The sequence below is a fragment of the Triticum aestivum genome, chromosome 1A (assembly GCF_018294505.1).
Source record: "Triticum aestivum cultivar Chinese Spring chromosome 1A, IWGSC CS RefSeq v2.1, whole genome shotgun sequence".
Classification (NCBI taxonomy): Eukaryota; Viridiplantae; Streptophyta; class Magnoliopsida; order Poales; family Poaceae; genus Triticum; species Triticum aestivum.
In genome coordinates, this window is record NC_057794.1 from 101,919,807 (window position 1) to 101,991,895 (window position 72,089).

General features: G+C 44.6%; 1 protein-coding gene across 1 annotated transcript; it reads right to left on the minus strand.

Moving 5' to 3' along the window:
* Positions 1-30,359: 30,359 nt before the first annotated feature.
* LOC123103565 (peroxidase 22) lies at positions 30,360-34,102 on the minus strand. Its single transcript, XM_044525225.1, has 3 exons — positions 33,650-34,102; positions 33,300-33,465; positions 30,360-31,042 (listed from the first exon to the last, which is right to left on the minus strand). The coding sequence occupies exons 1-3, from the start codon at positions 34,091-34,093 to the stop codon at positions 30,810-30,812; spliced, it is 843 nt and encodes a 280-aa protein (XP_044381160.1). The 5' UTR covers positions 34,094-34,102; the 3' UTR covers positions 30,360-30,809.
* Between the last annotated feature and the right edge of the window lie 37,987 nt (positions 34,103-72,089).

Genomic DNA, 72,089 nt, shown 5'->3' on the forward strand with positions numbered 1-72,089 from the left:
CGCACAACCTGGCACAGCGGCCAGGTAGTTACCTCCACCGTTTTACCGAACAGTCCGGTTCGGAAACGCCGTTCAGAGGTCCCTAATTTGCTTGTCAGTGCTTGTCCTAAAGCGGGCTGTTTTCGTCAACCTCTTAATCCATCTGACTCCGATTATCAGGTTACTTCCCACTCATCCTCTAGTGAGTCATCGGCTACTCAGCTGCCACCGCTCAAAACGGTGCTTGGGTAAGCTATACTTATCATAATATTTCTGGTACATCACTTTGGAACATATGCTGTATTTGACTTTGTTATTCCTTTCAGGGCCAAGCCTAGGCCGAGCAAGAAGGCTCACCTGGATAAAGCGGCCGAGGAGGACGCCGTCCCTGAACCGGGTAAAACACCAGATCTTGAAGCGGCTATTCATGAAGATATACCCAATGATCCACCACAGCAAGATGACGATTTTATTGCTGAAGAAAGGCCTAATGACACCTCAGGCCCTGTCAACCAGCGCACAAGCCCCATCCGGTTTGGGAGGTCCACCAGTCCATCCTAGCCTGCTGACAAACCGACTGCGCCAGTGCAAACTGGTGATGCTAAGGATGATGAAGTTGTAATTACTGGCATTGGCCATACAGAGCCCAGTAATCCTGTTGTTTTATCCAAGCATACCGCCAAAGAAGAACTTGCTGCCATGGGCAAAGGCAAGTGGAATGTTGACTTGGCGACCTATGCTACTCTGAATGCCCAAGATCTTCATTCTGGCTACCTGAACCGGCTGTATACCAGCCGTGATTATGAAGCTGGTCTGGTGAATATGATGAAAGAGAAATTTGAGGTAACTTTCATGTGCTTTTTCCTGCTTGGATATTTCAATCTTGTTAGTTCTCCTAGCCCCCAAGGGCCGGTTTAGAATCTTCATTCAAACCGGGACTTGCTAATATAAATATCAATGCTTTAGAATTCGCTGATGTAGCCCCCAAGGGCCGGTTCAACTTAGCATAGTTAAACCGGGACTTTAAGTAATTGTCATCTTTATTGGAGCAAATAGCCATTAGCCCCCAAGTGCCAAGTTGAATACCTGTATTGATCTTGGGACTTTAGAATCTATTGAAAGATTAAGATCAAATATACATTAGCCCCCAAGGGCCAAGCACATAACTTGTTATGTGGTTGGTACTTCAATTGTTGTACTTCTTTCGGAATCATATAACTGTCTGTATGCAGGCTGAGCTGAAGACAAAAGAAGACCAAGTCGCCGATCTCCAAGAAAATATGAAATCCCAACATGCTGAAACCTCCAAAGCAAAAGAAGAGTTGACCAGCGCTTTAAGCATCATGGAACATCTTAAGGAGGATTTCAAGAAAGAACGGGCGGACTGGGTCACTGAGAAGGCCGCTTTAACAAAGCAAGTTAAAAATGCCGAAGCCACACTTAAACCGGTGGTAGATGAACTGACCAGCGTAAAGCGTCACGTGCATGCTATGACTGCCTCTATCTTTGGTAAGCTTTCTTGATTGCCGTAATAACTCGGCCTTCTTATGATGTGTCCGGTTTGTGAATCCTTTGTAACGGTTGCAGGGACACGCATTGGTCACTTGGGGTCAGATGTGCGGAAGAAGTTGAAAGTTGTCTATACACTGACAGAGCAATTATATACTGGCGCGCAGCAGATCATCTCAACTGCGTCCCATAACAACCCGGTGCCCACCTTAATCCAAGACACCCTGAAAAGACTATCTATGCTTCCTGCCCGGTTTGAAGAGCTGAAAAAATCTGCTGCTCAAACCGGCGCTATCAATGCCTTAATCCGGGCAAAAGCGTGGGTGCCGGATTTTGATCCTGTTGAAGCAGCTCAAGGCTACCCCCACTTGAAAGAAGATGGTTCAGAGTTCAACGAGGAGGACCTGAGAGCGATAAATCGGGAGGTGCACCCTCTAGCTTGTCAATTGGTAGAAGAGGCAGACTTGTCTCATTATCAGGCCCAATATGACAACCAGAACAAATGAGTGGCTACACCAATTCCTGAAGCGGAGAATCTAATCCCTCCAATCCGTAAGCATACTTATGCTCCTGATATTGAACCGTCGTTGTTGATCCATGATGAAGCTGTCTTTCAAGCCTTAATGGGAATCGACTGGACAACTGTTGATTTCCAGCCATTGGGTAGGGAAGCAGAAGCTAAAGCGGCGCAGGATGACCCGCAACCATCAGACCAGGGCGGCGACCAAGCTTGAACCGAAGGCCGGTTTAAACTGCCTCTCTTCTATATTCCGCCAAGAAAACAATGATCTTATTTGGGCACCATGTTGCCTTGTAATAGGATAGCCAATACTCTTGCTTTTAAGATGCCTTCGTGCATAGTTACTGGTACTTACACTTCTGTTGAATGATCAAAACCTCCAATCTATTTTTCCTGCAATCATAAAATCTTAAACTGCCAAGGCGGTTGTACCGCCAGCCGGATTATGATCTTTATATATATGCAGTGAAATTGAGGTACCTGATCGAATCTTGTGATACAAAATACCTGCCATCGTTGGGCATGAAGTTGGCGTTGCCAATCTTGAAACGGAGGTATATAAACCTATACCGTCGAAGGAGAAAGCAGCTCTTGTGTATGTAATGCCGGTTTACCATATAAACCGTGCCGGGTTATGGTAAACACCATGTTTATTCCAAGATGTGAATAGAAAATCAAACCGAGCAAATAGTCTCCGGATAAAAAACCTTTTGCAAAAAGAGGCTTATTTGAGCCGATCAGATGGCGTTACCATGGTCGGACACGACCAAGCCCCCGATAGGTGTGGCTATGGTTCAAGTCAGCCGGGTCCCCAAATAAAACCGTGGCATTATGCCGATCAAAAGGCGTGGCAATGGTTCGGGTTCGACCAAGCCCCCAAGTGATTTTGTGTCCTTAGGCCGATCAAGAGGCGTGACTGGTTCAGATTTGACCATGTCCGCAAGTGATCTGGTGGCTTTCGCCTATCAAAAGGTGTCGCATTGGTTCGGATACGACCAAGCCCCCGAATGATATTATAAAAACTTCAAGGGGTAAACTAGAGGTTGCTTTAAGACAGAACAACTCCATGTAACCACACATGATGTAAAAGAACAGATACCCCGCTTTAGCTGAGGTTCCGGTTTATTATATTAATCATAATATATACATCGTCATAATATGTACATAAGTAGAGCCAATGGCTCAGGTATAGTAAGGCCGAAGATGAGCTATGTTCCACGGCCTGTTGGTCTCCTCCTCTGATGTACGTGAGTCTTTATGCTCTCAAATATCGATCAGATAGTATGACCTGTTGTGCAGATTCTTGCTGACCACGAAAGGTCCCTCCCAAGGTGGGGATAACTTATGCATATCAGTTTGATCTTGGATGAGCCGAAGCACCAAATCTCCCTCTTGAAAGGTTCTGGTTCTAACTCGGTGACTATGATAATGACGAAGATCCTGTTGGTAAATCGCCGAGCGGGCAGCTGCTATGTCACGCTCTTCATCCAACCGGTCCAAAGCATCTTGCCGTGTTGTCTCGTTGTCCGCCTCAACATAAGCTGCCACACGAGGTGAATCATGACGGATATCACTAGGGAGAACTGCCTCCGCTCCATAGACCAGGAATAATGGTGTGTATCATGTTGATCTGTTGGGTGTGGTATTGATGCTCCATAACACAGATGGTAACTCTTCTACCCAACAACCCGGTGTTCTCTGCAAAGGAACCATAAGCCGGGGCTTGATGCCTCTCAAGATCTCTTGATTAGCCCTTTCTGCTTGACCATTGGACTGTGGGTGCGCTACGGATGAAACGTCAAGCCGGATGTGCTCACGTTCGCAGAACTCCATGGCACCTTTGGACAAATTGGTACCATTGTCTGTGATGATACTGTGTGGAAAGCCAAACCGGAAAATCACTTTTTTGATGAACTGAACCGCTGTGGCCGCATCACACTTGCTAACACGTTCTGCTTCCACCCACTTTGTAAACTTATCAACTGCCACCAGGAGGTGGATCTTCTTATCCTTGGACCGTTTAAAAGGTCCAACCATATCCAGCCCCCAAGTTGCAAATGGCCAAGTGATTGGAATCATTCTCAATTCTTGAGCCGGCACATGAGCACGTCTTGAAAACTTTTGGCAACCGTCACATTGTCTGACCAGATCCTCCGCATCAGCATGAGCAGTTAACCAATAGCCATGGCGGAACGCTTTGGCCACCAAAGATTTTGAACCGGCGTGGTGACCACAATCTCCTTCGTGGATCTCACGCAAAATTTCACAGCCTTCTTCAGGAGACACACAGCATTGAAACGCCCCTGACACACTGCAATGATGCAACTCACCATTGACAATAATCATGAACTTGGATCGCCGGATTATTTGTCGGGCCAGAGCCTCCTCCTCTGGTAACTCGCCTCGGTTCATGTACGCAAGGTAAGGAAGCGTCCAATCCGGAATAACATGAAGAGCTGCCACCAATTGAGCCTCCAGATCAGGAGTAGCCAAATCCGCTTCACCGGGGAGCTTGACCGACGGGTTGTGCAGCACATCGAGGAAAACATTGGGCGGGACCGATTTGCGCTGAGAGCCCAGCCGGCTTAAAGCGTCTGTCGCTTCGTTCTTCCGTCAGTCCACGTGGTCCACCTGATAGCCTTTAAAGTGACCCGCAACAGTATCCACCTCATGACGATATGCTACCATGAGTGGGTCCTTGGAATCCCAAGTGCCAGACACCTGCTGAGCCACAAGGTCCGAGTCCCCGAAGCACTTAACTCGACTTAGATTCATCTCTTTAGCCATCCGGAGACCGTGGAGCAAGGCTTCATACTCAGCTGCATTGTTAGTACAAGGGAACATTAGGCGGAGAACATAATAGAACTTATCACCTCATGGGGAAGTTAATACGACTCCAGCCCCCGAGCCCTCCAATTGCCTAGATCCGTCAAAATGGATGGTCCAATATGTGTGATCCGGTTTGTCTTCAGGTGCTTGCAGTTCCGTCCAATCATTGATGAAATCAACAAGCGTTTGAGACTTAACCGCCGTCCGCGGCACGTACTTTAACCCGTGCGGCCCAAGCTCTATAGCCCACTTGGCAATCCGGCCAGTCGCTTCCCGGTTCTGGATGATATCGCCCAAGGGAGCAGAACTGACTACCGTAATGGGGTGCCCTTGGAAGTATTGTTTAAGCTTCCGGCTTGCCAGAAAAACACCATATACCAGCTTCTGCCAATGCAGATACCTTTGCTTGGACTCAATAAGTACCTCGCTGATATAATAGACCGGACGTTAAACCGGATGCTCCTTGCCTGCCTCTTTTCGCTCCACCACAATAGCCACAGTGACCGCACGAGCATTAGCAGCAACATATAGCAGCAACGGCTCCTTGTCAATGGGAGCGGCGAGCACAGGCGGATTGGCCAATTGCCGCTTTAAGTCCTCAAATGCCTTATCAGCAGCAGAACTCCAGACGAATTGATCCGTCTTCTTCAACATCTGATACAAAGGGATTGCCTTCTCACCAAGGCGGCTGATAAACCGGCTTAACGCGGCAATCCGACCTGCCAAGCGTTGAACATCATTGATACACTTTGGTTTAGCCAGGGAGGTGATGGCTGTGATCTTCTCCGGATTCGCCTTGATTCCCTTGTTGGACACCAGAAAACCCAATAACTTGCCTGCCGGTACACCAAAGACACACTTGGCCGGATTAAGCATCATCTTGTACGTCCTCAGGTTATCAAAGGTTTCCTTCAAGTCGTCAACCAGAGTCTCCTTCTCTCTTGACTTAACCACAATATCATCCACGTAAGCATGTACATTACGGCCAATCTGCTTGTGAAGACAATTTTGTACACATCGTTGATAAGTTGCCTGGGCACTCTTGAGCCCAAAGGGCATGGACACATAGCAGAAGGCTCCAAAGGGAGTTATGAATGCCGTCTTCTCCTGGTCCTTAACTGCCATTTTGATCTGATGATAGCCGGAATACGCATCCAAAAAACTCAAACGCTCACAACCCGCCGTAGCATCAATAATTTGATCAATACGGGGGAGGGCAAAAGGGTCTGCCGGACAAGCCTTATTAAGATCTGTGTAATCCACACACATGCGCCAGGTGCCATTTTTCTTAAGGACCAGCACCGGATTAGCAAGCCACTCAGGGTGGAAAACTTCAATAATAAAGCCAGCTGCTAAGAGCCTGGCTACCTCTTCTCCAATAGCCTTGCGTCTTTCTTCGTTAAACCGGCGGAGGAACTGTTTCACCGGTTTGTATTTAGGATCCACATTAAGGGTGTGCTCAGCGAGTCGCCTCGGTACACCTGGCATGTCAGAGGGCTTCCATGCAAAAATGTCCCGATTCTCACGGATGAACTCGATGAGCGCGCTTTCCTATTTTGGATCCAAGTTGGCACTGATGCTGAACTGCTTGGACGAATCGCCAGGCACGAAGTCAACAAGCTTAGTTTCAGCTGCCGATTTGAACTTCAGGGCCGGATCATGCTCCGTAGTTGGCTTCTTTCAACGGAGTCATGTCTGCCGGATCAACATTGTCCTTATAAATTTCAGTTCCTCGGTGGCACAAACCGACTCTGCGTAGGCCGCATCTCCTTCCTCGCATTCCAAAGCGACTTTACGGCTTCCGTGAACCGTTATTGTCCCCTTGTGACCCGGCATCTTGAGCTGCAAATACACATAACAGGGCCGTGCCATAAACTTGGCGTAGGCCGGTCGCCCAAACAGGGCATGATATGGACTTTGGATTTTTACCACTTCAAACGTCAATGTCTCCGACCTGGAATCATGATCATCTCCAAAAGCCACTTCCAGAGCTATCTTACCAACAGGATATGCTGACTTGCCAGGTACCACACCATGGAACACCGTATTGGACGGTTTGAGATTTTTATCTGTTAGTCCCATACGACGGAAGGTCTCATAGTACAAGATATTAATGCTGCTCCCTCCATCCATGAGTACCTTGGTGAACTTGTAACCTCCCACCTGAGGCGCCACCACCAGAGCCAACTGACCCGGATTATCAATCCGGGGAGGGTGATCCTCTCTGCTCCATATGATTGGCTGTTCAGACCAGCGTAGATAACAGGGCACGGCCGGTTCAACAGAGTTGACTGCCCGCCTCTGAACCTTCCGGTCTCGCTTGTCCAAGCTAGTGGTGAAGACATGGTACTGCCCACTATTCAACTGCTTTGGGTTGCTCTGGTAACCTGACTTTTGCTGCTGCTTGTTGTAACCACCCTGGCTGTTCTGATTATTTTGATTGTTATGTCCGCCCGGATTACCATTAAATCCTGAACCGGAATTTCCTCCACCGTATCCTGGCCTGGATCCTGAGACACCGCCGGAGCCGTGATCATACCGGAAAGCATTAGAATTCTTGAACTCCTGCATAATGTAGCAATCCTTCCAAAGGTGGTTTGCTGGCACCTCCTTCGTCCCATGCTTAGGACAGGGCTGGTTCAGTAGTTAATTTAGGCGGTCCGGATTAGGGTTGGGTGCCCCACTGCGATTCGGCGGTTTACCTTTGTGTCGCTGGCCCTTGTCCTGCGTGTTGGTATTAGCCACGAAGTCCATGTTGCCATCCGCTTTACGCTTGCCTCCGCTACCATTGCCTGCCGAGTGATGTTGCTGATCCTTGGAGTTGTTGTTCCTCTTTCCCTTACCTGCCTTGTCATCATCAGACTCGGGATCCTTGGTACTATCAGAATCAGCATACTTTACCAAGCAGCCATGAGGGTCCCCATGTCAGTGCAATGGCGCTTCATCCGTCCCAACTTCAGCTTTAGGGGCCCAAACCGGCAGTTGCCTTCTAGGGTTATGACTGCAGTGTCAGCGTTGATGCGGTCTGATGAATGCAACACTTGTGAGACCCGGCGCACCCAATGAGTCGTCGATTCTCCTTCCTCCTGGACGCAGGTAGCTAAGTCCACTATCGACATAGGCTGCTTACATGTATCCTTGAAATTACTGATAAACCGGGCTCGTAATTGGGCCCATGAACTGATAGAATTGGCCGGTAAGCTTTTTAACCAAGTACGGGCCGTTCCTTCGAGCATCATGGTGAAGTATTTCGCACATGCCGCATCATCCACATCAAGCATCTCCATGGCCATCTCATAGCTCTCCACCCATGTCTCTGGAGGTTGATCCGCCGTGTAATTTGGTACCTTGCGCGGGCCTTTGAAATCCTTGGGCAGGCGCACATTGCGTAAAGCGGGGACAAGGCAAGGCACCCCCAAAGAACTAGAAGTAACACCAGGTTCGACCGAGATAGTTGGACGAACCGGCGTAAGCTGCCGAGCCTGATACTGTGCGGCTAACTCGGCCTCCCTGCGCGCTCGGGCCCGGTCCACCACTTCCTGAGCGTTATCAGCACCACCCGCCGGGTTGTTGCCGCGGGGTGCTCCACGTCGTTCATTACTTGACACTGCCGGTTCATCCATATGCCTGCTATAGCTCCGGCTTGGACGAGGGGTCGAGTGGATCCGGTCGCGGCTGTACGAGTATGCTTCCTGTTGGACCAAAGCTGTCCTAAGAAGCTCCTTGACCCGACGCGTCTCTACCGCCTGCGGCGAGTCACCTTCAATTGGAATGGCCTCCAGCCGTGCAGCAGCGGCAACGAGATTGTCCATCGGGTTGGAGTAGTGACCCGGAGGTGTTGAAACAGCCTGAGGTACAACAATGTCTTGACGAGGTAGATCCATCAAACGGGGCTGAACCGGCGCGCCGGTCCCAGGAGCTTCCGCCCGATTTATCCCCAGCAGATTACTGGTTCCTGCTCCTGGGGTGTTGAAAAGGTCTCTGGCCTCAAAAACCGAAGGCAAACGGGATCGGTACTTCCTCTTCATGACCTCATGCCACGCGTTCCGGTCAAACATGAGCCTGTAGGCTTGTGCGTCTAAAGCGGCCCGCTCTGCGGTCATCCTGGCATTCTCAGCTGCCAGGTCCGCCTTGGCCTAGGTGATCTGTTCCCTCACTTTTGCAATCTCCGCGTTGTGGACATCCTGATCCGCCGGGTTAGCTTCTGCCATAAGCATAGCCAATGCATCAAATAGATCTGATAGAACTTGAGCCGGCGGGCGTACAGAGCCTCCTGCCCCGGCAGCCGTTGCCGCTGCTGAACCGGAGGTTGTCGCCGCTGCTGAACCGGAGGTTGTTGCCACAGCGGTCGAAGAATGACACACTGCTTGTGTCTCGGCCATGAATATTCCAACTCGGTTGGGTAGATCAGAGGGGTCCGGAATACTGTCGCCATCGGAACAGCCCCCAATCCGGCCATCTTGTATCTGATATAGAGATTCGGTTTCTCCGGCTGATGACTCGTCGCCGGAATACACGACGGTCTCGCCGCCAGATTCCGATCCATCCTCATAACCTCCTCCATGGATGACTCCCACGAAGACACGCTTCACGGCCGGTTTAACCCGGGCAGATCGCGCACGCTGAGCCGTTTCGATGAGGTCGGTGCAGATGTCCGGCTCAGGGCCCGGTTCACCGATCTTGCCGATGAAAACATGTATGCCACCAAAGGGGACCCGGTACCCATACTCAACTGAGCCGGCCTCGAGGCCCCAGCCTGCATCGTCGATGTAGAGCTTGCCGCGACGACTCTTAGTCATCCGGCCCACAGCGTAGCCCTCGAGTCCTTCAAAGCGGCCCTCCAAGAACTTGAAACCATCGTGCGATAGCCCCACGGTGGGCGCCAACTGTCGTGGTTTTGTCACGGCAGATGTCCTAGAGAAAGGACTTAGTTGTGAGGCCATCACAACGGGTTAGCTCGAAGGGGTTAAAGCGGACACAGGGACACAAGAGGGTTTATACTAGTTCGGCCCCTTTGATGAAGGTAAAAGCCTATGTCTAGTTGTGATGGAATTGATGGGGTTTTGATGACTAGGGAGCAAAACAAGCTTCGCCTAAGTCTCGAGTTGTTGTCTCTCCCCTAAACTGCCGCCGGGTCGTCCCCTTATATACACGGGTGACGCCCGTCGGTTCACAGAGTCCTAACACCGGTTCATATTCGTATCCGGGTTGGTCTCTCCTTATTCCTATCTTACAATACAAGTTTACATACAGATGCCGGTTTACGGCTACAAGTCTTAAACCGACTACGGGCCTCAGGCCCTCATCTATCTTCTTGGGCTTTAACACTCTTGAGTTACTGATGAAGTTAACCCGGCCCACATAGGCCGGTTTACACCCAATAGTAATATCCCCAACAGTCGTGAAGGGATTGACAACCCCTTTATCGCATTGGTTGTGAAGTTCTTATTTGTTTGTGTAGGTACGAGGTGACTCGCGCATGGTCTCCTACTGGATTGATACCTTCGTTCTCAAAACTGAGGGAAATACTTACGCTGCTTTGCTGCATCACCCTTTCCTCTTCAAGGAAAAACCAACACAGTTCTCAAGAGGTAGCAGGGATTAGTTTTAGACCTAAATAATTGTTATTTGGTGCCAGCATTGAGCATGAACATTATATCTGGATCTTGTTTGATGCGAGATGGTTATTCATTTAAATCGGAGAATAATGGTTGTTCTATTTATATGAATAATATATTTTATGGTCATGCACCCTTGATGAGTGGTCTATTTTTACTAAATCTTGATAGTAGTGATACACATATTCATAGTAATGAAGCCAAAAGATATAAGTTTAATAATGATAGTGCAACTTATTTGTGGCACTGCCGTTTAGGTCATATTGGTGTAAAGCGCATGAAGAAACTCCATGTTGACGGGCTTTTGGAATCACTTGATTATGAATCACTTGATGCTTGTGAACCATGCCTCATGGGCAAGATGACTAAGACTCCGTTCTCCGGAACAAAGGAGCGAGCAACAGACTTGTTGGAAATAATACATAGTGATGTATGCGGTCCGATGAGTGTTGATGCTCACGGCGGGTATCGTTATTTTCTTACCTTCACAGATGATTTGAGCAGATATGGGTATATCTACTTGATGAAACATAAGTCTGAAACATTTGAAAAGTTCAAAGAATTTCAGAGTGAAGTGGAAAATCATCGTAACAAGAAAATTAGGTTTCTACGATCTGATCATGGAGGTCAATATTTGAGTTATGAGTTTGGTCTTCATTTGAAACAATGCGGAATAGTTTCGCAACTCACGCCACCTGGAACACCACAGCGTAATGGTGTGTCCGAACGTCGTAACCGCACTTTATTAGATATGGTGTGATCTATGATGTCTCTTACTGATTTACCGCTATCATTTTGGGGTTATGCTTTAGAGATGGCTGCATTCACGTTAAATAGGGCACCATCGAAATCCATTGAGATGACACCTTATGAACTGTGGTTTGGCAAGAAACCCAAGTTGTCGTTTCTTAAAGTTTGGGGTTGCGATGCTTATGTGAAAAAGCTTCAACCTAATAAGCTCGAACCCAAATCGAAGAAATGTTTCTTCATAGGATACCCAAAGGAGACTGTTGGGTACACCTTATATCACAGATCTGAAGGCAAGATATTCGTTGCTAAGAATGGATCCTTTCTAGAGAAGGAGTTTCTCTCGAAAGAAGTGATGGGAGGAAAGTAGAACTTGATGAGGTAACTGTACCTGCTCTCTTATTGGAAAGTAGTTCATTGCAGAAATCAGTTCCAGTGATTCCTATACCAGTAAGTGAGGAAGCTAATGATGATGATCATGAAACTTCTGATCAAGTTACTACTGAACCTCGTAGGTCAACCAGAGTAAGATCCGCACCAGAGTGGTACGGTAATCCTATTCTAGAGGTCATGTTACTTGACCATGACGAACCTACGAACTATGAGGAAGCGATGATGAGCCCAGATTCCGCAAAATAGCTTGAGGCCGTGAAATCTGAGATGGGATCCATGTATGAGAACAAAGTGTGGACTTTGGTAAACTTGCCCGATGATCGGCAAGCCATAGAGAATAAATGGATCTTCAAGAAGAAGACTGACGCTGACCGTAATGTTACTGCCTACAAAGCTCGACTTGTTGCAAAAGGTTTTCGACAAGTTCAAGGAGTTTACTACGATGAGACCTTCTCACTCGTAGTGATGCTTAAGTCCGTCCGAATCATGTTAGCAATTGCCGCATTTTATGATTATGAAATTTGGCAAATGGATGTCCAAATTGCATTCCTTAATGGACATCTTAAAGAAGAGTTGTATATGATGCAACCAGAAGGTTTTGTCGATCCAAAAGGCGCTAACAAAGTGTGCAAGCTCCAGTGATCCATTTATGGACTGGTGCAAGCCTCTCGGAGCTGGAATATATGCTTTGATAGTGTGATCAAAGCATATTGTTTTATACATACTTTTGGAGAAGTCTGTATTTACAAGAAAGTGAGTGGGAGCTCTGTAGCATTTCTGATATTATATGTGGATAACATATTGCTGATCCGAAATAATACTGAATTACTGAATGGCATAAAAGGATACTTGAATAAGAATTTTTCAATGAAAGACCTCGTGAAGTTGCTTATATATTAGGCATCAAGATCTATACAGATAGATCAAGACGCTTAATTGGACTTTCACAAAGCACATACCTTGATAAAGTTTTAAAGAATTTCAAAATGGATCAAGCAAAGAAAGGGTTCTTGCTTGTGTTACAAGATGTGAAGTTGAATTAGACTCAATGCCCGACCACTGCAGAAGATAGAGATAAAATGAAAGTCATGCCCTATGCTTCAGCTATAGGTTCTATCATGAATGCAATGTTGTGTACCAGACCTGATGTGTGTCTTACTATTAGTTTAGCAGGGAGGTACCAAAGTAATCCAGGAGTGGATCACTGGACAGCGGTCAAGAACATCCTGAAATACCTGAAAAGGACTAAGGATATGTTTCTCGTTTATGGAGGTGACAAAGAGCTCGTCGTAAATGGTTACGTCGATGCAAGATTTTACACTGATCCGGATGACTCTAAGTCACAAATCAGATACATATTTTTATTGAATGGTGGAGCTGTCAGTTGGTGCAGTTCCAAGCAGAGCGTCGTGGCAGGATCTATGTGTGAAGTGGAGTACATAGCTGCTTCGGAAGCAGCAAATGAAGAAGTCTGGATGAAGGAGTTCATATCCGATCTAGGTGTCATACCTAGTGCATCGGGTCCAATGAAAATCTTTTGTGACAACACTGGTGCAATTTTCTTGGCAAAGGAATCCAGATTTCACAAGAGAACCAAGCACACCAAAAGACACTTCAATTCCATCCGTGATCAAGTCAAGGAGGGATACATAGAGATTTGCAAGATACATACGGATCTGAATGTTGCAGACCCATTGACTAGCGCAACTATTGAAGGAAATATGCCCTAGAGGCAATAATAAAGTTGTTATTTATATTTCCTTATATCGTGATAAATGTTTATTATTCATGCTAGAATTGTATTAACCGGAAACTTAGTACATGTGTGAATACATAGACAAAATGAGTGTCACTAGTATGCCTCTACTTGACTAGCTCGTTAATCAAAGATGGTTAAGTTTCCTAGCCATGGACAAGAGTTGTCATTTGATGAACGGGATCACATCGTTAGAGAATGATGTGATTGACTTGACCCATCCATTAGCTTAGCACTTTGATCGTTTAGTTTACTGATATTGCTTTCTCCATAACTTATACATGTTCCTATGACTATGAGATTATGCAACTCACGAATACCGGAGGAACACTTAGTGTGCTATCAAACGTCACAACGTAAATGGGTGACTATAAAGATGCTCTACAGGTGTCTCCGATGGTGTTTGTTGAGTTGGCATAGATCAAGATTAGGATTTGTCACTCCGTGTATTGGAGAGATGTCTCTGGGCCCTCTTGGTAATGCACATCACTATAAGCCTTGCAAGCAATGTGACTAATGAGTTAGTTACGGGATGTTGCATTACAGAACGAGTAAAGAGACTTGCCGGTAACGAGATTGAACTAGGTATTGAGATACCGACGATCAAATCTCGGGCAAGTAACATACCGATCACAAAGGGAACAACGTATGTTGTTATGCTGTTTGACCGATAAAGATCTCCGTAGAATATGTAGGAACCAATATGAGCATCCAGGTTCCGCTATTGGTTATTGACTGGAGATGAGTCTCGGTCATGTCTACATAGTTCTCGAACCCGTAGGGTCCGCACGCTTAACATTCGGTGATGATCGGTATTATGAGTTTATGTGTTTTGATGTACCGAAGGTAGTTCGGAGTCCCGAATATGATCACGGACATGACGAGGGGTCTCGAAATGGTTGAGACATAAAGATCGATATATTGGAAGGGTATGTTTGGACATCGGAATGGTTCCAGGTGAGTTCAGGCATTTATCGGAGTACCGAGGGGTTACTGGAACCCCTCGGGGAGTGTATGGGCCTTATTGGGCCTTAGTGGGAGAGAGGAGGAGGCAGCCAAGGTGAAGGGCATGTCCCCCAAGCCCAATCCAAATTGGGTGGGGGCCGGCCCCCCTTCCTTCCCTCTCTCTCCTCCTTCCTTTCTCTCCTACTCCAACAAGGGAAGGGGGAATCCTACTCCCACCGGGAGTAGGACTCCCCCTAGGGCGCGCCATGAGAGGGCGAGCCCTCCCCCTCCGTCACTCCTTTATATACGGGGGAGGGGAGCACCCCATAGACACATAAGTTGATTGTTTAGCCGTGTGTGGTACCCCCCTCCATAGATTTGCACCTCGGCCATATCGTTGTAGAGCTTAGGCAAAGCCCTGTGTCGGTAACTTTATCATCACCGTCATCACGCCGTCGTGCTGACGAAACTCTCCCTCGACCTCAACTGGATCTAGAGTTCGTGGGACGTCACCGAGCTTAACGTGTGCAGATCGCGGAGGTGCCGTACCTTCGGTGCTAGGATCGGTCGGATCATGAAGACATACGACTACATCAACCGCATTGTCATAACGCTTCCACTTACGGTCTACGAGGGTATGTAGACAACTCTCTCCCCTCTCGTTGCTATGCATCACCTAGATGGATCTTGCGTGTGCGTAGGAATTTTTTTGAAATTACTGCGTTCCCCAATAACTATGTGGTTGGGCGAACGAGTGAGGCACATGCATGTGGATGATCGCAATGGTAGCGCCCGTGAGGCAGCGAACCAATTTTTTCAATTGATGGTGGCAATGTGATGTAATTTTGTCGAACTATAAGGGTAAATAGCATGAACGGACAAAAAAATCAAAGAAACACACCATACTTTATTATTAGGTATAGATATAGACATGTTTCTTTTTATAGATATAGATATGTTTGCATAGTCTCATGTAGTACCATGCAACTCCAGATTAGGTAAGGTCTGTCTCATATCTGGAGTTGCATGGTTCTCTAAACTAGAATCGAAAGCTGGCTAAAAATGAAGAAATGCACCGTACTTTGTTGTTAGGTACATATCTTTCACAACTATTTCTAAGCATGCATTAATACAGAACCTTATAGAAAAATATTTTTCATGGCAAATCTAGCGGAGTTTTTTCCAACAATTTTTTGTTTGCATCTATTATTACTGTTAACGTATAATGTGCTACCTAGTCTCTTCCAGCAGATCGGTCTTTTAGTTGCATTGGCTAGAGCATGCACTTCTACATGGTATCAGAGCCAAAAGGTCTTGAGTTCAAGACCCGGCTGGCGCAATTAAATTGCAACCCATTTTCGGTCCACGTTTAGGCCCGAGGGAGCCACACATGAGGGGGAGTGTTGACGTATAATGTGCTGCCTAGTCTCTTCCATCAGATCGGTCTTTAAGTTGCATTAGCTAGAGCATGCACTTCTACAATTACTAGACAAAGTTAGAAAAGTTGGACTCCACAATCTAGAAAAGTATCTATACAACTAAACAATGCGCTCAATTTTTGCGGCAAAAACTGTGTGATGTTGAAAGCATCGGACATTTAATTGGAATTTTACTGGATCGTAGGATTATTTTTTCATAGTAATGATCATACAAACTCATGCTCTTTATTCTTTCAGCTAATTACATATTCAAATGGTCTTTATTCTTTTAGCAGTGGTCAATGGAGCCCTCTAGAGAAAAGTCAGGACAATGAAGCTGGCACTCGAGTTCATCGTGCTATCAAACGTCTCCACACCATCAATTGAAGTGATTAGGATGAAGCCTAACTTAGTTCTTTCAGTTTATTCGAGCTCTATCCCATGCCTATGTTGGTCCAAACTTGTTATTTCGTTGTAAGAATTTGTACTTGTCGTTGGCTTTATTAATTTAAAGTCGAGCGCCCCTTGCACCTTCTATCTAAAAAATGCTCGCGCAACTTAGGAGTGGCTTGGTATATATGTGATTGAATCAAGCAATACCAACCATTAGTTATATAAATTCGAATCACTCTAACTTTATGGAGAAAATAGATGCAAAAAAATTGAATAACCATGTGTCCTACATGATAGTATTGGTGAACTCACGATAATACTAACACGAATTCCATGAAAATGAAGTGATTTCACACACTAAAGCAGGGCATCACTTCCCGTCAACCAAGCAGGGAAAGTAGATCGGTCGCTTCTCTCCTTGTTGGATCTCCCTTAAATGCAACATATGGATTGTCTGACCATTGCAACATAAAACCTCACATGCTAAATTGCACGTTTCAACGTCATCGAAAATATTTTTGTGCCCGGCGCACATGTTAAAGCAAAGCCATCACTCTAAATTTTTAATGTTTATTTATTGTTTGAAATGTTGTTTTGTATTCTTCTCCAGGGCCGAACGAATCTGATAGTAGCCAGCTTTCAAGTCAAGTTTAGAGAACCATGCAACTCCAGATAGCTCATCTAACAAATCATCTATGACTGGCGATGGGTATTTGCCTTTGACAATAAGAGCTAGCACTTAAATACATCTAGTCATCTGCCATTCTCTAACTACATTCGTTCTTTTTGGTCAATATAAACAAGAGATGGGAAACATGTTTTAGCAACTAACCAACTTGTGCTTCATTTTTATCTTTGAAATGTGCTGACACTCTATAGGATCTGACAGCAAGTGGCTCTACGCCTTGAAGGGGGGCCTGGGGAGTAGCTAACACCTCAAAATGCTTGTCTAATATCAGTTGTAGAGAAGTAGGAATGTGTGGTGATCCATAAGAAATAAGAGGATTGATGGACATAATAGTTAGAGAAACATGATTTTTAGGTGATGAACCCTCCTTGTAATGAAACACAACCCATCTCAGCAACCTATCAACCTGCATTGTGCAGTGGACAAGAAGCCAGTCGAGGATAATAATAGCCTCATAAGCACCAAGGGTTACAAGTCGAAAGTTAGTGTTGTGCGAGTGACTAGCACAAGTGCAAGTGTAGTGTTGAACATGATTTTTGCACTAAGTTGAGATCCTCCGATGATATTAGCTATCAAGGGTTTGATAGTCTGGATTCCTCAAAGATGAGTTAGCAGAGCCAAATATGTTATGCTAGAGTCGGCCAAGAAGTAAAGAGAATGGCCTTGCATTTGGACATAGGTGCTAACTGATCGTAACCTAGAGCAGTTGCACATAAAGAATCAAGGGTTGAGATGTTCACTCTTAGATAATTCAGAAGATGCATATGACAAACTAAAATAGTGATCAATCATCTCTTGCACAACTATAGATGAACTGAAAGCTTTCACTAATGATCTCTAGCTCATTTCATGTCACAAACAAAATAAAGACCATACGGTTTCCTATAAGCTCGTGGTATGATGGAGTTTTGCACTCTTCAGATGCTCGTGGTTGTAGGTCATGAGGTAACGGAAGGGGGTAGCTAGGAACTTATGTGTGCTATTGATTGTCATTCTTCTCCCAATTCCTTATGAAGCAATATGAGCTCGTACGGTTGAATCTAAGTCTTGGGGGTTATGTATATATAGAACTTGCACTACGAGCTTGATACCATCGGGGAAGCACATGTTGTAGTGAAGTAGACCAGGAGCTGGTTCATAGGCAGTTTGTTGCGCATACAATTATAAAAACGGTCCACATAATCCTATCGAAGTCTTAGAAATATGGAACAAATGAGGAGTCAAGATCCCTTGTTGGTTACGGTTGAATTGGCTTTGCAGTAGATGACATAATCCTCCCAATTGGCACGGAGACACTATATTGCACTAACTTATCCAATGCTTTGTAACACCATAAAACTAACAAGTAATGGAAATCCACATGTTCCAAGGCCTTGCCCACATCAGGAAATAATCTTCAAATGGGCTTGCCATAGCATTGAATTGGTGCCGTCAAAACGGGAAGTTCAACCCAAGAACCCATACTAAAAGTAATAGTAAATCATGCAATCTAACAAACATGTGTAGCAGAGTGGATTTCTTTTGTGACATCCACATGTTTGGCCAGAGGAGGGAAATAAGTGTTATCTGCCTTCCCTGATGTTCCTTCTTGGCGCTAGAGTCATCAATGGGGCCAAAAAGTTGCTCCAAGAGTTTATGTGTGACATCATCGTATTCATTGACTTCACGCCTTGGCAGTTCTCGGCACCTTGTCAAGATCCAACCGGATTTTCCCCGTGTTTACACCGAGCTCGTCCCAAATCGATCTGATGATGGCATCCAACTTGCCTGCCACATTTATCATCTTGTGCACGACCTTGATCATGCCATCTCAGTGATCCTTGAACCTTCGGTCCATCACTAGTAGAAAAAGGGGGCTTTGGTCCAGGCCGGGTAACCCCATTAGTCCCGGTTCAGTCCAGAACCGGGACCAATGGGTGCATTAGTCCCGGTTCGTGCGGCTAAGGCATTAGTCTCGGTTCACCTGGGCCCTTTAGTCTCGGTTCATGCCACGAACCGGGACTAAAGGGTGCGATGCCCATTAGTCCCGGTTGGTGGCACCAACCGGGACTAAAGGTCTAACCTTTAGTATCGGTTGGTGCCACCAACCGGGAGTAATGGCCTTTGAGGCATTAGTACCGGTTCATGGCACGAACCGGTACTAAAGGTCCAATTTTCAAACTCCCCCCCCCCGGACCGCCTTTTCAGTTTTAGAGAAAACAAAAGAAAATGATGGAAATGTCAAAAAAATAAAATAAAATAAGTTTCCCATGTGATATGTGGTCTAGTTGTTGGGAAAATTTACAAATATGAATTTCGACTTTATTTACAAAATCTCTCTCGAATTTGTAAAATGGGCATAACTTTTGCATACGAACTCGGATTAAAAAGTTTTTTATATGAAAAATCATCTACTCGAAAAGTTACATTTGATGGAGACGACCTATGGCCTGTTTGCAAATTTGTAGAATCCTCAAATTCCAAAAGGAAAAAAAGTTATGCTCAAATTTCAGTTTTTTTTAAATTTTCATTAAATCTGGTCAAACTATGGTCAAACTACTTATTCAAGAAGTATTAGTGTTACTAAATAATTATTCAAGAATATTAGTGTTATTAAATAATTATTTCAGATTTTTTGAATTTTGGTCAAATCTGGTCAAACTATGGTCAAACTGTGGTCAAACAATGGTCAAACTACTTATTCAAGAAATATTAGTGTTACTAAATAATTATTGTTTTTTAGAACAATAGTTTCAAACTCAAACAGTGAAATGTGTGACTTCATGCTCAAGCTAAAATCCTGAGGGTTAATAGGATTAACATCTTACTATTGTCAGGAAAACAACGAGTGCAGACTTGGAAACGAGGAAGAATAGAACCTGGAAGTTAAGCGTGCTCAGGCTAGGGGAGTGGGAGGATGGGTGACCGTCCGGGAAGTTAGATGATTTGGAATGATGAGGGGTGATTAGAGATTAAATTGAACAGTGATGAGAGGGGTGATTAGAGATTAGAGGTTAAAATAAATCAGAAATTTGAAAATAAAAAATTAAAAAATTTCAAAAAAAAATTCAAAAAAATCAGAAAATTACCTTTAGTACCGGTTGAACACCAACCGGGACTAAAGGTGGACCTCCAGGCAGCGGCCACGTGGAGGGTCTTTAGTCCCGGTTCTGGTTTGAACCGGGACTAAAGGGTCAGGGCATTAGTACCGACCCTTTAGTCCCGGTTCAAGAACCGGGACTAAAGGCCCTTATGAACCGGGACTGCAGGCCCTTTTTCTACTAGTGCATGTTAATTATGTGAGAGATCGCCCTCGAGGAGATTGTAGATAGTCTTCGCCTCGGGTGTGAGTTCACATCCCTTGCTGGCACAAGCGATTTCTGATTAGGATATTTGATGATGTGGCCTAGGACGAGAAGGCTTTGATACCAAATGTGAGCTTGTCCCTTGTACCGAGCTCATAGGTGAATCATATTATATATTTTAATGATACCATAGACTGATTATCACTCGAATTGTATTGTAGGTACTATTATCCACCAACCACCCTCGCAGCTAGGTCGCACACATCCTAGCCTTGGCTGCAATGAGCTTCTTCCATCCCAAGTTCATACATCCTCTTGATTGTTATAAGAAGAGAAAAACATTACACCTTAGTAGGTCTACTAAAGGCTTACAAGCTACTAGGCAGGAGCCTCTGGATTGATTCGGATTTCCTAACATAAGCCATGGTCTACTCTCAAGATCGTGTACTAAGATTAAAGACACTTATTTTTAAGATGGAGCGAGTACATGAAAACAATATCGTGAACCGGGGTAACCAGTGGCTCGCTAGTTTTGGTACCGACCATGACCGACAATACTTTCTTTCTCACAATCAACATGACCAACAACCAAACTGACTGGCAGTATGATTCTACTACTCAGATAACTACAGCTTTACGTGACCTCGTGAACCATAAATAAATTGCCCTTTTAGTTGTTTGTCTGCACTCCGTCGTGTACAAAGCAGCCTCAAATCCTTGATGTTAGATGAAACAGTACAAAAGATGATGAGATTGATCGTGTACTCAGATGTGCCAACGATGCCAGCGAGCCTTAATGCTACGGTTACAGCTCTACTTCACGATAGCAATGTTATGCGTGCACTCCATCTCTCCGGCCAGACATGGATGGCATTCATACGTTGGTCCCTAGCATGTGTCATCCACTCACACGACAACAATGTAATTGTAGCTCACGTACCAAGTGTCATGTACTTATGCATGCATATATATTCCTTCCGTTCAATAATATAAGATGTTTAAACCTGTTGACATATGTTTGACATAGTAGATGTAAATATCTTTCTCCTCAAACTTGATCATAGTAGATGTAAATATCTCACCAGTGGGTGGACTGGATTATGACATGTGTCACTTCGGTGAGGTATTCGGTAAAACTTAATGGAACCCATCTAGATTCGTTTGCACCGTCGCGTGGGCTACGGCAAGGTGACCCTCTATCACCCTTCTTATTCCTTTTCGTTGCTGACGGATTATCAGCCATTCTGAAGCAGGAAGTTAATATTGGAAGTATTAATCCTATAAGAGTCTGTAGAAGGGCGCCGGGGATATCACATCTTTTATTCGCAGATGACTCTTTGCTGTTTTTTGAGGCAACACAAGATCAAGCTATGAAAGTCAAGGAGATTTTGGACCTGTATGCTAGTACTACTGGCCAGAGTATTAATCTGAACAAGTGCTCCATACTATTCGGTCCAGCATGTTCAGAAGTTGGCCAGAATGCTATCCGTACTATTCTGGAAGTTACTAAGGCAGAATTTGAAGAAAAATACTTGGGTCTCCCTACACCTGAAGGTCGGATGTCTAAGGGACGGTTTCAAAACTTGCAAGCTTGTCTCACTAAGAGGCTTATACAGTGGGGAGATGGGTGGCTGGCGCAGCCGGGCCGCGAAGTTCTCATCAAATCAGTTGCACAATCTCTCCCGACATACATTATGGGTGTTTTTAAGCTCCCATTCTCAGTTTGTGATGACCTAACAAGGATGGTAAGAAACTTTTATTGGGGCTCTAAAGAAGGTCGCAGAAAAGTACATTGGAAGTCCTGGGATTCTTTGTTGCAGCCAAAGTGTAAAGGAAGGCTTGGATTTCACGATTACAGAATGTTCAACCAAGCTCTCCTCGCACGCCAAGCTTGGAGACTGATTGATAGGCCGGAAAGCCTTTGTGCTCGACTGTTAAAATCCCGGTATTACCCGGATGGCCAGCTTGAGGATACGGTCTTTTCTGGTAATGCCTCCCCATCTTGGCAAGCTATAAGCTATGGACTTGAGCTCCTGAAAAAAGGCATAGTCTGGAGAGTGGGCAATGGATCAAGCATTCGTGTTTGGAGAGACAATTGGATACCGAGACCCCATTCCTTCAAACCGGTCACCCCTAGAGGTAACTGCCGCATCCGTTATGTGTCCGAGCTGCTTACTAACAATGGGTCGTGGAATTTGAACTTGCTGCAGAATTTTTTTGGCCTTGTGATGTGAATGAAATCATTAAAATCAGAGCGTCTCCAAGGCTTGAAGAGGATACAATTGCATGGGGACCAGGGAGATTTGGACAATTTTCGGTGAAGTCGGCGTATGAGTTTGCTTTTGAGGAAGCCAACAAAGAATCTCAACCTGCGTCTAGCACTAATCCAGAGGGTTGCCGGGCCATCTGGAACCTGATATGGAAAACGGATGTTCCTCCAACAGTCAAAAACTTTGCTTGGAGAGTGGTCTCAGATTCCCTTCCTACTTGGGTTAACAAGCATAAGAGGACCTTAGAAATCACCAGCATATGTCCGGTGTGTGGTGTGGAACCGGAAGACAACTTCCATCCTCTATGTCGCTGCCCTAGAGCAAGAGAATTATGGTGCTATATGTCAGAGGTTTGGAACCTCCCACCGATGGATACCATTCAGAATGTTGGGAAGGAATGGCTGTTCCAAGTGCTACAGCCACTTCATGAATTAGAGAGGTCCATGCTTCTTATGACTCTCTGGAGGTGTTGGTTCATTCGTAATGAGATAGTGCACAATAAGATTCCGCCTCCCCTTGAGGTATCGAGGAGGTTCCTTGTCAGCTATCTGGAGTCACTAATTGCTATCAAAACGAACATGCATATGGATCCAGCCAAGGGGAAGTCAATTATCTCCTTTGATCGCACGTTAACCCATGCTGAAGCGCCCGTACCGGCCGCCCTGAAGTGGGCTGCACCACCGGAAGGGTGGGTAAAGCTAAACACGGACGGCTCTTTTCATGATGGTAGGGCAGGTGCAGGTATGGTATTACGGGATCCTTCGGGGGATGTAATCTTTTCAGCTTGCAGAACACTTTACTCGTGTCGTGAAGCTTTGGAGGCAGAGCTGGGTGCTTGCATGGAAGGTCTTTCTCTAGCGATCCAGAGAAGTGATCGTCCAGTGACCATTGAGTTGGATTCACTTGTTGCTATAAAGCTGATTCAAGGACAGGAGACAGATAGGTTTATTTATGCTTCTTTAGTAAAAGAGATTAGATATCTTTTATCCCTTCGTGAATGTTGTATTACTCATGTAAACCGGTCTCAAAATCAGGTTAGCGATAGTCTAGCAAATTTTGCTCGTACCGAGGGAAGAACCATGACTTGGATTGGCTCTGGTCCCCCGATAGTGCTTGAGCTAGTCGCCGCTGAATGTAACTCTTTGTTGGCTTGAGTAATACAATATTTCTACCCGCAAAAAAAAAAACTAATGATGGCATGGCCACGTGGAAGAACCGGGGCTGGCCAAGGTGGCCCTGCTGGTAGAGACTTGTGGGCCAGATGACAGTAGGCCGTGACATTACCTTGAGGAAGAATCGTAGTTGGTGGATGTGACCCTCCTTATGGCGGTCGGCGGACCATGTGGCGACAGTGGCATTCCACAGTCGGCCCACATCACGACCCAGGTTGTCTTCCTGGAAGGCGAGCCGATGCCCACGGCCGCAACACTCGACCTCCGCCACGACGACGCCTGACGCTACAGAGAAGAAGCCGGGAGGCGGGCAACAAGAATATGAGATCTATACGGTTGTACGGGGGGTGACACGATGGTGGCCAATAGTGCGCGCCCCTCACTCTATCATCTCCCCATTTGCTCGATCGTTCGACTGTTGACTTTTCTAAAAAAAGATTAATGGTTTTTTTTAATTTTTAAATGTTTATGAGTTTTAAAAAATGTTCATATTTTAACCTTTTTACAATTTTTTAGTTAAATAAAAAGAGCAAGAACTTCAAAAATGTTTGAGATAGGTGTTCTGTATAAATGCCTCGCCATATTATTAAGTATTCTCCTTTAGTTTTTTTATCTATCTAGAAGTGGAGTAAAATAAACTGGTTGATGACTAATGATCATATGTCTGTAATGCATTTGCCTCAAAAGAAATGTTTGTAATGCAATTACATCCCAGAATGGATCCTATTCTTGTACCATTTCAAGATAGTCGATAGCTATTCACAGCTACCATCTTAACACCAAAGAAGAGTTTGACTAAATGATTTATTTCAAGTTCAAGCATTTGAAAATATTCACGGTTTTGGAAAAAATAGGTGGGTTCAAAAAATTGTTCACGAATTTAAGAAAATATTCCCAGGTTTGAAAAAGTTTGTCGGTTTCAAAAAAAAGTTGGCGTATTTGAAAAAAAGGTTCACGAATATGGAATTTCTTTGCTCATTTGACAACTGAACATGAATTTTGAAGAGTTTGCAAATTTGAAAATGTTTTATATTTGAAAAATGATCCCAAAATGAAAAACTGGATTATTTTTTCAAGAAAGGATGAAAAACAAAAAGGGTATTAAAATAATAATAATAATAATAATAAATATATAAAACCAGATAAACTGGTAGAAAACCCTAACTGAAAAACCTAGAAAATAGCTGAATGTAAGCTTCTAAAATAGCTCCCCGCAAAAAGAAGAAGAAGAAGTAAGCTTCTTTTTTAGGGGAACAAAAAGTAAAGCTTCTTGTAGCTCCCAAAACCTAAACTAGCAGAAGATTCTATGGGCCGGCCCAATCGGGGATACAACCATTTTCAAATTCACGAACATTTGATTTACAAATTCGTGAATATTTATTTAACTCGTGAACATTTTCAGAATTCATGTACATTTTACAAAAATGCGCGGATATTTCTCAAAATTGTGAAAACAGTTTTTGAAACACATAAACATTGTATGAATCGGCGAACCTTTTTTGAAATTTGGGAATATTTTTAAGATCATGACATTTTATTGAATTCGTATGCATTTTATCATTTTTTTTATTTTTCAAAATGAACATTTTTATATAATCATGAGTCCTTTTAAATAAATAAAAGAAAATACTATAAAAACGAATTTTAATAAAAAACAGGGGGGTGGCACATGGGCAGTCGGAAAAGGGAGCGCGCGTACACGTATCCCCCCCCCCCACCCCCATCCCACCTCGGTACGCCAAGTCCTTTATATAGGAATGTCTGATTCTTTTGTTAGATCGGTTTTTTTACTTTTCTTCTTCTGTTTGTTTCCCATTTTTCCTTTTAAATTTTGAGATTATCTTTTGAACTTTGTGAACATTTTCAAAGCCTGGATTATTTTTTGTATTAGTGAACAATTTCTGAAATTAGTGAACAATTGCTTAATTTACAAACATATTTTCCAGATCTGCGAGAATTTTTCGATTTTGCAAAATATTGTAGAAATTCTTGGAAATATTGTAAAACTCGCGAGTTTTTTTGGAAATCAAGAATCGTTTTTGAAATTCAGGAACATTTTTTGAATATGGTCATAAGTTTTTCGAAATTCACAATTTGTTTTGAGATCCTAAATTATGTGAAGGAATTAAAAATCAAAACATACATGAACAAATTTTAAACCAAAAAAACGAGATATAAAAAAACAGGCGTTTCCCACCTGAAACATGGATCGTTCCAAAAAGTACCGCGGGGAAGCGGGGGTGCGCGTTTCCTCACTATTCAGCTCGTAGGTCGCTGAATAGGAGCACGCTAGTTGCGAGTCATATTAGTCTTTCAGTTACACCGTGGCGCAAATTCGCCGACCCAATACGGGCTGCGAGGGTCTTTTTTTCAGTTGTTTTTATTGTTTTATTTACTGTTTTACACTGGATTTCTTTGGCTTTCTATTCTTTTATTCAGTTGTTACGTTTCTTCTTCTTATTTTTTCCCATTGGCTTTCTTTGTTTCTTTCTTTGGTGTTCACCGGTTTTCTTTTGTTTTCCTTCTTTTAACACAAGTCTATTTCTTTAATACACATAGTACAATTTTTGTATACTTCAGGAACATTTTAATTACAAGTTTAATACATTCTTAAATATATGTTATGATGTCCACTTTTATCATACGCATCTTACATTTTTCATATACATCTTTTTTGTATACATGTAATATTTTTCAAATACATGATTTTTTTCAAATACATGTTTTCACCATTTTTGATATACTTGTCAATTTATTTGAAATACACGTTGAATCAAATTTTGGAATGATACAAAAAAATTTAAACCGTGTCATTATTGTTTTCATTGTATTAGCATTTTATGAAGTGTCATATACATATTTTTGAAACTCGTGAACATTTTCTTGAATGGTACAAAATACTTTTTTACTTGCATGGATATTTTTACATTGTGTATTTTTTTCAAAATCTCATGTACATTTTTTGAATCACGTGAATATTTTGGTCCAATATATTTTTAGAATAGTACACATACTTTCCTAAAGTTTAGTGAACATTTTTTCATTGCATGAATAGTTTTTAGATATGCCATGAACAATTTTGAAAAATTAACTAAATATTTTTTCATAATAAATCTATTCAGTTTTTTAATGCAAACAAGTAAAAGGAAGAAGAAGAAGAAAACACGTGTTTAACGTCAGCGTGATGAAACGACGACTACTATGCCGACCTAGTATGGACTCCCTGTAGCCGAGCTTCGCTTCGATCTCCCTACAGGCGAGATATAGACTTGCCCGGACGTTATAAGCGCCAAATATGAAATGACAGTGTAACTAGTACTCCCTTCGTTTCGAATTACTTGTCTTAGATTTATGTAGACACGGAGGTATCTAGCACTAAAATGAGTTTAAACACATCTGTATCTAAACAAATCCAAGACAAATAATTCGGAACAGAGGGAATATTATGGAGCACGGCCCAGTAGCCACGAAATCCTATCAAAAGAAGGGTCTCGAACCGGAAAACCAATTCGGCTCCTAGGTGCACATTCTCCGGCGTGCAAAAATAATTTTAGAAATGTCAAGAAAATCTCAACAAAAATTTTATTCACTCTTAGTCACACTCAAATGCTACTTGCAAACTTTTAAGCAGAAAGGTTAAGCATTTTGATCTGTGCAAAAAACAAAAAACAAATCAAACCCCAAATGTCATCCCTAAATTTGTTTGCTTTTTCACTCACGAAAAACCTTCTACTTTTCCCGCAATATGATCTTTCATTGAGTCTAATCTTGTAGAAAATTTTCATTTGTCTCTATAAATCCTGCAATATAGTTCATGTATCTTTTTCCTGTGGTGCAACAAAACAACTTTTAGAACGTATTTATGCGTTTCCAATTTCTGTTGGATTCAACAAGTAAAGACATCTAATCCCTACGTTTATCTATTCACATATTTTCGAAATCCTTTGAGCGCCTCTTTGATTCATAGAAAAAGTGGAGGCAAAAAATTAGAATTTTTCTTTTCATGTGACTATTTGTCCATTTGGTTCAAAAGAAAGGAGAAAAAGAGAGGAAAATTTCCTCTGTTCTAGGTAAAAGAAAACAAAGACAATCTACAATTCAGTTGGAAGTGAATAAAATCCACAAAACCACCAGATTCATGTTACACAATGCAAGAAAAAAAACATCAATTTACAAAATATTGCAGTATGCACCGCACCGAAAAATTGATAGTGGCAAAAAATACTAATGGTAGATGCCGAGCATTTGGATGACATCACTAATCGGTCGGGCCCACCCATCGGGTTGAGTTGTCAGAAAGAAAATGCCACGTAGACAAATTGGACTTAGTCTTCTTCTTCTTTCGCCTCTTCTCTGACCTTAGGCATTTTATCAACCACCATATATGGGCGCAACAAGAAGTCACCGACACCTCCCCCGCGCCGAAGAGTCTTGGCCGCCGCACGGAGGACGTGGATTTTTTGAGCTCGGGCTCCTGGACACCTCCTATCCTTACCCTCCAATATAGTTTTGAGATCCGTGATAGACAACTAATATACTACATGAAAATTTCTCTTTTTTGTTTCTTCCAAATAATCAAACATTACAAGGTAATAAAACATTCTTACTACAATATGAGAAAAAACTTACAGACTTCTTTGTCTGACATAAATACACAAAATGAGATTTTCTTGACTCAAAAATGTTATTTTTAGTGTTTATGATGCACGAAAATAAGCCGAGTTTTTTCTCACATTCTAGTTAGAATGTATTATTGTGCTGCAAAGTTTGAAGTTCATATGTTGGTTTATATGAAGAAACAAAAAAGATAAAAGTGTTGTCACGAATGGCCATGCAGAAATTGATGGCTAGATAAAGAGGTGCCCCTAAGCCTAAGCTCCACTACCTCCGTCATTGTTTATTTGCCCTCTTAGTATTATGAGCAATATTTCGACCATAGATTAAATTATCAAAATTTAATGAATGTCACAGAAATAGTATCATTGAAAAACTATGTTCAAATACGAATTCAACGATAATAATATTTTATAACATGCATTAATATTTTGTCAGTTAAATCTATGGTTAAATTTTGACATTGAATATGAGGATGAACAATAAATCAAGACGGAGGTAGTACTAACATATTTTTGGGAGCCGGGATGCCTAAGAAGAACCCCGCCATGGCCAAGCTCTACCGCTTCTAGGGTGGGGGCGACGCCCGCGAGGGCATACGGGCTGTCGGTGCTGAAGGCGTGGCTGCTGGCCGCCGGGCGGGGGTGACGCCCACGCGCGCCACCCATGAGCTGGGAGCGCAACTGCCGGGGGCCGCCGCGGGGGCGGTGCTAATGGGCACGGTGGTAGGCACGCTGGAGTCATCCGTGGGGGCCGTGGCGGCCAGGCCCCACTGTATGACGCATACCCAGCGTGGCCTTTAGCCTCTTTCCGCACAAGCTAGGGCCTCCAACTGACCCAACAATGACGTTCTTCTCATATACAATGCAACTAGTTTGGACGCGGAGTTTCTGCACCCGAGCTCAAATGAGCTTGGGTAAACGGTAAAATCGAAACAAAATCAGAAAAAATTCAAAAAAAATCATTTTTTTGGGGAAAAACATTGACAAAAGTTTTAAGTGCTTGCAAAATTCATCTTGCAATCACATTCCTAGAAGGCGTGGCAAAAAAACAAAAAACAAAATCGGTACTATGAAAATGCTACTTTCAAAAGCATTTTTGAAGCATTGAATTTGTTTTTTTCCACGCCTTATAAGAATGTGATTCCATGATGATTTTTTGCAAGCACTTAGAACTTTTGTCAATATTTCTCCCATTTTTTTGAATTTTTTCTAAAAAAATCAATTTTACTGTTCACCGAGCTCGTTTGACCTCGGAGCAGAAAGGTACTTTCGTACTAGTTTTTGGTTTAATCGAACTAGCAAATCAATCCATCTCCCACAGCTGACCCAACAATGGCGTTCTTCTCGATCTGACCCATCTCCACAGAGTAAATCAATCCAGGAGGAGAGCATGGTCATGGTACATGGTATCGTGGAAGCTCTCCGTCTCCATCATCCACATCCGCTGCCGAAAGTTGTGTCAGTGTGCACCGACGCCGGGTCCCAGATGACGCATGTGAGCTCGACCGCACAGATGGCTGCTGCTCTTGGCCCTCTGTTGCGAGGTCTTAGTTGAGCGCGTAGCGCGGAGCGATGGTTGAATGCGAGCGGCGGATCCCTGCTCCGGGAGGATGTCGACCACGTTGATGTTGTGGTACGTGTCGCCGCCGCGTGCTGTGCGTGCTACCACCGCGCGCGGTGGTCTCCGGAGCTGCTGCGCCCGGGCGTTGTTCGTGTCCTGGCCGTTCCGCTCGTGACCTTCTTCTGCGTTAACCATGTGTTTGATAAAATGCCAGACAGAAAGGAGGAAGAAGAAGACCAAAAGTCCAAGTGTCCACGTGGCGTTTTTATTCTGCCAACTCAGCCAGACAGGCGGTCCCAGCCAATTAATGACGTCATCAAATTCATGCACCACAGGGAAAGTTACCTGCCGTCAAGTTTGGATTTTTTTCATTAGTGCCAAAAATATATTCCTACAAATCAAGCACCATAGTTTATAGATCTTGGTCATCTAACAAAGGAATCCACGTGATAAGTTACCTGCCGTCAAGTTTGGATTTTTGTTAGTGATTTTTTGCGACAAAGGCTGCCGCCCCCACAAGGATCATCAATCCTCACAACCAGTTGCCAAAAGTATTGCGCACAGTGGGATATAAATTTGAAGGTAGTTGAACAATAGATCACACCACACGGCCAAGCTTGCACTCAAAAAACCACCCGGCTCCACTTGGTCGCCGAGCTTCACATCATATATTCATATTCGTGTGGTAAGAATCAAACACTTTTCCACTGTGTGAACGAAAACATTAAAATGACTTTTTACACTTTATTCCACGTCCGACAACAAGCATGCATGCACGAAATGTTTACATTTGGTTGACACACATACCAATTATTGTTGAAAAATAAGAGATGAATTCATCCTTACGTCCATGACGTCCATGATCACACGCACATCTCCCATGCCACACCCACACTTGTATTGTATATCCGCACCTAACCTCAATTGACGAATGCACAACGCTTCCGGACTTCTCCCTTGGAGGGGGGTCCTTTATCACCCTGATGTTCCCCATCTTGATCATGGAATGCGCAAAGGCCTTGAAGAATGCGTCCTGGCTGCCTGCGAACCGGTCGACGATCGGCGCCGTCGTCCCTACTGCGAGTGGGTGTGACTTGAGTATCTGGTCGGACTAGAGGAAGCCGCGGTTCACCTTGAGGTTCGTGAAGTAGTTCTTGTCGAACTTGTCGGGTGTTGTCGGGTCGAGGTCGTTCAGGGAACCCACGGGTCCGTTCCTTGGGCATCGCTGGGACAAGAAAGCCCTGTAGCCTGGGTTGAGGGTCGGGTCAGGCCGGTTCGTGCCACTGAAGTTGTACAGTCTGTCGGTGACAAACTGGCATTGCACGCGGCCGAAAGTGTGGGCGCCTACACATTTGAAACAAATATAAGGTTCACATTGGACATGAGACAATGAACATATATAACAATTTCCTCCACTTATAAATCAATATTTAAACTTGAGGTTTCTTGTGAAGTTTTTATGATAAGATATTTCTTAAGTTTTATCAACATATTTATAAAGCTTTCATCATCAATAGTGAAGGTAAAGGTACATAAAGGAGAGGCCGGAGGCAGTAGTAGCAGTAGTAGCAGTAGCAGCAGGAGTAGTAGTAGTAGTAGTAGTAGTAGTAGTAGTAGTAGTAGTAGTAGTAGTAGTAGTAAATTCAGAGGGCCGTTTTGGCTCTGGAGTGCATATGTTCCCTAATGAACAGTAAATTCAAAATAAATGGTAAATAAAATTTCAAAATTAAGATTTTTCGTAGATGTTCTTATCAGTACAACAAGTGTGCTTGCCATTTTTCATGCGAGGATGACGATGCTTTGTTGGTGAAAAAAAACAAAAAAATAAGTGTAACATTTGTCATTCGACTTGTTTGCACAGATCAAAATACTTAAGCTTCCATATATATATATAGGATCGCGCTATTCGTCACCCTGGGTGAGGAATAGTTATTCTTCATCCCTCTCTATTTTACTATCAATGCACCGTAATTTTACATTCTGTAAGTTTTATCTTATTTCCGACGCAAAAAGAGACCGTAAGAAAATATATAATCGCCGTAAAAAATATTTTATGTTATGTAAAATTACAAACGTAAAAACATAGTCTAAAATACACATAAACTGCAAATTTTCTTGTCTTATGACCTATATTTTTATTTTCTTATGTCAAATTTTACGTAGTGAATCAATAGAAATGTAACTATTTGAATTCGAAACGTAATTTAATTATGAAATGATCGTAAGATTACCTCGGGTAAAGAATAACTTATTCTGCACCCTGGGTGATGAATAGTAACACTATATATATATATATATATATATATATATATATATATATATATATATATAGGGAAAATCCATCCTACCACCCGGTGGTAGTTACCCCACATGTTTCATATACTAGCATATGGTACTATATATACTATTTTATTATTTTTAATATGTTCATATATTATATCTAAGATATTCCAAAACAAGTTACATGAAAAAATTGCATATGAGCCCATAGTTTTCGTTATATTTGTGAAATATATACATATTTATACGTAAAAAAGAACATGCTCAAAAAAGGGTACATACTACCTAAAAATTTATATATATACTACCTAATCATTGTTATATACTACATACTACATGTACATACTCTCGGTTTAGACAGATACTACATACAACATACAAAACACAAGTGGTGGTAACTACCACTGCTTGTAAAAAACATTTGTCATATATATATATATATATATATATATATATATATATATATATATATACGGCTGCGCTAAAGTGCGCCTGAGCGCAAAGTTGCTAATCGTGCGCTCCGGTCAGACTACGCGCACCACTCCCTCGCCTCTGTAATCAAGGAACCATCGAACCTCGCGTATTTTTCTTCCACCTAGTAGTAAATTTAGTGGGAAACCTAGTAACGATATTAATTTCATTACTATTGCCTCTCACTCGTTCACGATCCCGCGCACATATGACATAGTAATGAACAATAGGAAACATAGTAAAAGAATTTATTATGTTACTGCTGCCCGATCTTGTTTTATTAGTGTTCGCTTCCATTTCCATGGCTCGTAAAAAACTATGGAATATAGTAATCAACCATCATAACCGTTACTGTGTGGACAATTGTCCTAGTAAATGTATTGAGAATTAGTAGTAATAAGAGTTCTCCAATGGTAAAGCGAGAGTATTTGCTAAAGTAATTGAGCGATTTTTCACATGGCTGATCATTGTAAAGTTGAAAAGTTTCAGGCTGTAGTAACACATAAAATGCAAATTACTACATGCGGCTTGCCACTTACGATCAAAAGAAAGTGTGGAACCACGTGGGGTGGGGTGGATCTGCGGAGGGGTGCACATGCAGTTACTTTTTTCCTAATCTAGTTACGGCTCAATGGGCAGCGCGCATAATCATAATTCTACGCTCTGGCTCACTTTAGCAAGTCTATATATATATATATATATATATATATATATATATATATAAAGACATTTGCAAAAAAACATTTTTGGTGTGCAGGAGCATACGCTCACAATAGCCGAATTGGATTTCCGCAGAGTATCAAGAGTCTATGTAGTTTTCGATGTTGTGCTTGTGCGCGAGCTCGATTACCAGAGAGAGCGACGAGGTCGGTAGTATCGTCGAGCGTGGCCGTTCTGTACTTTTCTTTCAGAGTGTTGAGGGGGTCGAATGGGCCTGGTAGTTCCCCGGCTGCGGTAAAGTTGGACGTGAAGCCATCCAGCCTCCCCAGCAAGACGCTCCACCCGGGTCCTCCGGACTGCATATAAATGCCAAATTAGCAGCCAGTCGAATTGCTCGTATAGTTGCATGCATGCATGTGTCCTTTGTTTGTGCAACCGTGAAGCTACGCAGAACCTACCTACCAATCATGCACCTAGTGAGCTAGCTGGGTAGTTTGATTCACTGTACGTGACGTGACGTAACGGGGTGGTAGCACGTACCAGCTGGACCGATATCTCGGAGGCGATGGCGAGGATGTCGGCGCAGGAGACGACGCCGGGGCAGGCGGCCTCGAGGGCGGCCTTGGCGGCGTCGACGACGCTGTAGCCGCGCGCCGAGCCCTTGTTGGGAATGGCGTCCTGCTCCGTCTCCATCCCGTTGAAGGTGTTCAGCAGCAGCGAGCCGTCGCAGCCCTGCACGAAGCAGTCGTGTAAGTGGAGCCGGATCAGGCTGGCGAAGATGCGAGGGTCCGACTTGTGCGCCTGCACCAGCACCCCCTGCACGATCTTGTACGCGTCCGGGCACGTGCAGTCGTAGTAGTCCACGCACAGGTCCGCCGCCGCCAACGCCGCCCCGCCGGCGTGGAGGAGGCAGACGGCCGCCAGCAGCGCGGCCAAGGTGGCGGCGCCGCGGAGGGCGACTGGGGAGGAGGAAGGAGAAGCCATGTTGCTAAGAGGCTGATGAAGTGGTGAACACTGTGAGGAAACGGGAGCTGGATTTATAGGCCAAGTTCTAACTCGATGGTTTTAACATGCATGCATGCATTCTCGAGGTTGTTTCGTTTTACGTAAGTATACTTTGGCGCGGTAGGATAGAGTTATGAATGGATGGATAGATGCGCTCCAACCCCAATCGACAACTTGCAGAAGAGTGAGCAATCAGTTGAGCTCTCCGTGGACTACTTTTCAAACTTGTTCACGATACTTTCTTTGATGTTTCCGACTGAATGAGTGAGCGTGACTGAATATTGTCTCTAGCTATAGCTAGTCTCACATGCTTGTAAACGTATGTGCCGCGTGTCTGCGGTTCAGTCATGTGTTGGGTGGTGTATCGTGTTCAAGAAGTGTCGAGATGAAGAAACATTGTTCAAGTAGTGGCGAGATTTAGAAACATTGTGTTCGGACTTCTATATATATATCGAATCACAGCTATGCTTCTGCCCGTCCGGGTAAATATATGTTACTTTCTCCGATCTAAATTAATTGTCGCAGATCTAGTACAACTTTTGAATCGGAGGGAGTAGCTAGTTTGGACTTTGGAGCACTAGTACATATTTAAGGTTTATTTTTCTCCGAAGCCTATGCCTGAATCATATGTGTATGTACTACCTCCGTCCTGGTTTATAAGTCCCCTTTGTATTTTATGTCAAATTTTGACTAAAAATGTAATTAACAAAGCATTAATGCATGTCACCAAAAAATATATCGTTAAGTTCGTATTAAAATATAGTTTCCAATTATATTATTTTTATGACATGCATTAACATTTTTTTAATTAAATTTAAGGTCAAAAACTGACACAGAATACAAAGAAAACTAATAAACCAGGATGAAGGTAGTAGTTCATGTATCTTATCTGTCAAGTAGCTTCAAAATCATTTGAAGGTTATCTTCAGAGATACATGATGGGTCCGTATGTGGTGCTTTTTGCAACATCCGGAGGATCACGGGCCTATGGCCTTTGGGTGGAGCCGATGAAAGATGATAGCACGGGATACGTCCAACCACTTTGGATGACACTAGTAATTAATATGTTGTGTTTAAGTCGTCATGTAAACCAAATCTTGTTATCTTAGACCTTGTTTTCGCTTTGTAATATATGTTAGGATGTTTTCTATTCCCTCCATTCACAAATATAAGATGTCCTAACTTTGTTTCGAATCCGATGTATGTAGAGTTATGAGTGTGGTGTTTCAGCTCCCGGGTGCCCCTACACCCTCTATAGACAGTATACTAAAGAAAAATAGAATTTTTTTGAAACTTCCCAACATCAAATATGATCAAACTTTGTAGGTGCTTGCAAGTTTTCATGCAAAAAAATAAAATAAAATCAAGGAGCTCTACACAAGAAAAAGATCTCAATGCTTGAAGTTTTGAGCACTTTTAGCACTGAAATCTGAAACTCGCGATATTCGAGGAGCTGTACATGATATTTTGTTATGGAAACTTGCAAGCACCTACAAAGTTTGACCATATTTGATGTCGCAAAGTTTCAGATTTTTTTGAATTTTTTCTGTTTTCTTGAATTACTGTACATAGAGGGTTTAAGGGCACCCAGGAGCTATCACACCTTTCTCGTAGAGTTATAGACACGTTTTAGTGCGTTTGTTCATTTATTTCACTATTTCAATCCGTATGTAGTTTATATTAAAATATTCAAAACACCATATATTTGTTAGCGGAGAGAATATGATATTTTGATAAATATAGCTATGTGCATGGAATGGCAGAGAGGCCGATGGTTAACCTCCCTTTTGAAAAAAAAGTCCATCTCATGGACAACCAGAGGCAGGGTTGATTAGATAGTACGTCCGCGTACCCCCGCGTCGCCTGGGAGGCGACTCGGGGGAACCCTAGCCCGCCGCGCCGCCACCCCCTCTCCCCGGCTCCCCTGCCGCGCCGCCGCCGGAGGAAACCGCCGGGCGAAGCCCGCGCGGCGGACGGCGGCGGCGGGGCTTCCCGCTCGCGCGCGCGGCGTCGTTCCACGACGGCGACCGCTCCAGGTGGGGAAGGCTCGGCCTCCGGCGCTGCGGCCGTCGCGGCGCTCCCCGGCGGCCCTCTGCTTCGTCTCGCGCTTCTCCTTCTCTGGGTGGGTGGAGTGGCGTGGCCTGGAGCTTGGCCGGCCGTGGCTGCGGCGTAGGCGTGCGGGTGCTTAGGCGCCAGATTTGGTCCGCGCCCGATCTGGCCCGCCGGCTGCTGTTGGCGGCGAGGAAGGGATCTGGCGTGGTGGTGACGCCCCATAGCGCCGCCGCCGCACCCCTCGCCTCCCCTCCCTATGCTGCCGCCTAAGGGCCTCCCAATGATGCGATTTTGGTGGTCGGGATCCAGATCGGGGGAAACCCGGGTCGGCTACGGCCGGCCGCGACGACGACGACGCCTGCGGGCGCCGATTTCTTCATGGAGACGTCTGTCAAGGTCTGCCCTTCCACTCCCCACCACCTAGCTTCTCGGGTGAAAACCTAACTCCGGTGGGCGGCGGCGGCGTCTTTGGCGCCGTGACCTTCTTGAAGGCGCCGCCTTGAGGGCTGGGTGGTGGCGGGCGCTGTTTGGGGTGGGTAACAGCTGCTGACGGCGTGCCCTTCTTCGCCCAAGCCTCCGCTTTTCCTCCGACGCGTCCAGGTTCTCCTGGGGGTGCCGTTTTGGAGTAAGCGTTGGCTGGGGGGAGGGTGGAGCGGTGCTCCGTCTCACTCATTGATGGCGGCGGATGTCGGCGGCGTGGCGCTGTGGAGGCTCGACGTCCGATGCACGGAGATGGACTCGCGCAGGAGGAGGTTGCTGTTTGGCGTCATGGTGGCGTCAATGGCGGAGTGGCCAGACATGGTAGATGCCTCAATTTGATCTGAAGACGGACCTGTGGAAGATGGCGGCGACGACACACGAGTGCGCCTGACCGGATTACGCCCCAGACCAGGTATGTGGCTCGGCTGGGGCTTCCGAATGTGTTTCGGCTTCCGGCTATTGATGTTAGGATTACGTGAGTGGTCTGGGTAGTAGCCCGGCTAGCTCTCTTTCATCATATTGGATAGGAGTAGTGGCATATGTTGCCAAGATGGTGGATTCAGGCACATTGGTGTAATACTTTGTATGGTCATCGTGAATAATCAATAAAGTGGCCGTATGCATCTTCCAGATGCAGAGGCCGGGGGTCATCCTCCTTTTCTAAAAAAAAACCAGAGGCAGGGATGTCTTACTAGATTGTTCCTCTTCCTTACCATTAATATCTCATCAACCAACAGACTGAATGTGACTGCAATTCTTGAGGGAATGTGACGGCATCAACATTCACATATATTGGATATTCCAAACCCAATCAGTACCTTTCGTCAAGACAGAAGATCGGTGTGAGCTGTATATATAGACGAAACTTCCTTCCTTCTCCATGCGATGACGACGGCTGTCTTCCCATCCATACATGCAACGTCCATGTTATTGTGCTAACATGATTACAACTAACTTTAGGAGCTTTCACCACTAGTATTTCGTTCACAAATACATCGTCCTAAGAGACATGCATGCAGTATAACTTAGTGTGATCGTTTCATAATTTAGTGCAAATATTTTTCTTTTAAAGTCAAACCTCATGCCATCATTAGTTGTTGCCTGAAGCACTGGCCGCCACCATGAGGTTCACCTCTTCTCGCTCCGGTTCGTCCAGGGGCCTTGTTTATGTCGGTTGGCACTATGGTGATGTGTCCACGCTTATGACGGCGTCCGACTTCTCTATTGATGCTAAGATATGTGGTGTTATGGCGTGCGTGTGGTGCCCAGGACCACATACCAACTCCTCCACGAGATGGAATTTGAGGATTCTTCTGCCGTCGCCAACGCCTGATCTGGACAAGACACGGCATTTGGTGGCAAGGAGCATATACGCCAAGAGGAGGCGATGACCCTTGTACTCGTGGTCAAAGCTAAATCCGACTAAGAGCATGGTTAGTACTACAACTAACAATTGACTATAAGGGGTTGCCATGTCATCTATAGCCAACTTTGTAACCGGCAATGTACATGCTGAGTAAATAGGCAATTTTTCGACCAATTTAATTCATAAATAGATGACTAGCATGGCATTGACAAAATTAACGACATACTGATACTCATCTAAACAAGCACGTACTACGCAAACAGTGGACGGATCTACACATAATGCTAGTACTGTTAATACAAAAATAATCAGGAGAGGCTAAACGCGTTATACCCTCCAGTAGGCCATGCAGAAGCCGCCGCGGCGATGGCGGCAGCAGTGGCGTCCTCGGCGGCCTTCTTGTCGGCCTCAAGCTTCTCGGCGGCGAGACGGTCGGCGCTGGACTGGGACATGGTGATGATGAAGGCCACGCAAACATAGTGGAAGTAGCGAATCGGAGGCGAGTGATACGTCTTCATCGTATCTACTTTTCCAAAGTGTATTGCCCTTGTTTTGGACTCTATTTTGCATGATTTGAATAGAACTAACCCGGACTGATGCTGTTTTCAACAGAATTGCCATGGTGTTATTTTTGTGCAGAAATAAAAATTCTCGAAATGACCTGAAATTTCACGAAGATTATTTTTGTAATAAATAAAAAATATTGGCGAAAGAATCAACCAAAAGGGACCCACACCCTGTCCAAAAGGGTGGGGGACGCCCCCACCCTCCTAGGGCGCGCCCTCCAGTCTTGTGGGTCCCATAGACCTCCATCGACCTCAACTCCAACTTCATTTATTCATGTTCAGGGAGAAAAAAATCAGAGAGAATGATTAATCGCGTTTTATCATACGGAGCTGCCGTCACCCCATGTTCTTCATCGGGAGGCCAGATTTGGAGTCCGTTCGGGGCTCCGGAGAGGAGAAATCATCGCCATCATCATCACCAACCTTCCTCCATCACAAATTTCATGATGCTCACCGCCGTACGTGAGTAATTTCATCGTAGGCTTGCTGGACGGTGATGGTTTGGATGAGATTTACCATGTAATCGAGTTAGTTTTGTTAGGGTTTGATCCCTAGTACCCACTATGTTCTAAGATTGATGTTGTTATGACTTCGCTATGCCTAATGCTTGTCAGTAGGGCCCGAGTGCCATGATTTCAGATCTGAACCTATTATGTTTTCCTGAATATATTTGTGTTCTTGATCCTATCTTGCAAGTTATATATAGTCACCTACTATGTGTTATGATCCGGCAACCCCAGAGTGACAATAGTCGGGACACTTCCCGGTGATGATCGTAGTTTGAGGAGTTCGTGTACTCACTAAGTGCTAATGCTTTGGTACGATACTCTATTAGAAGGAGGCCTTAATATTCCTTAGTTTTCATTAGGACCCCGCTGCCATGCGAGGGTAGGACAAAAGATGTCATGAAAGTTCTTTTCCATAAGCACGTATGACTATATTCGGAATACATGCCTACATTATATTGATGAATTGGAGCTAGTTATGTGTCGCCCTATGTTATAATTCATAACTGTTGCATGATGAATGCCATCCGACATAATTATCCATCATTGATCCATTGCCTACGAGACCGTTTCATACTGATCTTTGCTAAGTTACTTTTCCATTGCCACTCTTACGATTGTTATAAAACTGCTACTATTACTTTTGCCACTATTACCGTTACTTCCATACTATTTTGCTATAAATACTTTGCTGCAGATATTAAGTCTTTCAAGTGTGGTTGAATTGACAACTCAGCTGCTAATACTTGAGAATATTCTTTGGCTCCCCTTGTGTCGAATGAATAAATTTGGGTTGAATACTCTACCCTCGAAAACTGTTGCGATCCCCTATACTTGTGGGTTATCAAGATCTTTTTCGGGCGCCGTTGCCGGGGAGCATAGCTCTATTCTTTGAGTCACTTGGGATTTATATCTGTTGATCACTATGAGGAATTTGAAAGATCAAAGAACCAAGATTTTTCCCTCAACCGCGAGGGGAGGTAAGGAACTGTCATCTAGCTCTGCACTTGATTATCCTTCTGTTTTGAGTAAACGTGTGACACCTACACCTGTTATTGATTCCGATATGTCACATACATTATTGATGATGCTGAAGGAAATATGCCCTAGAGGCAATAATAAAGTTATTATTTATTTCCTTATATCATGATAAATGTTTATTATTCATGCTAGAGTTGTATTAATCGGAAACATAATACATGTGTGAATACATAGACAAACAGAGTGTCACTAGTATGCATATACTTGACTAGCTCGTTGATCAAAGATAGTTATGTTTCCTAACCATAGACATGAGTTGTCATTTGATAAACAAGATCACATCATTAGGAGAATGATGTGATTGACTTGACTCATTCCGTTAGCTTAGCACTTGACCATTTTAGTTTACTGCTATTGTTTTCTTCATGACTTATACATGTTCCTATGACTATGAGATTATGCAACTCCCGATTACCAGAGGAACGCTTTGTGTGCTACCAAACATCACAACATAACTGGGTGATTATAAAGGTGCTCTACAGGTGTCTCCAATGGTATTTGTTGAGTTGGCATAGATCGAGATTAGGATTTGTCACTCCGATTGTCGGAGAGGTATCTCTGGGCCCTCTCGGTAATGCACATCACTTTAAGCCTTAGAAGCAATGCAACTAATGAGTTAGTTGCGGGATGATGTATTACGGAACGAGTAAAGAGACTTGCCGGTAATAAGATTGAACTAGGTATTGAGATACCGACGATCGAATCTCGGGCAAGTAACATACCGATGTCAAAGGGAACAACGTATGTTGTTATGCGGTTTGACGTATGTTGTTATGCGGTTTGACCGATAAAGATCTTCATAGAATTTGTAGGAGCCAATATGAGCATCCAGGTTCTGCTATTGGTTATTGACCGGAGACGAGACTTGGTCATGTCTACATAGTTCTCGAACCTGTAGGTTCCGCACGCTTAACGTTCGGTGACGATCGGTATTATGAGTTTATGTGATTTGATGTACCGAAGGTAGTTCGGAGTCCCGGATAAGATCAGGGACATGACGAGGAGTCTCGAAATGGTTGAGACGTAAATATCAATATATTGGATGACTATATTCGGACATCGGAAAGGTTCTGGGTGATTCGGCTATTTTTCGAAGTACCGGAGAGTTACGGGAATACGGGAAAGAGGTATTGGGCCTCATGGGCCAAGTGGTGGAAGAGAGGAGGTAGGGCGCGCGCCCCCCTAGCCCAAACCGAATTGGACTAGGGGACCGGCCCCCCTTTCCTCCTTTCCTCCCTCTCCTTCCTTCTCCCCTTCCCCTTTCTTTCCTCCTCCTAGTAGGAGTAGGAAAGGGGAGTCCTACTCCTACTAGGAGGAGGACTCCTCCTCCTGGCGCGCCCTAGGAGGGCCGGCCGGCCTCCCCCCTTGCTCCTTTATATACGAGGGCAGGGGGCACCCTAGAACACACAAGTTGATCATTGATCCCTTAGCCGTGTGCGGTGCCCCCTCCACCATAATCCACCTCGATCATATCGTAGCGGTGCTTAGGAGAAGCCCTGCGTCGGTAGTAACATCATCATCGTCATCATGCCGTCGTGCTGACGAAACTCTCCTGTGAAGCTCTGCTGGATTGGACTTTGTGGGACGTCATCGAGCTGAACGTGTGCTGAACTCAGAGGTGCCGTGCGTTCGGTACTTGGATTGGTCGGATCATGAAGACATTCGACTACATCAACCGCGTTCTCGTAACGCTTTCGCTTACGGTCTACGAGGGTACGTGGACAATACTCTTCCCTCTCGTTGCTATGCATCACCTGTTGGGGAACGTTGCAGAAAATTAAAATTTTTCCTACGGTTTCACCAAGATCCATCTATGAGTTCATCTAAGCAACGAGTCAAGGGAGTGAGTTTGCATCTACATACCACTTGTAGATTGAGTGCGGAAGCGTTCAAGGGGATGGTGATGATGGAGTCGTACTCGTCGTGATTCGGATCACCGATGACCAAGTGCTGAACGCACAGCACCTCCGCGTTCAACACACATACGGGACGGACGACGTCTCCTCCGTCTTGATCCAGCAAGGAGGAAGGAGAGGTTGAGGAAGGCAGCTCCAACGGCAGCACGACGGCGTGGTGTAGTTGGTGCAGAAGTACTCCGACAGGGCTTCGCCAAGCACGTACGGAGGAGGAGAGGTGTTGGGGAGGGGAGGGGCTGCGCCTTGGCTTGTGGTGTTGCAGCCCTCCCCTCACCCCTCTATATATAGGAGGAGAGGGGCAAGGGGGCCGGCCCTCTAGGGGAAACCCTAGAGGGGGGGCGGCGGCCAAAGGGAGAGGGAAAAGGGTGGCTTGCCCCCCAAGCTAGGGGGGCGCCCCCTTTAGGGTTTCCCCTCCCCTTGCCCTAGCCGCATGGGCCTAGGTGGGGAGGTGCGCCCAGCCCACTAGGGGTTGGCTCCCTCTCCCACACAGCCCATGTGGCCCCCCCCGGGAGGGGTGGCCCCCCCCGGTGGACCCCCCGAAAACCTTCCGGTGGCCCCGGTACAATACCGGAATGCCCCCGAAACTTTCCGGTGTCCGTTTAACCACTTTCCATATATAAATCTTTACCCCCGGACTATTCCGGAACTCCTCGTGACGTCCGGGATCTCATCCGGGACTCCGAACAACATTCGGTAATCACATACATGTCTTCCTGATAACCCTAGCGTCACCGAACCTTAAGTGTGTAGACCCTACGGGTTCGGGAGACATGCAGACATGACCGAGACGACCTCAGGTCAATAACCAACAGCGGGATCTGGATACCCATGTTGGCTCCCACATGCTCCTCGATGTTGTCATCGGATGAACCACGATGTCGAGGATTCGATCAAACCCCGTATGCAATTCCCTTTGTCAGACGGTATGTTAATTACTTGCCCGAGACTCGATCGTCGGTATCCCAATACCTCGTTCAGTCTCGTTACCGGCAAGTCACTTTACTCGTACCGTAATGCATGATCCCGTGACCAGACACTTGGCCACCTTGAGCTCATTATGATGATGCACTACCGAGTGGGCCCAGTGATACCTCTCCGTAACACGGAGTGACAAATCCCAGTCTCGATCCGTGTCAACCCAACAGACACTTTCGGAGATACCTGTAATGCACCTTTATAGTCACCCAGTTACGTTGTGACGTTTGGTACACCCAAAGCACTCCTACGGTATCCGGGAGTTACACGATCTCATGGTCTAAGGAAGAGATACTTGACATTGGAAAAGCTCTAGCAAACGAACTAACCGACCTTTGTGCTATGCTTAGGATTGGGTCTTGTCCATCACATCATTCTCCTAATGATGTGATCCCGTTATCAACGACATCCAATGTCCATAGCCAGGAAACCATGACTATCTGTTGATCACAACGAGCTAGTCAACTAGAGGCTCACTAGGGACATATTGTGGTCTATGTATTCACACGTGTATTACGATTTCCGGATAATACAGTTATAGCATGAATAAAAGACTATTATCATGAACAAAGAAATATAATAATAACACTTTTATTATTGCCTCTAGGGCATATTTCCAACAGTCTCCCACTTGCACTAGAGTCAATAATCTAGTTACATTGTGATGAATCGAACACCCATAGAGTTCTGGTGTTGATCATGTTTCGCTCGCGAGAGAGGTTTAGTCAACGGATCTGCGACATTCAGATCCGTATGTACTTTGCAAATTTCTATGTCTCCATCTTGAACATTTTCACGGATGGAGTTGAAACGACGCTTGATGTGCCTGGTCTTCTTGTGAAACCTGGGCTCCTTGGCAAGGGCAATAGCTCCAGTGTTGTCACAGAAGAGTTTGATCGGCCCCGACGCATTGGGTATGACTCCTAGGTCGGTGATGAACTCCTTCACCCAAATAGCTTCATGCGCTGCCTCCGAGGCTGCCATGTACTCCGCTTCACATGTAGATCCCGCCACGACGCTCTGCTTGCAGCTGCACCAGCTTACTGCTCCACCATTCAACATATACACGTATCCGGTTTGTGACTTAGAGTCATCCAGATCTGTGTCGAAGCTAGCGTCGACGTAACCCTTTACGACGAGCTCTTCGTCACCTCCATAAACGAGAAACATGTCCTTTGTCCTTTTCAGGTACTTCAGGATATTCTTGACCGCTGTCCAGTGTTCCTTGCCGGGATTACTTTGGTACCTTCCTACCAAACTTACGGCAAGGTTTACATCAGGTCTGGTACACAGCATGGCATACATAATAGATCCTATGGCTGAAGCATAGGGGATGACACTCATCTCTTCTATATCTTTTGCCGTGGTCGGGCATTGAGCCGAGCTCAATCTCACACCTTGCAATACAGGCAAGAACCCCTTCTTGGACTGATCCATTTTGAACTTCTTCAAAATTTTATCAAGGTATGTGCTTTGTGAAAGACCTATGAGGCGTCTCGATCTATTTCTATAGATCTTGATGCCTAATATATAAGCAGCTTCTCCAAGGTCCTTCATTGAAAAACACTTATTCAAGTAGGCCTTAATGCTGTCCAAGAATTCTATATCATTTCCCATCAAGAGTATGTCATCTACATATAATATGAGAAATGCTACAGAGCTCCCACTCACTTTCTTGTAAACGCAGGCTTCTCCATAAGTCTGCATAAACCCAAACGCTTTGATCATCTCATCAAAGCGAATGTTCCAACTCCGAGATGCTTGCACCAGCCCATAAATGGATCGCTGGAGCTTGCATACTTTGTTAGCGTTCTTAGGATCGACAAAACCTTCCGGCTGCATCATATACAGTTCTTCCTTAAGATGCCCGTTAAGGAATGCCGTTTTGACGTCCATCTGCCATATCTCATAATCATAGTATGCGGCAATTGCTAACATGATTCGGACGGACTTAAGCTTCGCTACGGGAGAGAAAGTCTCATCGTAGTCAATCCCTTGAACTTGCCGATAACCCTTAGCGACAAGTCGAGCTTTATAGATGGTGACATTACCATCCGCGTCCGTCTTCTTCTTAAAGATCCATTTGTTTTCTATCGCTCGCCGATCATCGGGCAAGTCAGTCAAAGTCCATACTTTGTTTTCATACATGGATTCTATCTCGGATTTCATGGCTTCTAGCCATTTGTTGGAATCTGGGCCCGCCATCGCTTCTTCATAGTTCGAAGGTTCATCGTTGTCTAACAACATGATTTCCAGGACAGGGTTGCCGTACCACTCTGGTGCGGAACGTGTCCTTGTGGACCTACGAAGTTCAGTAGCAACTTGATCCGAAGTACCTTGATCATCATCATTATTTTCCTCTTCAGTTGGTGTAGGCATCACAGGAACATCTTCCTGAGCTGCACTACTGTCCCGCTCAAGAGGTAGTACTTCATCGAGTTCTACTTTCCTCCCACTTACTTCTTTCGAGAGAAACTCTTTTTCCAGAAAGGATCCGTTCTTAGCGACAAAGATCTTGCCCTCGGATCTTAAGTAGAAGGTATACCCAATGGTTTCCTTAGGGTATCCTATGAAGACGCATTTTTCCGACTTGGGTTCGAGCTTTTCAGGTTGAAGTTTCTTGACATAAGCATCGCATCCCCAAACTTTCAGAAACGACAGCTTAGGTTTCTTCCCAAACCATAATTCATACGGTGTCGTCTCAACGGATTTAGACGGTGCCCTATTTAAAGTGAATGTAGCTGTCTCTAGAGCGTATCCCCAAAATGATAGCGGTAAATCGGTAAGAGACATCATAGACCGCACCATATCCAATAGAGTGCGATTACGACGTTCGGACACACCGTTACGCTGAGGTGTTCCAGGCGGCGTGAGTTGTGAAACGATTCCACATTTCCTTAAGTGTGTACCAAATTCGTGACTTAAGTATTCTCCTCCACGATCTGATCGTAGGAATTTTATCTTTCGGTCACGTTGATTCTCTACCTCATTCTGAAATTCCTTGAACTTTTCAAAGGTCTCAGACTTGTGTTTCATTAAGTAGACATACCCATATCTACTCAAGTCATCAGTGAGAGTGAGAACATAACGATATCCTCCGCGAGCCTCAACACTCATTGGACCGCACACATCGGTATGTATGATTTCCAACAAGTTGGTTGCTCGCTCCATTGTTCCGGAGAACGGAGTCTTGGTCATCTTGCCCATGAGGCATGGTTCGCATGTGTCAAATGATTCATAATCGAGAGACTCTAAAAGTCCATCAGCATGGAGCTTCTTCATGCGCTTGACACCAATGTGACCAAGGCGGCAGTGCCACAAGTATGTGGGACTATCGTTATCAACTTTACATCTTTTGGTATTCACGCTATGAATATGTGTAACACTACGTTCGAGATTCATTAAGAATAAACCATTGACCATCGGAGCATGACCATAGAACATATCTCTCATATAAATAGAACAACCATTATTCTCGACTTAAATGAGTAGCCATCTCGTATCAAACGAGATCCAGATACAATGTTCATGCTCAAACTTGGCACAAAATAACAATTATTAAGGTTTATAACTAATCCCGTAGGTAAATGTAGAGGTAGCGTGCCGACGGCGATCACATCGACTCTGGAACCATTCCCGACGCGCATCGTCACCTCGTCCTTCGCCAGTCTCCGCTTATTCCGCAGCTCCTGCTGTGAGTTACAAATATGAGCAACGGCACCGGTATCAAATACCCAGGAGTTACTACGAGTACTGGTAAGGTACACATCAATTACATGTATATCAAATATACCTTTAGTGTTGCCGGCCTTCTTATCCGCTAAGTATTTGGGGCAGTTCCGCTTCCAGTGACCCTTCCCCTTGCAATAAAAGCACTCAGTCTCAGGCTTGGGTCCATTCTTTGACTTCTTCCCGGCAACTGGCTTACCGGGCGCGGCAACCTCCTTGCCGTCCTTCTTGAAGTTCTTCTTACCCTTGCCCTTCTTGAACTTAGTGGTCTTATTGACCATCAACACTTGATGTTCTTTCTTGATTTCAACCTCTGCTGACTTCAGCATAGAAAATACTTCAGGAATGGTCTTTACCATCCCCTGCATATTGTAGTTCATCACAAAGCTCTTGTAGCTTGGTGGGAGCGACTGAAGGATTCTGTCAATGACTGCCTCATCAGGGAGGTTAATATTCAGCTGGGTCATACGGTTGTGCAACCCAGACATCTTGAGTATGTGCTCACTGACAGAACTATTTTCCTCCATCTTACAACTATAGAACTTGTCGGAGATGTCATATCTCTCGACCCGGGCGTGAGCTTGGAAAACTAGTTTCAGCTCCTCGAACATCTCATATGCTCCGTGATGCTCAAAACGCTTTTGGAGCCCCGGTTCTAAGCTGTAAAGCATGCCGCACTGAACGAGGGAGTAATCATCAGCACGAGACTGCCAAGCATTCATAATGTCTTGGTTCTCTGGGACGGGAGCGTCACCTAGCGGTCCTTCTAGGACATATTGTTTCCTGGCAGCTATGAGGATGATCCTCAGGTTCCGGACCCAGTCCGTATAGTTGCTGCCATCATCTTTCAGCTTGGTTTTCTCTAGGAACGCGTTGAAGTTCATGTTGACATGAGCGTTGGCCATTTGATCTACAAGACATATTTGCAAAGGTTTTAGACTAATTTCATGATAATTAAGTTCATCTAATCAAATTATTGAACTCCCACTCAGATTTGACATCCCTCTAGTCATCTAAGTGTTACACGATCCGAGTCGACTAGGCCGTGTCCGATCATCATGTGAGACGGACTAGTCATCGTCGGTGAACATTCTCATGTTGATCGTATCTTCCATACGACTCGTGTTCGACCTTTCGGTCTCCGTGTTCCGAGGCCATGTCTGTACATGCTAGGCTCGTCAAGTTAACCCTAAGTGTTTTGCTGTGTAAAACTGTCTTACACCCGTTGTATGTGAACGTAAGGATCTATCACACCCGATCATCACGTGGTGCTTCGAAACGACGAACTGTAGCAACGGTGCACAGTTAGGGGAGAACACTTCTTGAAATTTTTAAGGGATCATCTTATTTACTACCGTCGTCCTAAGTAAACAAGATGCATAAACATAATAAACATCACATGCAATTATATAAAGTAGTGACATGATATGGCCAATATCATATAGCTCCTTTGATCTTCATCTTCGGGGCTCCATGATCATCTTGTCACCGGCATGACACCATGATCTCCATCATCGTGTCTTCATGAAGTTGTCACGCCAACGACTACTTCTACTTCTATGACTAACGCGTTTAGCAATAAAGTAAAGTAGTTTACATGGCGTTCTTCAATGACACGCAGGTCATACAAAATAAAGACAACTCCTATGGCTCCTGCCGGTTGTCATACTCATCGACATGCAAGTCGTGATTCCTATTACAAGAACATGATCTCATACATCACAATATATCATTCATCATTCATCACAACTTCTGGCCATATCACATCACATGACAATTGCTGCAAAAACAAGTTAGACGTCCTCTAATTGTTGTTGCATCTTTTACGTGGCTGCAATTGGGTTCTAGCAAGAACGTTTTCTTACCTACGAATAACCACAACGTGATCTTGTCAACTTCTATTTACCCTTCATAAGGACCCTTTTCATCGAATCCACTTCAACTAAAGTGGGAGAGACAGACACCCGCCAGCCACCTTATGCAACTAGTGCATGTTAGTCGGTGGAACCGGTCTCACGTAAGCGTACGTGTAAGGTTGGTCCGGGCCGCTTCATCCCACAATACCGCTGAAGCAAGATAAGACTAGTAGCGGCAAGCAAGTTGACAAGATCTACGCCCACAACAAAATTGTGTTCTACTCGTGCAAAGAGAACTACGCATAAACCTGGCTCATGATGCCACTGTTGGGGAACGTTGCAGAAAATTAAAATTTTTCCTACGGTTTCACCAAGATCCATCTATGAGTTCATCTAAGCAACGAGTCAAGGGAGTGAGTTTGCATCTACATACCACTTGTAGATCGAGTGCGGAAGCGTTCAAGGGGATGGTGATGATGGAGTCGTACTCGTCGTGATTCGGATCACCGATGACCAAGTGCTGAACGGACAGCACCTCCGCGTTCAACACACGTACGGGACGGACGACGTCTCCTCCGTCTTGATCCAGCAAGGAGGAAGGAGAGGTTGAGGAAGGCAGCTCCAACGGCAGCACGACGGCGTGGTGTAGTTGGTGCAGAAGTACTCCAACAGGGCTTCGCCAAGCACGTACGGAGGAGGAGAGGTGTTGGGGGAGGGGAGGGGCTGCGCCTTGGCTTGTGGTGTTGCAGCCCTCCCCTCACCCCTCTATATATAGGAGGAGAGGGGCAAGGGGGCCGGCCCTCTAGGGGAAACCCTAGAGGGGGGCGGCGGCCAAAGGGAGAGGGAAAAGGGTGGCTTTCCCCCCAAGCTAGGGGGGCGCCCCCTTTAGGGTTTCCCCTCTCCTTGCCCTAGCCGCATGGGCCTAGGTGGGGAGGCGCGCCCAGCCCACTAGGGGTTGGCTCCCTCTCCCACACAGCCCATGTGGCCCCCCCCCCGGGAGGGGTGGCCCCTCCCGGTGGACCCTCGGAAACCCTTCCGGTGGCCCCGGTACAATACCGGTATGCCCCCGAAACTTTCCGGTGTCCGTTTAACCACTTTCCATATATAAATCTTTACCTCCGGACTATTTCGGAACTCCTCGTGACGTCTGGGATCTCATCCGGGACTCCGAACAACATTCGGTAATTACATACAAGTCTTCCTAATAACCCTAGCGTCACCGAACCTTAAGTGTGTAGACCCTACGGGTTCGGGAGACATGCAGACATGACCGAGACGACCTCAGGTCAATAACCAACAGCGGGATCTGGATACCCATGTTGGCTCCCACATGCTCCTCGATGTTGTCATCGGATGAACCACGATGTCGAGGATTCGATCAAACCCCGTATGCAATTCCCTTTGTCAGACGGTATGTTACTTGCCCGAGACTCGATCGTCGGTATCCCAATACCTCGTTCAGTCTCGTTACCGGCAAGTCACTTTACTCGTACCGTAATGCATGATCCCGTGACCAGACACTTGGCCACCTTGAGCTCATTATGATGATGCACTACCGAGTGGGCCCAGTGATACCTCTCCGTAACACGGAGTGACAAATCCCAGTCTCGATCCGTGTCAACCCAACAGACACTTTCGGAGATACCTGTAATGCACCTTTATAGTCACCCAGTTACGTTGTGACGTTTGGTACACCCAAAGCACTCCTACGGTATCCGGGAGTTACACGATCTCATGGTCTAAGGAAGAGATACTTAACATTGGAAAAGCTCTAGCAAACGAACTAACCGACCTTTGTGCTATGCTTAGGATTGGGCCTTGTCCATCACATCATTCTCCTAATGATGTGATCCCGTTATCAACGACATCCAATGTCCATAGCCAGGAAACCATGACTATCTGTTGATCACAACGAGCTAGTCAACTAGAGGCTTACTAGGGACGTATTGTGGTCTATGTATTCACACGTGTATTACGATTTCCGGATAATACAGTTATAGCATGAATAAAAGACTATTATCATGAACAAAGAAATATAATAATAACACTTTTATTATTGCCTCTAGGGCATATTTCCAACATCACCATGATCTTGCATGTGCGTAGGAATTTTTTTGAAATTACTACGTTCCCCAACAGTGGCATCCGAGCCAGGTTTATGCGTAGATGTTATATGCTCGAGTAGAACACAAGTGAGTTGTGGGCGATACAAGTCATACTGCTTACCAGCATGTCATACTTTGGTTTCGCGGTATTGTTGGACTAAGCGGCCTGGACCGACATTACTCGTACGCTTACGCAAGTCTGGTTCTACCGACGTGCTTTGCACATAGGTGGCTGGGGGGTGTCAGTTTCTCTAACTTTAGTTGAACCGAGTGTGACTACGCCCGGTCCTTGTTGAAGGTTAAAACAGCACTAACTTGATGAAATATCGTTGTGGTTTTGATGCGTAGGTAAGAACGCTTCTTGCTCAGCCCGTAGCAGCCACGTAAAAGTTGCAACAATAAAGTAGAGGACGTCTAACTTGTTTTTGCAGGGCATGTTGTGATGTGATATGGTCAAGTCATGATGCTATATTTTATTGTATGAGATGAACGTGTTTTTTAACAGAGTTATCGGCAACCGGTAGGAGCCATATGGTTGTCGCTTTATTGTATGCAATGCAATCGCCCTGTAATTGCTTTACTTTATCACTAAGCGGTAGCGATAGTTGTAGAAGCAATAGTTGGCGAGACGACAATGATGCTAGGATGGAGATCAAGGTGTCGCGCCGGTGAGGATGGTGATCATGACGGTGCTTTGGAGATGGAGATGAAAGGCACAAGATGATGATGGCCATATCATATCACTTATATTGATTGCATGTGATGTTTATCCTTTATGCATCTTATTCTGCTTGATTGACGGTAGCATTATAAGATGATCTCTCACTAAATTTCAAGGTATAAGTGTTCTCCCTGAGTATGCACCGTTGCCAAAGTTCGACGTGCCAAGACACCACGTGATGATCGGGTGTGATAAGCTCTACGTTCATATACAACGGGTGCAAGCCAGTTTTGCACACGCAGAAATACTCGGGTTAAACTTGACGAACCTAGCATATGCAGATATGGCCTCGGAACACTAAGACTGAAAGGTCGAGCATGAATCATATAGTAGATATGATCAACATAGTGATGTTCACCATTGAAAACTACTCCATCTCACATGATGATCGGACATGGTTTAGTTGATTTGGATCACGTGATCATTTAGATGACTAGAGGGATGTCTATCTAAGTGGGAGTTCTTAAGTAATATGATTAATTGAACTTTAATTTATCATGAACTTAGTCCTGATAGTATTTGCATAACTATGTTGTAGATCAATAGCTCGCGGTGTAGCTCTCCGTTTATTTTGATATGTTCCTAGAGAAAAACTATATTGAAAGATGATAGTAGCAATGATGCGGATTGGATCCGTGATCTAAGGATTATCCTCGTTGCTGCACAGAAGAATTATGTCCTTGATGCACCGCTAGGTGACGGACCTGTTGCAGGTGCAGATGCAGATGTTATGAATGTTTGGCAAAGCTTAGTATGATGACTACTTGATAGTTTAGTGCACCATGCTTTATGGCTTAGAACCGGGACTTCAAAAACATTTTGAACGCCACGGAACATATAAGATGTTCTAAGAGTTGAAATTGGTATTTCATACTCATGCCCGTGTCGAGAGGTATAAGACCTCTGACAAGCACTTTGCCTACAAGATGGGGAGAATAGCTCAGCTAGTGAGCATGTGCTCAGAATGTCCGAGTACTACAATCACTTGAATCAAGTGGGAGTTAATCTTCCAGATAAGATAGTGATTGACAGAATTCTCTAGTCACTATCACCAAGTTACTAGAACTTCATGATGAACTATAATTTGCAAGGGATAACGAAAACGATTCTCAAGCTCTTCGTGATGCTGAAATCGACGAAGGTAGAAACCAAGAAAAGCATCAAGTGTTGATGGTTGACAAGACCACTAGTTTCGAGAAAAGGGCAAAGGGGAGAAGGGGAACTTCAAGAAGAATGGCAAGCAAGTTGCTGCTCAAGTGAAGAAGCCTAAGTCTAGACCTAAGCCTGAGACTAAGTGCTTCTACTGCAAAGGGACTGGTCACTGGAAGTAGAACTGCCCCAAGTATTTGGCGGATAAGAAGGATGGCAAAGTGAACAAAGGTATATTTGATATACATGTTATTGATGTGTACTTTACTAGTGTTTATAGCAACCCCTTAGTATTTGATACTAGTTCAGTTGCTAAAGATTAGTAACTCGAAACAGGAGTTGCAGAATGAACAGAGACTAGCTAAGGGTGAAGTGATGATGTGTGTTGGAAGTGGTTCCAAGATTGATATGATCATCATCGCACACTCCCTATACTTTTGGGATTAGTGTTGAACCTAAATAAATGTTATTTGGTGTATGTGTTAAGCATGAATATGATTTGATCATGTTTATTGCAATACGGTTATTCATTTAAAGTCAGAGAATAATTGTTGTTCTGTTTACATGAATAAAACCTTCAATGGTCATACACCCAAGGTGAATGCTTTATTGAATCTCGATCATAGTGATACACATATTCATAATATTGAAGCCAAAAGATGCAAAGTTAATAATGATAGTGCAACTTATATGTGGCACGGCTGTTTAGGTCATATTGGTGTAAAGCGCATGAAGAAAATCCATGTTGATGGGCTTTTGGAATCACTTGATTATGAATCAGTTGATGCTTGCGAACCATGCCTCATAGGCAAGATGACTAAGACTCCATTCTCCGGAACAATGGAGCAAGCAACTAACTTTTTGGAAATAATACATACTGATGTATGTGATCCGATAAGTGTTGAGGCTCGCGGCGGGTATCGTTATTTTCTGACCTTCACACATGATTTGAGCAGATATGGGTATATCTACTTAATGAAACATAAGTATGAAACATTTGAAAAATTCAAAGAATTTCAGAGTAAAGTGGAAAATCATCGTAACAAGAAAATAAAGTTTCCACGATCTGATCGCGAAGGCGAATATTTGAGTTACGGGTTTGGTCTTCATTTGAAACAATGCGGAATAGTTTCGCAACTCACGCCACCTGGAACACCACAGCGTAATGGTGTGTCCGAACATCGTAACGGTACTTTATTAGATATGGTACAATATATGATGTCTCCTACCGATTTACCACTATCGTTTTGGGGTTATGCATTAGAGATTGCTGCATTCACGTTAAATAGGGCACCATCTAAATCCGTTGAGACGACACCATATGAACCGTGGTTTGGCAAGAAACCAAAGTTGTTGTTTCTTAAAATTTGGGGTTGCGATGCTTATGTGAAAAAGTTTCATCCTGATAAGCTCAAACCCAAATCGGAGAAATGTGTCTTCATAGGATACCCAAAGGAGATAGTTGGGTACACCTTCTATCACAGATCCGAAGGCAAGACAGTCATTGCTAAGAGTGGATCCTTTCTAGAGAAGAAATTTCTCTCGAAAGAAGTGAGTGGGAGGAATGTAGAACTTGATGAGGTAACTGTACCTTCTCCCGAATTGGAAAGTAGTTCATCACAGAAATCAGTTCTTGTGATTTCTACACCAATTAGTGAGGAAGCTAAATGATGATGATCATGAAACTTCAGATCAAGTTACTACCGAACCTCGTAGGACAAACAGAGTATGGTCCGCACCATAGTAGTACGGTAATCCTTTCTGGAAGTCATGTTACTAGACCATGATGAACCTACGAACTATGAGGAAGCGATGATGAGCCCAGATTCCGCAAAATGGCTTAAGGCCATGAAATCTGAGATGGGATCCATGTATAAAGAACAAAGTATGGACTTTGATTGACTTGCCCATTGATTGGCAAGCCATAGAAAATAAATGGATCTTCAAGAGGAAGACGGACACTGATAGTAGTGTTACTATGTGCAAAGCTCGAATTGTCGCAAAAATGTTTTCGACAAGTTCAAGGTGTTGACTATGATGAGATTTTCTCACTCGTATCGATGCTTAAAAGTCTGTCCGAATCATGTTAGCAGTTGCCACATTTTATGAAATCTAGCAAATGGATGTCAAAACTGCATTCCTTAATGGATTTCTTAAAGAAGAGTTGTATATGATGCAACCAGAAGGTTTTGTCGATCCTAAAGGTGCTAACAAGGTGAGCAAGCTCCAGCGATCCATCTATGGACTGGTGCAAGCATCTCGGAGTTGGAATATATGCTTTGATAAAGTGATCGAAGCATATGGTTTTATACAGACTTGTGGTGAAGCCTGTATTTACAACTAAGTGAGTGAGAGCACTACAACATTTCTGATAAATATATGTGAATGACATATTGTTGATCGGAAAGAATGTAGAATTTTTTGGAAAGCATAAAGGAGTTTTTGAAAGGAGTTTTTTTTCAAAGAAAGAGCTCGATGAAGCTGCTTACACATTGAGCATCAAGATCTATAGAGATAGATCAAGACGCTTAATAAATTTTTTCAATGAGTACATACCTTGACAAGATTTTGAAGTAGTTCAAAATGGAACAGTCAAAGAAGGAGTCCTTGCCTGTGTTGCAAGGTGTGAAGTTGAGTAAAGACTCAAAACCCGACCACGGTAGAAAACAGAAAGAGAATGAAAAGTCATTCTCTATGCCTCAGTCATAGGTTCTATAAAGTATGCTATGCTATTTACCAGTCCTATTGTATACCTTAGCATGATTCTAGAAAGGGAGTACAATAGTGATATAGGAGTAGATTACTGGACAACGGTCAAAATTATCCTTAGAGGACGAAGGAAATATTTCTCGGTTATGGAGGTGATAAAAGAGTTCGTCGTAAAGAGTTACGTCAATGCAAGATTTTTACATCGACCTAGACGACTCTAAGTCTCAATCTGGATACATATTGAAAGTGGGAGCAATTAGCTAGAGTAGCTCCGTGCAGAGCATTGTAGACATAGAAATTTGCGAAATACATACGGATCTGAATGTTGCAGACCCATAGACTAAACTTATCTCACAAGCAAAACATGATCAGTCTTTGGGTGTTAATCACATAGCGGTGTGAACTTGATTATTGACTCTAGTAAACCCTTTCGGTATTAGTCACATGGAGATATGAACTAATCACATAAAGATGTGAACTAGATTATTGACTCTAGTTCAAGTGGGAGACTGAAGGAAATATGCCCTAGAGGCAATAATAAAGTTATTATTTATTTACTTATATCATGATAAATGTTTATTATTCATGCTAGAATTGTATTAACCGGAAACATAATACATATGTGAATACATAGACAAACAGAGTGTCACTAGTATGCCTCTACTTGACTAGCTCGTTGATCAAAGATGGTTATGTTTCCTAACCATAGACATGAGTTGTCATTTGATAAATGGGATCACATCATTAGGAGAATGATGTGATTGACTTGACCCATTCCGTTAGCTTAACACTTGATCGTTTGAGATTACTGCTATTGCTTTCTTCATGACTTATACATGTTCCTATGACTATGAGATTATGCAACTCCCGATTACCGGAGGAACACTATGTGTGCTACCAAACGTCACAACGTAACTGGGTGGTTATAAAAGTGCTCTATAGGTGTCTCCGATGGTACTTGTTGAGTTGGCATAGATCGAGATTAGGATTTGTCACTCCGATTGTCGGAGAGGTATCTCTGGGCTCTCTCGGTAATGCACATCACTTTAAGCCTTGCAAGCAATGCAAATAATGAGTTAGTTGTGGGATGCTGTACGGAACGAGCAAAGAGACTTGCAGGTAACGAGATTGAACTAGGTATTGAGATACCGACGATCAAATCTCGGGCAAGTAACATACCGATGACAAAGGGAACAACGCATGTTGTTATGCGGTTTGAACGATAAAGATCTTCATAGAATATGTAGGAGCCAATATGAGCATCGAGGTTCCACTATTGGTTATTGACCGGAGACGAGTCTCGGTCATATTTACATAGTTCTCGAACCCGTAGGGTCCGCACGCTTAACGTTCGGTAACGATCGGTATTATGAGTTTATGTGATTTGATGTACCGAAGATAGTTTAGAGTCTCGGATGAGATCGGGGACACGACGAGGAGTCTCCAAATGGTCGAGACGCAAAGATCGATATATTGGACGACTATATTTGGACATCGGAAAGGTTCCGAGTGATTCAGGTATTCTTCGGAGTACCGAAGAGTTACAAAAATACGGGAAAGAGGTATTGGGCCTCATAGGCCAAGTGGTGGAAGAGAGGAGGTAGGGCGCGCGACCCCCCTAGCCCAAGCCAAATTGGACTAGGGGGCGGCCCCCCTTTCCTCCTTTCCTCCCTCTCCTTCCTTCTCCCCTTCCCCTTCCTTTCCTCCTCCTAGTAGGACTAGGAAAGGAGAGTCCTACTCCTATGTAACGCCCTCGATGCGGCTATATCTCCCACGTGTCGAAGCACGACTTAGAGGCATAACTGCATTGAAAGAAAAGTTGCAAGTGAGGTAATCTTCGCAAACAACCCATGTAATACAATAGGGGAAAAGATACATAGTTGGCTTACAATCGCCACTTCACACAATACATGAATAAAGCATTACATCATCCAATTACAATCAAGGCCCGACTATGGAGCCAAAATAAAAGAAGACTACCCCAAATGCTACACAGATCCCCGATCGACCCCAATTGGGCTCCACTACTGATCAACTAGAACGAAACAACACAAAGGACAAGATCTTCATCGAGCTCCTCCTTGAGCTTGGTTGCGTCATCTGCACGGTTCACCGGCACCTGCAAGCTGGTTTTGGAAGTATCTGTGAGTCATGGGGACTCAACAATCTCACACCCTCGCGATGAAGACTATTTAAGCTTATGGGTAAGGTAAAAGGTATGAGGTGGAGCTGCAGCAAGCGACTAGCATATATGGTGGCTAACATACGCAAATGAGAGCGAGAAGAGAAGGCAAAAGCACGGTCGAGAATCTATGATCAAGAAGTGATCCTAGGACAACCTACGTCAAGCATTACTCCAACACCGTGTTCACTTCCCGGACTCCGCCGGAAAGAGACCATCACGGTTACACACGCGGTTGATGTATTTTAATTAAGGTCAACTTCAGGTTTTCTACAACCGGACATTAACAAATTCCCATCTGCCCATAACCACGGGCACGGCTTTCGAAAGTTCAAATCCCTACAGGGGTGTCCCAACTTAGCCCATCACAAGCTCTCACGGTCAACAAAGGATATTCCTTCAAGTGGGAAGACCCGATAAGACTCGGAATCCCGGTTACAAGACATTTCGACAATGGTAAAACAAGACCAGCAAAGCCGCCCGATGCGCTGACAAATCCCGATAGGAGCTGCACATATCTCGTTCTCAGGGCACACCGGATAGGTCAAGCTACGAGTAAAACCAACCCTCGAGTTGCCCCGAGGTGGCCCCGCAGGCTGCCCGTTTCAGACCAACACTCAGAGGAGCACTGGCCCGGGGGGGTTTAAAATAAAGATGACCCTCGGGCTCGCGAAAACCCAAGGGAAGGTTATAGGTTGTTAGTGCAAATGGTAAAACCAAGGTTGGGCCTTGCTGGAGGAGTTTTATTCAAGGCGAACTGTCAAGGGGTTCCCATTATAACCCAACTGCGTAAGGGACGCAAAATCCGGGAACATAACACCTATATGACGGAAACTAGGGCGGCAAGAGTGGAACAAAACACCAGGCATAAGGCCGAGCCTTCCACCCTTTACCAAGTATATAGATGCATTAATTAGATAAGAGATATTGTGATATCCCAACAAGTAACCATGTTCCAACAAGGGACAACATCTCCATGTTCCAACAAGGAACAAACTTCAATCTTCACCTGCAACTAACAACGCTATAAGAGGGCTGAGCAAAGCAGTAACATAGCCAAACAACGGTTTGCTAGGACAAGGTGGGTTAGAGGCTTGGTTCAACAATATAGGAGGCATGATAAGCAAGTGGTAGGTATCGCAGCATAGGCATAACAAAAGAGCGAGCAACTAGCAAGCAAAGATAGAAGTGATTTCGAGGGTATGGTCATCTTGCCTGAAATCCTGCAAGGAAGAAGAACGAGTCCATGAAGAAGACAAACAGACGTAGTTGAATGGGTCCTCACAAACGCGACGTTATCGGAACCAACCCGAAGAAGCAACACCGGAAAGAAGCACACAACATAGTAAACAACTATCACACGATCATGGCATGATGCACAACAAGTATGATGCATGTCCGGTTTAATGATACATGTCATGGCATGGCAAAGTGCAACAAACAACACTACAAATTAAGTGGAGCTCAATATGCAACGAGTTGCATATTGACAAAACACCACAACACATTATTTAGTTCGATCTTGTTTATGTACCCAACAAGATTAAATGTTGTTAGCATGGCAAGAGGGTGAAGCAAATGAAAACAACCTATCTAGTCAAGTTTAAATGAGGCCAGAAACAACGAACAACAATTCCGGAAACTCCTCATATGCATATATTAGGTTTGGTACTGTTCTGCCGTAAACATAATTTTAGAGTTGTTAAGCATGCAAAGTGAAGCTACCATGTTAAACTAGGCATTTTTCTACCCCATTTAAATATAAAGTTTCTTAAATTCCGAGTTACTGTTATTTAGTTATGAATAAAAGCATTTTAACATGGCAGAGGAGCAAAGTTAAACAAACAACATTTTAAGCATTTCAAACATGGATGAAAAAGACATATTATGGAACTAGATGAAAAACTAAGCATATTTCATATATAAATTGTTTTAATCCGGTGCACGGTTGAGAAGTTATTAAATGCATGAAGTATGAGGTTTTTTCTGCAATCCTTTAAACCTGGGATAAAAGATTAAATGCGCCCAAAGAAAAAAACACTAATCGGGCCAAATCTGACAGCCCAATAGTGCAGGGGGGCTCGGGTGCTGCCTCACCCATGGGCCTTGGCCCAGCCGGATCTGGAGGTGGGCCTCAAAGGGCATGCACCACGATCCACGCGATGGACCAGGGGAGGCGATGCGGGCCGGTTCAACAGGCACGGGTGAGCATTCTCCTGCTCGATCCAAAGAGAGGTGAGGTCAATGTTGACGGGACTTGCCGCTCCGGTGATGAGGCTGATTAGTAGGAGGAGGCGGGCGCGCTCATGGCGAGGCAGGATGCCCGGCGATGGGTGCCGGCCACCAGCGAGCAAGGCAGCAGAGCAACAACTGCAGAAGACGGCGACTCTAGCCGGTTCGGGTGCCCACGGTGAAACAGAGGAGGGCCGGCGTGGGCAGTGATGCAGCGGACACGGTGCTGGACTTGGCGGCGGGGAACCCGATCGGAGGCGAGCGGCGTCTGGTGCGGCGAGGTAGCAGGCCGGCGGCGAGGCAGGGGACTTGTAGGTGTGCGGTGATGAGGAGGTTAGGGGCGCCGATGCCGCCAACAGTGCGCGGCGGCTACAGCTCCGCTCATTGCAGAGCAGATACGGCGCGGTGAGGGACTTGCAGCCAGGACGAGATATGAGGCAGATGAGCAGCTCCGGACCGGATCTAGTCCATGGCAGCAGCGCGGGCGAAGCTCCTTGTGGTGGCGTCCATGGCGTTGGCGCCGAGCTCCTGGAGAGAAAAGGGAGGCAGAGATGTTGAGAGGAGAAGGAAGGAGCCAGAGGAAGGAAGGGAAGGGATGCCGTTGTTCTCATCTGTGGCGGGGAACGGTGGCCTCCGACGACACGACGGCCAAGCGAGGACGGCGAGGTTCGGGCTTGAGCTTGTAATTGAGCTCGAGGGGTCGAGGTGGCGCGTGGGAGAAACGGGAGAGGAGGAGCTCATCTCCCTGGTCAACGAGGAGAGCGAGGAGGGTTGGATCGATGGCTTGGGTGGCGGCTCTCAACGAGGGGATGGATTGGCTGGATCTAAACACGAGGAAGGAAGGTGGTTGCTGCGATTTGTCTCGGGTGGAACTGGATCGGGAGGGGATCCCGATGTGGCAGAGGAGTGGCGGCGGGGAGGGACAAGCCTCCTAGGTTTTAGGGTTAGGCTAGATTTGGTAGGTGGTGGTCTATAAATATAAGGAAAAAAAGGGAGTTTGGATCCTCCGATCGAAATCGGACGGTTCAGAAAGAATAGGCTAGGGAGTCCAAATAATAAAACGGTGACGTTTTGTAGATGTTTGGGGATGATCCGGACACAACGGTAGCGACAGTCCGGGTCGGGTTTGGGACAACTTTCGGACGCGCGCGAGGGGGGCTACGGGCTGACGAGAGAGGTTAGGTAGGGTCTAGCGGTGAGTAGTGGACTGTATAGACGGTCTCGAGCTGAGAGAAGAGAAGAGAGAGAGCCCCGGCGACTGTTTCCGGAGACTGAAAACGTCCGACGTTAGACCGGCTATATTGCCGCTATAGTTATCCGTTGGGGCGTCAAACGGACTCCGAACGCGATGAAACTTGGCAGGCGGCCTACCTACTCTAAAATAAGACCGCACACCAACTCTCATCCCATTTCGAGAACATTTTCCCACCACTTATAAAATACTATCTCGGACATGCCGCGGGCGCGTGCGAGTGTGGTTGGGTTCAGAACGGACAATGGACGGAACTGGGGGAACCCGCACGGATGCAAGTTTTGAAAACATGATGATGCAATGCAGATGATGACATGGCAAGATGCAACACGCAAGCAAATGACAAGGCAACAACAGCGAAAAACTGGAGGATACCTGGCACATCAGTCTCGGGGCGTTACAACACTCCACCACTACGAGAGGATCTCGTCCCGAGATCTAGAATGGCTCCGGAGGGAAAACGGAAGAGAAAAGAGAAGAGATAAAACTAAGTTGCTTCTTTGACAAACGGGTGAAACCAAAGAACCTTGCGAGGCTGAACAAAAAGGAAAAGAGGAATGCCTCGAAGATGAACAAAATTGAAAACACTCCGTTGGAAAAGAGGAACAATGAACATTACGGAAACCTTGAGATTGCGGAGCTAAGAATGACGAGCGCAAAGGACAAGAAGGAATCAAAGCCACTCTGATTGAAATGAGGTAAACAAAGATCAAGAAGAATAAACTCGGGCAGAACTCCGGTTGAAAAGTGATATGAAGCTTGATAAGATGAAAAGAACTTGAGCAAAAAGGACAGAACACTCCGGTTAAATGGGTAAGCAAAGAAAGAAGCATGATCTTGACAAAACAAGATGATGGGTTGAAAAGAGCAACATCGCAATGCGTCCGGAAGGAAGAAATAGAAGATAGATAATTGAAATAAAAGAATGGGGAAGAAAATGCCAAGTTGTGCCACAATTGAGCTTGAAAAAGCATCCTTAGGAGAATGGTCGAACGGAGTTGTAGGAAAACCAACAATGAAAAGATAAGCTTGTAGTGGGCTTATGGAGAACATCTCAAAACTATGAGGTGAAATTCTGCCACTAACGAAAAATAATAGATTGGATTGATATGACACGGAGACGAGAAACTATTTCACCGGGAGGATAAATGAAGAACTCGGGTCATATATAAGCACCATAAATAGCAACAAACCTTAGGGAAAGTTTTAGGTGAAAAATAACCCAAGATAACTCCAACGAAGAGGTTGATGGATTTAAAATATGTCATTCTTAACAACATGTGAATCATGGAACATGAACTCAAATTATCAAGAATGACATAATACCACCTCTAATGATATGGAAGAAAGAATTGCACTCCGGATTGCAAGAAGAAGAAAACTTGAAGTATATCTTGGCGGATCATAGCTTCGAGAGATATCTTGAAGAACAATTGAAGAATGAAAAGTATCCTTGACGAACCACCATGAGGAACTCCGGTAATAAAAGGATGATCAAACAAAAGGAAAGAGAAGTTGAAGACACAAGGTGAAACCTTGTAATGATTTAGATGGATCTCCATGGTGAGATAAAACGGAAAACCTCGGAACTCCAGAAAAGAAAGATGAAACAATTGAAATAGAGAATTTGAAGAACCTCCGGAATAAGGAATTAATCATTAGGATGAAACAAGAATAAGAATTACATTATGCTTATCCTTCACCAATTAAATTGATGACCAACAATGGTTTTGGCACACTACTTATTCACGTAGTAAGGATTAAGATAGATATAGCGCAAACTTGAGAAAGTCTTCAACGAACCACCGGTAGGATGAAACAACAAATGAATTAATATGATAACCATGGAAGAGAGATCTTGAACGAACCACCGTAAGAATTGAAAATGAACGAAGTAAAGATAAAGAAACACCAGGAAGAATTAGCAAATGAACGAAGATGCTAGAGTGAATTTAGATCCATGAGAATGAATAGATCACGAGCTGATTAGAGGATATTTGGGCGATGCACCGGTAAGATTTGGTGAATGATAGCTGAAAAGCTGACATGAATAATTTTGAGATGATGGGCTCCGGAGAAACAAACTGAAAAGAATCTTGAATTGCTCCGGATAGGTGAAAAAATCCTCACAATCCAAAAACAACTATGACATGATGGCCGAGAATGGGGCAAGATTTGAGAGAAACTCTTCTTCGAACTTCAAATTCCGAGAATTACAACGGGACACACGATGAAGAATTGTTGAAGCACTCCGAAATGAAGAAGAATGGAAAAGTTGAACCAATGATGAAAAGAATTTGAAAGATCTTGGAGAAAGGCACTTGACTGATGAAAATCATTCTCATGTCAAACTTCGAAAAGAATTTTTGAGGATAGCTCCGAGAGAATTTGAAGAGTCAGGTAAGATCTTGGGAAAAGACCTGTGAGTTAGGGCCCACTCAAAAGAAAACACCATTGAACGATTTACAAGAGAGAAAGCACCGGTTGAATTAAATGGCTTGAATAAGATAGCATTCCCGAAAGATCTTGAAAGAATGAGAATCAACTCCAACATCTTCTGAGGTATCTTCAGCACTCCGGAACAAATGAATAGTGAGAGGTGAATAATTAAGAGGTGCACCGGTATGAGAAGGCATTTGAAACGAGAAAAGGATATGATCAATAAAGCTTGACTTGAAACCACCAGAGAAGAAGAAAAATGAAGAATGATGAACTTGAGGCTCCGTTAATATCTTCCTGATAATCACCGGATAAGAATATTGACGGAAAAGAATGGAGAGGCTTCACATCCATAAGATGGATACTTGATTAAGATATAAGAGTCCTTGAAGAACAAGGGTGGGAGGGCGGGAAAACAAAGGCAACTTAGGACGGATGAAATGAACACCGTTGAGAAGAAATGATAATTGATCTTGCTGAAGTTGAAATGATCGGATCCACTCGAAGAGCGACACACCGGTTCAGAAGAAATTGAGATGGCAAACTCGAAGATCAAGAAGGATTAGTATTCACATCGGAGTATGAGAACACCGCTTAGGAACAGGTATGGAATCAACATTTGACTTCGAAGCAACTCTAATACCACAACTCAAAACAGAACAAAGGATTGGCTTGCAAAATAAGCCGGAACAAACATATGATAGAGATTTCGTCTGAAGTTTTCGTGGTGGGGCCTACACGGGCTCGATCGTACAGCACCATCATGTACAAGGCAGTGCACATGACATATGAAGCGTCCCAGAGTCGGCATAGCCAAGGACTCTTTAAGACACAACAAGACCACTGTAAAGCCAACTGTGGATAGGCGGACCACTAGACGTCGAACCCCAATTTCATATCATACATCTGTCGAAAAGATATCCTAAGAGATACTTGAATTCCCACTTATAAACTCCCGAAACTTTTCCGGTTATGCAATCAGGTGTTGGGGATACATGGGAAGCATAATATCTCACCCAGTTCTAGCAAATCCTACATCCAGCTGTATCCATCCTTCAACACATAACCAAGAAACCTTCGGAAATCATTTACCTCAACCTTCGAAAAGCATCTGTTATACGAGTTATGGCAATACTCCTGAACTCCCGCCCCAGTACTGGGTGGCGTTGAGGTTATCTCACCAACAACTGCATAAAAGAGATTTTCGATGTCGGCGAAACTAATCTCAGGTATTCCAGAACTGCAACGATAAAATTGTGACGACAACACCTCGGAGCTCAACTCCCCGGGACACTGCCACAACCCCTAAATGACAGGAGGCACCAAGAACAATGTTCTCGTCACAAAACCATCGGAATGATTCCAAGATACCCGCGTGATCCTAAAATTTTTTAGTGAAATTTGAGAAGAGAAGAGTCAAAACTCTACGTCAGGATGACTCACCAGAGCGACAAACGGACTGAGGAGTAAAAAGAATTCCTAAACTCTCTGATATATAATTCCTAAATGACTCAAAACATTTTTCTAGACTCAACAATGGCAGCTAATTCGATCAAGCAGTGGGGGCTCCTAAGGTCGGGGAAGGTTTTGATACCAACTTGTAACACCCTCGATGCGGCTATATCTCCCACGTGTCGAAGCACGACTTAGAGGCATAACCGCATTGAAAGCAATGTCGCAAGTGAGGTAATCTTCGCAAACAACCCATGTAATACAATAGGGGAAAAGATACATAGTTGGCTTACAATCGCCACTTCACACAATACATGAATAAAGCATTACATCATCCAATTACAATCAAGGCCTGACTATGGAGCCAAAATAAAAGAAGACTACCCCAAATGCTACACAGATCCCCGATCGACCCCAACTGGGCTCCACTACTGATCAACTAGAACGAAACAACACAAAGGACAAGATCTTCATCGAGCTCCTCCTTGAGCTTGGTTGCGTCATCTGCACGGTTCACCGGCACCTGCAAGCTGGTTTTGGAAGTATCTGTGAGTCATGGGGACTCAACAATCTCACACCCTCGCGATCAAGACTATTTAAGCTTATGGGTAAGGTAAAAGGTATGAGGTGGAGCTGCAGCAAGCGACTAGCATATATGGTGGCTAACATACGCAAATGAGAGCGAGAAGAGAAGGCAAAAGCACGGTCGAGAATCTATGATCAAGAAGTGATCCTAGGACAACCTACGTCAAGCATTACTCCAACACCGTGTTCACTTCCCGGACTCCGCCGGAAAGAGACCATCACGGTTACACACGCGGTTGATGTATTTTAATTAAGGTCAACTTCAGGTTTTCTACAACCGGACATTAACAAATTCCCATCTGCCCATAACCACGGGCACGGCTTTCGAAAGTTCAAATCCCTACAGGGGTGTCCCAACTTAGCCCATCACAAGCTCTCACGGTCAACAAAGGATATTCCTTCTAGCGGGAAGACCCGATCAGACTCGGAATCCCGGTTACAAGACATTTCGACAATGGTAAAACAAGACCAGCAAAGCCGCCCGATGCGCCGACAAATCCCGATAGGAGCTGCACATATCTCGTTCTCAGGGCACACCGGATAGGTCAAGCTACGAGTAAAACCAACCCTCGAGTTGCCCCGAGGTGGCCCCGCAGGCTGCCCGTTTCAGACCAACACTCAGAGGAGCACTGGCCCGGGGGGGGTTTAAAATAAAGATGACCCTCGGGCTCGCGAAAACCCAAGGGAAGGTTATAGGTTGTTAGTGCAAATGGTAAAACCAAGGTTGGGCCTTGCTGGAGGAGTTTTATTCAAGGCGAACTGTCAAGGGGTTCCCATTATAACCCAACTGCGTAAGGGACGCAAAATCCGGGAACATAACACCTATATGACGGAAACTAGGGCGGCAAGAGTGGAACAAAACACCAGGCATAAGGCCGAGCCTTCCACCCTTTACCAAGTATATAGATGCATTAATTAGATAAGAGATATTGTGATATCCCAACAAGTAACCATGTTCCAACAAGGAACAACATCTCCATGTTCCAACAAGGAACAAACTTCAATCTTCACCTGCAACTAACAACGCTATAAGAGGGGCTGAGCAAAGCAGTAACATAGCCAAACAACGGTTTGCTAGGACAAGGTGGGTTAGAGGCTTGGTTCAACAATATAGGAGGCATGATAAGCAAGTGGTAGGTATCGCAGCATAGGCATAACAAAAGAGCGAGCAACTAGCAAGCAAAGATAGAAGTGATTTCGAGGGTATGGTCATCTTGCCTGAAATCCTGCAAGGAAGAAGAACGAGTCCATGAAGAAGACAAACAGACGTAGTTGAATGGGTCCTCACAAACGCGACGTTATCGGAACCAACCCGAAGAAGCAACACCGGAAAGAAGCACACAACATAGTAAACAACTATCACACGATCATGGCATGATGCACAACAAGTATGATGCATGTCCGGTTTAATGAACATGTCATGGCATGGCAAAGTGCAACAAACAACACTACAAATTAAGTGGAGCTCAATATGCAACGAGTTGCATATTGACAAAACACCACAACACATTATTTAGTTCGATCTTGTTTATGTACCCAACAAGATTAAATGTTGTTAGCATGGCAAGAGGGTGAAGCAAATGAAAACAACCTATCTAGTCAAGTTTAAATGAGGCCAGAAACAACGAACAACAATTCCGGAAACTCCTCATATGCATATATTAGGTTTGGTACTGTTCTGCCGTAAACATAATTTTAGAGTTGTTAAGCATGCAAAGTGAAGCTACCATGTTAAACTATTCATTTTCTACCCCATTTACATACAAAGTTTATTAAATTCCGAGTTACGGTTATTTAGTTATGAATAAAAGCATTTTAAATGGCATAGGAGCAAAGTTAAACAAACAACATTTTAAGCATTTCAAACATGGATGAAAAAGACATATTATGGAACTAGATGAAAAACTAAGCATATTTCATATATAAATTGTTTTAATCCGATGCACAGTTGAGAAGTTATTAAATGCATGAAGTAAGAGGTTTTTTCTGCAATCCTGTAGAACCTTGGATAAAAGATTAAATGCGCCCAAAGAAAAAACACTAATTAGGCCGAATCTGACAGCCCAATAGTGCAGGGGGGGCTCGGGTGCTGCCTCATCCATGGGTCTTGGCCCGGCTGGATCTGGAGGTGGGCCTCAAAGGGCATGCGCCACGATCCACGTGATGGAGCAGGGGAGGCGATGCGGGCCGGGTCAACAGGCACGGGTGAGCATTCTCCTGCTCGATCCAAAGAGAGGTGAGGTCAACATCGACGGGACTTGCCACTCCGGTGATGAGGCTGATTAGCAGGAGGAGGTGGGCGCGCTCATGGCGAGGCAGGATGCCCGGCGATGGGTGCCGGCCACCAGCGGGCAAGGCAGCAGAGCAGCAGCTGCAGAAGACGGCGACTCTAGCCGGTTCAGGCGCCCATGGTGAAACAGAGGAGGGCCGGCGCGGGTAGTGATGCAACAGACACGGTGCTGGACTTGGCAGCAGGGAAACCGGTCGGAGGCGAGCGGCGTCTGGTGCGGCGAGGTAGCAGGCCGGCGGCGAGGCAGGGGAGCTATAGGTGTGCGGCGATGAGGAGGTTGGGGGTGCCGATGCCGCTGACGGCGCGCGGCGGCTGCAGCTCCGCTTGTTGCAGAGCAGATACGGCGCGGTGAGGGACTTGCAGCCAGGACGAGATATGAGGCAGATGAGCAGCTCCGGACCGGATCCAGTCCATGGCAGCAGCGCGGGCGAAGCTCCTGGTGGTGGCGTCCATGGCGTGGCGCCGAGCTCCTGGAGAGAAAAGGGAGGCAGAGATCTTGAGAGGAGAAGGAAGGAGCTAGAGGAAGGAAGGGAAGGGACGCTGTTGTTCTCATCTGTGGCGGGGAACGGTGGCCTCCGACGACACAATGGTCAAGCGAGGATGGCGAGGTTCGGGATTGAGCTTGTAATTGAGCTCGAGGGGTCGAGGTGGCGCGTGGGAGAAACGGGAGAGGAGGAGCTCAATCTCCCTGGTCAACGAGGAGAGCGAGGAGGTGGATCGATGGCTTGGGTGCGGCTCTCAATGAGGGGATGGATTGGCTGGATCTGAACACGAGGAAGGAAGGTGGTTGATGCGATTTGTCTCGGGTAGAACTGGATCGGGAGGGGATCCCGATGTGGGAGAGGAGTGGCGGCGGGGAGGGACAAGCCTCCTAGGTTTTAGGGTTAGGCTAGATTTGGTAGGTGGTGGTCTATAAATATAAGGAAAAAAGGGAGTTTGGATCCTCTGATCGAAATCGGACGGTTCAGAAAGAATAGGCTAGGGAGTCCAAATAATAAAACAGTGACGTTTTGTAGATGTTTGGGGATGATCCGGACACAATGGTGGCGACAGTCCGGGTCGGGTTTGGGACAACTTTCGGACGCGCGCGAGGGGGACTGCGGGCTGACGAGAGAGGTTAGGTAGGGTCTGGCGGTGAGTAGTGGACTGTATAGATGGTCTCGAGCTAAGAGAAGAGAAGAGAGAGAGCCCCGGCGACTGTTTCCGGAGACCGAAAACGTCCGACGTTAGACCGGCTATATTGCCGCTATAGTTATCCGTTGGGGCGTCAAACGGACTCCGAACGCGATGAAACTTGGCAGGCGGCCTACCTACTCTAAAATAAGACCGCACGCCAACTCTCATCCCATTCCGAGAACATTTCCTAGCCACTTATAAAATACTATCTCGGACATGCCGCGGGCGCGTGCGAGTGTGGTTGGGCTCAGAACGGACAACCGACGGAACTGGGGGAACCCGGATGGATGCAAGTTTTGAAAACATGATGATGCAATGCAGATGATGACATGGCAAGATGCAACACGCAAGCAAATGACAAGGCAGCAACAGCGAAAAACTGGAGGATACCTGGCACATCAGTCTCGGGGCGTTACATCCTACTAGGAGGAGGACTCCTCCTCCTGGCGCGTCCTAGGAGGGCCGGCCGGCCTCCCCCTTGCTCCTTTATATACGGGGGCAGGGAGCACCCTAGAACACACAAGTTGATCATTGATCCCTTAGCCGTGTGCGGTGCCCCCTCCACCATAATCCACCTCGATCATATCGTAGCGGTGCTTAGGAGAAGCCCTGCATCGGTAGCAACAACATCATCGTCATCACACCGTCGTGCTGACGAAACTCTCCCGTGAAGCTCTGCTGGATCAGAGTTCGTGGGACGTCATCGAGCTGAACGTGTGCTGAACTCGAAGGTGCCGTGCGTTGGTACTTGGATCGGTCGGATCGTGAAGACGTTCGACTACATCAACCACGTTCTCATAATGCTTCCGCTTACGGTCTACGAGGGTACATGGATGATACTCTTCCCTCTCCTTGCTATGCATCACCATGATCTTGCGTGTGCGTAGGAATTTTTTTGAAATTACTACGTTCCCCAATAGATGCCACTTCTGCTATGCATGATGCTTATGATGAAACTACTTCTCTGCTTGATAATAGTGTGCCACTAGGTAAATTTCTTGATGAACAACTTGCTAGGGTTAGAGAGAATGAAATTATTGAAACTGATAATATTGATATAAGTGATGATGAAGATTCTCCCCCTAGATATGAATTTCCTGTTGTGCCTGAGGGTTATCTTATGGATGAAGAAACTGCTAGAGACTTCTTAGCTTGCTATGATAGATATGATCTTACTGAAACTGATGATGTTATTGAAACTGAAGATTATGATTCCCCCCTAGATATGAATTGCGTGTTGTACCTGAGGGTTATGTTATGGATGAAGAAACTGCTAGAGACTTCTTTGCTTGCAATGATAGAGAGGATCTTAAGAAACTGTTAGCTAAGCTGAAAGAAAATCCTTGAATGCTAGAATGAAATATGATCCCAATTTTTCTACTTCACCTATCTTTGTTACTGATAATGATCATGATTTCTCTGTCGATCCTGAGTTAATTACTTTGGTTGAATCTGATCCTTTCTATGGTTATGAATTTGAAACTGTTGTGGCACATCTTACTAAATTGAATGATATAGCCACGCTATTTGCTCATGAGGAAAAAATTCGCTATTACTATGTTGTTAAGTTGTTTCCTTTCTCATTAAAGGGTTGTGTGCGTAGTCCCCGGGATATGATTTACCACTTTTCTGCAAAATATTTTCCTACTCATAAGAAACAAGCTGCCCTAAGGGAAATATTTAACTTTGTGCAAATTGAAGAAGAGAGTCTCCAACAAGCTTGGGGGAGGCTTCTCCAAATACTTAATGCTTTGCCTGATCATCCTCTCAAGAAAAATGAAATACTTGATATCTTTTATAATGGACTAACCGATGCTTCTAGAGACCACCTGGATAGTTGTGCTGGTTGTGTTTTCAGGGAAAGAGTTGTTGAGCAAGCTGAATTGCTGTTGAATAATATATTGAGTAATGATAATGATTGGACACTTCCTGAACCAACTCCTAAGCCAAATCCAAAGAAAAGGGGTATTATATTTCTTAGTCCTGAAGATATGCAAGAGGCAAAGAAATCTATGAAAGAAAAAGGTATTAAAGCTGAAGATGTTAAACGTTTACCGCCTATTGAAGAAATACATGGTCTTGATAACCCAACACAGGTAGTAGAGGTAAACTCTCTCCATAGATTTGATTAAGGAGATATTCCTTATAATAAGTCTGCTAGTCAATGCTTGGATGAGTTTGATAATTTCATTGTTAAACAAGAAAACTTCAATGCTTATGTTAGTAGACAATTGAAACGTAATGCTTACATATGCTTGACCACTTGGGTGATTATATAAGTAGAACTGTTAATGATCTTAAGCTTATCAGTAAACATGCTTCCATGGTTACAACTCAAGTAGAACAAGTACTTAAGGCACATGATGATTTGCTTAATGAGTTGAATAGTAAGAATAATGATAATGTTGTTAGGGTTATGACTAGATGTGGTAAGATGACTCATGAACCTTTGTATCCTGAGGGCCATCCTGACTTGAGCAAGATTCTCAGATAAGTAATACTGATGCACCTAGTCCTAGTAATAAAAAGAAAAAGAAAACTGATAGGACTTTGCATGCTTCTAGTGAACTTGTTATAGACACACCTGAGAATCCCAATGATATTTCTATTTCTGATGCTGAGACACAATCTGGTGATGAACATGAACCTAGTGATAATGTTAATAATGATGTTCATGTTGATGCTCAACCTAGTAATGTTAATGATATGGAGATTGAACTTGTCGTTGATCTTGATAACCCACAATCAAAGAATCAACCTTATGATAAGGGAGACTTGTTGCTAGAAAACATGGTAGAGAAAGAGAACCATGGGTTTAGAAACCCATGCCCTTTCCTCCTAAGCCATCCAAGAAAAAGGACGATGAGGATTTTGAGCGCTTTCCTAAAATGATTAGACCTATCTTTTTGCATATGCATTTGACTGATATGCTTAAAATGCCTCCTTATGCTAAGTATATGAAAGATATTGTTACTAATAAAAGAAAGATACCGGAAGCTGTAATTTCCATCATGCTTGCTAATTATACTTTTAAGAATGGAATACCAAAGAAACTAGGAGATCCAGGAGTACCAACTATACCATGCTCCATTAAAAGAAACTATGTTAAAACTTCTTTATGCGATCTTGGAGTCGGTGTTAGTGCTATGCCTTTCTCTTTATATCATAGACTTGAATTGAATAAGTTGACGCCTAC

Coding starts and splice junctions, on each gene's coding strand:
- LOC123103565 (XM_044525225.1), bottom strand. CDS start 34,093: ATGGCTTCTCCTTCCTCCTCCCCAGTCGCCCTCCGCGGCGCCGCCACC. Junction 33,466..33,649: donor CCGAGATATCGGTCCAGCTG/GTACGTGCTACC, acceptor ATTTATATGCAG/TCCGGAGGACCCGGGTGGAG. Junction 31,043..33,299: donor CGACCTCGTCGCTCTCTCTG/GTAATCGAGCTC, acceptor TCAAATGTGTAG/GCGCCCACACTTTCGGCCGC.